Below are 60,000 nucleotides of genomic sequence, written 5' to 3'. Positions count from 1 at the left end.
CGACTCCCTGAAAAGATACAGATTCATGATTTTAATTGTGATTGATGCCAAATGATCTGAATGTTCTTTTTGTGTGAAACTACAATGAACCCCAATGAACCCCAATGAACTCCAATGAACTCCAATGAACCCCAATGAAGCCCAATGAACCCCAATGAACCCCAATGAACCTCAATGAACTCCAATGAACCCCAATGAACCCCAATGAACCCCAATGAACTCCAATGAACTCCAATGAACCCCAATGAACTCCAATGAACCCCAATGAACCCCAATGAACCCCAATGAACCCCAATGAACTCCAATAAACTACAATGAACTCCAATGAACCCCAATGAACCCCAATGAACCCCAATGAACTCCAATGAACCCCAATGAACCCCAATGAATCCCAATGAACCCCAATGAGGCCCAGCAGAGGATGTTCTTCCTGAGGCAGCTGAGGAAATTCAACCTGCCAGGGAGAATGATGGTACAATTCTACACGGCCATCGTTGAGTCCATCATCTGCTCCTCCATCACCGTCTGGCACCCTGCAGCCACAGCCAAAGACAAGCGCAGGCTGCAGAGCATCATCCGCCGCCGAGAGGGTTATCGTTGCAGTAATCTGCCTTTCCTCCAGGTCCTGTTCACTTCCAGGTCACTGAAGGGGCTGAAAAGATTGTCGCTGACCCCTCCCACCCTGACACTCCCTGTTCGAGTCCCTCCCTCGGGGAGGAGGCTGCGGTCCATCATGACAAAGACCTCCCCACACCAAAAGTTTTTCCCCGTCGGCAGTCGGGCTCATCAATGGAACCCGGACTGACTGACTGTCACGCCCAGGACTAACACCTCCTTTTCCTCCCTCTTCCCGCCTCCTTCCTCTTCCTCCTCCCACCCTCCTCCCTCCTCCTTCTTCCCTCCTCCACACGTCACTTTAACATGCACTTTAACTAAAACACACCACTTGAAGCACACACCCAAACACTTCACATTATTTGTTGTCTTTCTGTCGTGTTGATTGTTGTTTGTTTGTCATGTCCAAATGTTGCACCTTCCACCAAAAAAAATTCCTCGTTTGTTTGTGAAAACATTCCTGGCAATAAAACTGTTTCTGATTCTGATTCTGATGAACCCCAATGAACCCCAATGAACTCCAATGAACCCCAATGAACTCCAATGAACCCCAATGAACCCCAATGAACTCCAATGAACCCCAATGAACCCCAATGAACCCCAATAAACTACAATGAACTCCAATGAACTCCAATGAACCCCAATGAACCCCGATGAACCCCAATGAAGCCCAATGAACCCCAATGAACCCCAATGAACCTCAATGAACTCCAATGAACCCCAATGAACCCCAATGAACTCCAATGAACTCCAATGAACCCCAATGAACCCCAATGAACTCCAATGAACCCCAATGAACCCCAATGAACCCCAATGAACTCCAATGAACCCCAATGAACCCCAATGAACCCCAATGAACTCCAATAAACTACAATGAACTCCAATGAACTCCAATGAACCCCAATGAACCCCAATGAACCCCAATGAACCCCAATGAACTCCAATGAACCCCAATGAACCCCAATGAACCCCAATGAACCCCAATGAACCCCAATGAACTCCAATGAACCCCAATGAATCCCAATGAACCCCAATGAACCCCAATGAACTCCAATGAACCCCAATGAACCCCCAATGAACTCCAATGAACCCCAATGAACCCCAATGAACCCCAATGAACTCCAATGAACCCCAATGAACCCCAATGAACCCCAATGAACCCCAATGAACTCCAATGAACCCCAATGAACCACAATGAACCCCAATGAACTCCAATAAACTACAATGAACCCCACTACCTGCTGCTGCTGGTACAGCCTGTACATCTCCATCCACCTCAGGGCCTCATTAGCGTATGCTGCAACTTGCTGAGAAAATAGCAGACATCTCTAGACATGCGCTGAAGCCAAGACCATGCCGCTGCCATGACGACATGCTGCCACATGCCACGCACACAGACACACACACAGACACACAGACAGACACACACTATGTTAGACACAGACACACATACACATTACTACTGGCCAGACATACACTATTATAGACACACAGACAGACACACACACAGACACACACACACAGACACACACACAGATACACACACAGACATGCACACAGACACACACAGAGACACACACAGACACACACACAGACACACACAGACACGCACACAGACACAGACACACACACACACACAGACACACACACATACACGCACACAGACACACACACACACACACACACAGACACACACACACAGACACGCACAAAGTCTTACTTTGTCCTCATTGCTGTCGCTCTCCGCCACCTGCAGAGCAAGCAGGAGAACACGTGATGCTCTTTTCTCTAACCCTAACCCTGTTTCAAAGCTTCAGCTGGAAGGGTTTAAATCATTTAAATCACGGTCAGGAACGACTCACCGGAGCAGCCAGGGCAGTGGCCAGCAGGCACAGCGTAAACACCAGCAGCTTCATCGTGATTGGTCCTACCGAATCCAAAACACAGGATCTGAATAAGAGAACATGTTTGTGGAGATAATTGGCTTCAAGACCTATAATATGTGCAGGAATATGTTTCTAAAATTGTTGGCATGTGAAAAATCCATCTCACCTTTTGTCCTGGAGCAGAGAGAAGCCGAAGAAGACGTGTCTGCCAGTGATGGAGAGGAATCTCCTTCATCTCCAACGTGGAGGCCTCTTATACACTGGAAGGTCCCGTGACAACCAATCACATCCAGTCAACCTCCCGGAGCGATATGCTTTGAAGAAATATCCTTACGCTTAAAAAAAGAGGGCATATAGGGTTAAGGCCCCAGTTATAGTTAATTACATGCTCTGCAGTATGCTGAGCACACAGGACCTCCTCTTTATTGCTCCAGGACCAACGAGACGGCAACACGCCCACAGAAGCATGTCACGACTTTAAGAATAGTCTCGCTATTTATACAGATACGGACATACATAGAATAAGAAGAACATGTTTGATTTACTCAAGTAACCAAGTCTGTGTGTGTGTGTGAGTGTGTGTGTGTGTGTGTGTGTGTGTGAGTGTGTGTGTGAGTGTGTGTGAGTGTGTGTGTGTGTGAGTGTGTGTGTGTGTGTGTGAGTGTGTGTGTGTGTGTGAGTGTGTGTGTGTGTGTGGTGTCTGAGTCCACTGATCCCTGTGTTTGTTTTAGCCGGTGTGGCCGTAGATCAGTGTTTGGGTTTCTGATGCTTATTTTCTTGTGGTTTTAAATCAGATAATGAAGGCCTTACTCTGTCGTCTGCAAAACTATATTTTAGACTTTCTTGCATCCAAAGTGCTGAGCTGATGAGTTTCACTCCAGGAATCAAGAGTTCTGCTTCAGTGAGGCAACAAGGCTGTGACCTTCCCCAACGAGGCTGTGACCTTCCCCAACGAGGCTGTGACCTTCCCCAATGAGGCTGTGACCTTCCCCAATGAGGCTGTGACCTTCCCCAACGAGGCTGTGACCTTCCCCAATGAGGCTGTGACCTTCCCCAACGAGGCTGTGACCTTCCCCAATGAGGCTGTGACCTTCCCCAACGAGGCTGTGACCTTCCCAATGAGGCTGTGACCTTCACCAACAAGGCTGTGACCTTCCCCAACGAGGCTGTGACCTTCCCCAATGAGGCTGTGACCTTCCCCAACAAGGCTGTGACCTTCCCCAACGAGGCTGTGACCTTACCCAACAAGGCTGTGACCTTCCCCAACGAGGCTGTGACCTTCCCCAACGAGGCTGTGACCTTCCCCAACGAGGCTGTGACCTTCCCCAACGAGGCTGTGACCTTCACCAACGAGGCTGTGACCTTCACCAATGAGGCTGTGACCTTCCCCAACGAGGCTGTGACCTTCCCCAACGAGGCTGTGACCTTCCCAACGAGGCTGTGACCTTCACCAACGAGGCTGTGACCTTCCCCAATGAGGCTGTGACCTTCCCCAACGAGGCTGTGACCTTACCCAACAAGGATGTGACCTTCCCCAATGAGGCTGTGACCTTCCCCAACGAGGCTGTGACCTTCACCAATGAGGCTGTGACCTTCCCCAACGAGGCTGTGACCTTCACCAATGAGGCTGTGACCTTCACCAACGAGGCTGTGACCTTCCCAACGAGGCTGTGACCTTCACCAACGAGGCTGTGACCTTCACCAATGAGGCTGTGACCTTCCCCAACGAGGCTGTGACCTTCACCAACGAGGGTGTGACCTTACCCAATGAGGCTGTGACCTTCCCTAACGAGGCTGTGACCTTCCCCAACGAGGGTGTGACCTTCCCCAACGAGGCTGTGACCTTCCCCAACGAGGCTGTGACCTTCACCAACGAGGCTGTGACCTTCCTCAACGAGGCTGTGACCTTTATCTAATTAATTTTGTTTCATGTCTATCTCATTCATATAAGTTGAAAGAAGAAACAAGGTTTTAAAGTATTCTCTTCCTTGAGTGCTACACAATTAAATAAATCAACAAAAAATCAGTTCACCACGTTTTCAATTCTGAAACAGCTGATTGTATTTTTCTGTTGAGTTGTGATTTGAAACCTTGCAAAGCAACATAAATGTACTATTCAGATAAAATATCCACATCCAAAGGTTATAAAGGTCGACGCCCCGACATGTTCAGGACTCCAGGGCCGTGGAGTCCTGAACATGTCGGTGAAACCAGTCCACCTGAGAGGCTCCTTTGTTGTTGACCAGTTCATCTCCTGGTTGCAGGCTGACAGTGACCAGTATCGAGGTGTTTGTGTTCCTGCTGCTGACCCTCACCCTCACCCTGACACTGACCCTGACCCTCACCCTCACCCTGACCCTGACCCTCACCCTCACCCTGACACTGACCCTCACCCTGACCCTGACCCTCACCCTGACCCTCACCCTGACACTGACCCTGACCCTCACCCTCACCCTCACCCTGACCCTCACCCTGACCCTCACCCTCACCCTGACCCTGACCCTCACCCTCACCCTGACCCTGACCCTCACCCTGACCCTGACCCTCACCCTCACCCTGACCCTCACCCTGACCTCACCCTCACCCTGACCCTCACCCTCACCCTCACCTCCTCACCCTGACCCTGGACCCTGACCCTCACCTGACCGACCTCACCCTCACCCTGACCTCACCCTGACCCTGACTCTCACCCTGACCTCACTCCTGACCCTCACCTCACCCTGACCTCACCCTGACCCTCACCCTGACCTCACACTCCCTCACCCTGACCCCCACCCTGACCCTGACCCCTGGCACTTGACCTCCTCACCCTGACCCTCACCCTGACCCTCACCCTGACCCTCACCCTCACCCTGACCCTCACCCTGACCTCACGGCTGCAGAGATGCCCTGTGGTACCAACAGAACCATCATCTGCTGGCACATCCCTTGTTCCAGTCGATGAACCGACTGACTGGGTTTTCATTCATCCATCATGTTCACAGAGGATGCCTCTGACCTTCATCACCACCACAAGGTTATTTGTTGTGGTTTTGAGTATAATTTCTAACTATTGAAGTTTGGACTTTCATTCCCAAACGTCTCGTCTGATCAACGTTGGTCCGATACTTTGTTCTTTGACCAAACACCAAACTGATGACAGCTTAAGCTGTTTTTTTACTTTGTGCTAATTAGCTAATCTTAACAAGCTAACACAATGAATGAAGATGGTGATCATGATAAACATGAAACCTTCTAAACATCCCATAATACATGTTAGCATGTTGACCTCCAAGCACACGCCAGAGATGGAAGCCCACCCTCTCTACTCACTCCAGGCAGAGTGTGTTTCATGGAGATGATGGCCAACCCAACCAGCTGCAACACGTCCTTCAGCAGTCCTGCTGGAATGTCTTTCCAGTGAAATGATCTGAGTCTCTTCTCACGTAGAAGTGTCATTGGACAGCTTTGTGTTCATTACATCTTCACAAGTGTTTGAACATGTGAGATAACACATTCCTGTTCTTTTGTCCCGCTGTGTTACTGTTGTTTTCCTTCCATCCCGTCAGATTATTTCAGCTCATCGTCTGATTCTGTGAACCCAGAGCAGCAGACCTGCTGTCCACATGCTCTGCTGTGCGTGACAGAAGTTATAAATGTCTGTGGCTAAAGTTCCAGGAACTCGTGGGCAGGAGACGGAGCGTGAGTGGCGGGGCCGGGGTGGAAGGGAGCGTGGGTGACATCGCCTCAGGAGAACTCCTTCTGCACGTGGAGGGAAATGTGTTCAATCAATGGGATTCATTTTGCGGTTTTTATTTTTAAAGTATTCAAATTGTCAACATTTGTGTTTTGTAGAGATGGAATATACACATATATATATTTTAAATAGGATATCTGCGCAAAAAATATGCTTTTCCTGCACTTCCTGTCCGTTCTCTGGCCTGTCTGTCTCAGCTGAGCCTCATCGCCCACAAGAGGCGGGGTTAAGATACCTAGTCAGTTATGCTCAATCGCAGTGCTGATACTCCCAAGATTCAACCTATGAGTCAGCATACAACTACCCCAACTGACCCTGACCTCAACCTAACCTGCTCTGACCCTGCACTTCACCCGCTCCTACTACCCCTAGCTGACTCCCGCTAGCTGCTGGTCCCTGGACAACGAACCATGACCCTGCAGCTGCCAATTCACACTGTTACAGGAGTGCTAACTATGTACTAGTGAGATGAGTCAGCATGTTCTACTGAATCACGGGGACCACACACGTGAGCTGTCAACTTTGAAGTACTCTGAAGCACTGTTGAATTACTTTCTAACCAACTGTAATCATAGTCAGTGTCCTTCTCCCCCAGAGTGTGTTAAGACTCATTTGCACCACGTGCAAAGTTTCATGTCCTCTGTTGTTCAAACTGTCCTGCATGGCTGTTGGCTTTGGTTTCCTCACTGTGGGTCTGGGAACCGTTTTATTCTGTCCCAAAACCGCGGTTCTTCACTAGATTGATTCAGAGATTCCAAGAACGCTTCACTGCTCTGGGTTCAGGAATTCTGGAACCGTAAATGTCAGAATATTTCAAGATCTGCAAATGCTACAGTGAAATTCATGTTGGGAATTCTTTCATCTGCGGCATTTTCGATTGTCATTGACAGAGAAATTGTTCGTTGAAGAATATCACACTTAATCTAATTAGAATAGTCGAACTGTTGATGTAGGAGACCTATTAAGAATGTGTTAACATTTCATTGGATAAGATTAAATTGTCAACATTTGAGATAATCTCATAAAATTAACCGCAGTTGATCTTGATCTACCCTACTGAGCATGCAAAGCAGATTCTCCACAGTTAGAAGCGTTGTGAACTCCTCAGTTGCGTGCCCAGTCCTGTAGTCTGTGGGCAACATTACACAGATCATCACCGCTCACAGTGAGTATGCTATCTGGTCGGATTCTTCTGGTGTATGGCTCAGAGTTCCTGAGTGGAGCCACTGCCAAGGTTTTAGAAAATACATAGCATGAAATTTGTCAGAAAGGAATGCTGGAAAGCTTTTCTTAAATCATGTTGGGAAAAAAAGATATGGACTGAGACTGTGTTGACTGGAAAGCAGTAGAAAGTATGAGTGAACAAATGGAACTAAGGGTAAGAGTAGGAACTAAGAAAGAATTCAAATGAGCATTGGAATTTTCATGAACATTGAATCACAATTGAGAAATTATCTATTTGACTTACCTGGCACATTAGTGCAAGTCTAAGTAGGAAGTGACCTGTCCTTCAGTAAATGTGTTTGAGATCATAGATCAGAAAGCACTACAGTGAAATATTCATTAAATAATTTCATTTGATTGATCTTTCTGACAACTGCCGAGGACATGTGGTCTGAGCTGGCAGTAAGGGGCAGCTGGGTCGGGACCTTTGATGAGAACTGGAAAAAGATAAATCAAGCAAAAACCTGGCTTGTCAATCTGGGAACTTTCCACTACAATCGGCAGGAACATTATAACAATGGAAAGCACTTATCAAATAATGTTTAAAGTAAAATCTGAAAACTACGAAATTCATTGAAAAAACTTTAAGCATCTGGCTGTCAGGAGGATGGTCATGCTGGAGGACTGCTGTATCTGACCTAAACGGATGATGAAATCTGATAATCAAAGAAATAGTACCTTTCGGACAAGAATCAAAAAAGAGATCACATCACCCAAGGAAGCTTATTTACAACATGCATGCTGGAAATTAGTGGTTCAGCAAATGGAAGCAACTCAAAAGGAAACATAATTCAACTTGCGCTGGTGTCTGATGAACTATAAACCAACTGAGGAAAGATCATGAAAATAAGAAGTGAGCTTCACTCCTTCAGGATCGGGCGGCTGACCTGTCCATGGACAGTGTCACCACCAGGACAGAAGTACACTGTGGGAAAATATCGTCTTGACCTTCTAATAGAATCAAGCAAGCTCAAATTGGTAATACTGATGTGATAAACACCCGCTGACGTCAGGGATCCTGTGGCACCGGCAAAGGGGTCACTGAGGAAGACCTGGAACAAATGTTTGTGTCAAATGATCTACAAGAATAGGAATGTTTATTCGAGCAAAGGTGCAGTACCTAGAGGGGACCTGTTACTTCACATGGTGAGGCGGTTGAGGATGAGCAGAGAAACCAAGAGTAGGAAAAAGGAGAGACCTAGGATTAGAAATGACAGTCATGTTAACAAGGAGCTGCGGGAGTGACCGGAACTAGAGCAGCTCGGAACATGCAGTCCAGGCAAAAGCACCCCGGCAATCTGATGGTGGGCATGACCCTGACCAACCCTAGGACAGAAAGCATCGTCAAGAGACAAGCGTAGTCACTGATGGTGGGCATCTGACCCTGACCCTAACCCTACGGACAGAAAGCATCATCACAGGAACAAGCATCAGTCACACTGATGGTGGGCATCTGACCCTGACCCTGACCCTGACCCTAACCCTACGGACAGAAAGCATCATTACAGGAACAAGCATCAGTCACACTGATGGTGGGCATCTGACTGGACTGTTGCAAGCCCCTAACCCTCACGGATGACGTGTCACAGGGCAAGCATCAGTCACACTGATGGTGGGCATCTGACCCTGACCCTGACCCTACGGACAGAATGCATCATCACAGGAACATGGGCATCTGACCCTGACCCTGACCCTACGGACAGAAAGCATCATGCAGGGGCACTGATGAGTCACACACACTGATGGTGGGCATCTGACCCTGACCCTACGGACAGAAAGCATCATCACAGGAACAAGCATCAGTCACACTGATGGTGGGCATCTGACCCTGACCCTGACCCTACGGACAGAAAGCATCATCACAGGAACAAGCATCAGTCACACTGATGGTGGGCATCTGACCCTGACCCTACGGACAGAAAGCATCATCACAGGAACAAGCATCAGTCACACTGATGGTGGGCATCTGACCCTGACCCTACGGACAGAAAGCATCATCACAGGAACAAGCATCAGTCACACTGATGGTGGGCATCTGACCCTGACCCTGACCCTACGGACAGAATGCATCACCACAGGAACAAGCATCGATCCGCGATGGTGGGCATCTGACCCTGACCTAAACAAGGCATGAATAAAACAGGGAGCTCAAGTGGAAGCTTGTCACAACTCACCTTCTGCAGTCAGAGAACTGGGGAGGAAGGTGGGTGATGATGGGGAAGATGCTGCCAGTTGATTGTGTCTTCTCTTCCAAGTTAGTTACTTTGTCCTTGCCATAGACTGCCAAAACTCACTACTGAGAGCCCAATCACAGCGATTAGTGGAAGCGTGTTGCCCAATGAGTAGGTGCAGCGCAGGTGTCTCGCCTCCAGCTTTACTAAATGACCAGTGGTCAACGCCTCAGCAGACGGTTGATTACCTGTCTGGAGCAGCCTCCACTCTCCTGCTGCCTCATCCTGCCGCTCTGGCATAAACATCACAAACTGCAATATTACCCTTGTTTCTAGCATGTGACTAAATAAGGCTACAATGTACCATGTTCTGCTGACCATGAGACACATCCTATTCTATTCTACTTATGTGAATGTAATAATGAATCTCTTGTGTTTGTTTTCCAGCTGCAGCATTTCATATTCAGGCAGATGGTGAATATACTGCATTATGAATTATTGTCAATAATGGAATGAGGAACTATGAGTCTTTAGCTCCAGTGACCTTCGTCACCTTCGTCACTTTCGTCACTTTGGTCAACTTCGTCACCTTCGTCACTTTCGTCACCTTCGTCACTTTCATCACCTTCGTCACTTTGGTCACCTTCGTCACCTTCGTCACCTTCGTCACTTTCGTCACCTTCGTCACCTTCGTCACCTTCGTCCACCTTCTCATCACATACGTCACTTTTACGTCACCTTACGTCCGCCTTAGTCACCTTCGTCTTATGCGTCACTTCGTCACCAACCGTCACCTTCGTCACTTTGGTTACCTTAAATCACTTTGGTCACCTGTCGTCACCTTAAATCACGCCCAGGTCACCTTAAGTCGCAGCATCGTCATGAAATCACATACGTCACCCTTACCGTCTTCGTCCACTTTGGTCACCTTAAGTCACCGCCGTCCTTCGTCACATACGTCACCCTTAAGTCACCTTAAATCGCTTCGTCACTTTGATCACCTTCGTCACCTTCGTCACTTTGGTCACCTTCATCACCTTCGTCACTTTGGTCACCTTCGTCACCTTCGTCACTTTCGTCACCTTCGTCACTTTCGTCACCTTTGTCATATAAAATCGCTTCGTCATAAATCCTTTGGTCACCTTCTCTTTGTCATGTCGTCCGCTGATCACTTTGGTCACCTTAAATCCCCACTGTAACCGTCACTTTGGTCACCTTCGTCACTTTGGTCACCTTCATCACTTTGGTCACCTTCTTCACCTTTGTCACCTTACGTCAACTTTCGTCTACCTTAGTCCTTTGGTCACCTTAAATCGTCACCTTCGTCTACTTTCGGTCCTTTGGTCACCACCACGTCTCTTTAGTCACCTTTAAGTCACTTTGGTGGTCACCTTAGTCACTTCGTCACTTTGGTCACCTGCGTCCATGCGTCCTTCGTCTGTACGTCTTTCTGTCACCTTCGTCACTTTGGTCACCTTCGTCACATTCGTCACCTTCATCACCTTCGTCACTTCCAGGCCACCCTTCGTCACTTTAATTCTTCCGTCACTTTGGTCTGCCGTCCTTTGGTCTGCCGTCCCACCTTCCTCGCTTTTGGTCACCTTCCGTCACTTTGGTCACCTTCAACCAAGTCACCTTCACCGCTGGTCTGTCATCGCAACCTTTGGTCACCTTCGTCACTTTGGTCACCTTCGTCACTTTGGTCACCTTCCGATCATACGTCACTACATGTGCTTAAATCACATGCGTCACCTTAGTACTTCAAATACCTTCGTCACTTTCTTCCACTAGTCACCTTCATCACCCTCCAGTCCTTTCTTCTTCCGTCACTACGTCCCTTTCGTCTTCGTCACTTTCTTCACTTTCGTCACCTTCATCACCTTGATCACCTGTCACTTTCATCACTTCCGTCTTTAGTCACTTTCCGTCCTTATACGTCACCATACGTCACTTTACGTCTTCGTCCACTTTAAGTCACCTTCGTCACCTTCGTCACCTTCGTCACTTTCGTCACCTTCGTCACTTTCTTCACTTTCGTCACCTTCATCACCTTCGTCACTTTCTTCACTTTCTTCACTTTCGTCACTTTCGTCACTTTCGTCACTTTCGTCCTGTCGTCCACCTTCGTCACTTTCGTCACTTTCGTCACCTTTGTCACTTTCGTCACCTTCGTCACTTTCGTCACCTTCGTCACCTTCGTCACTTTCGTCACCTTCGTCACTTTCTTCACTTTCGTCACCTTCGTCACCTTCGTCACTTTGGTTACCTTCGTCACTTTGGTCACCTTCGTCCTTCACGTCTTTGTCTGGTCTGTCGTGTCACCTTACGTCGTCCTTTCGTCACATTTAAGTCACCTTAGTCCTGTAATGCTGATCACTTTGATCTGTCAGTCACCTTCATCACTTCGTCACCTTCGTCACCTTCGTCTTATACGTCTATACGTCACTTTCGTCAGCACAGTCTGCAGTATCGCCGTCACTTTCGTCACTTTGATCACCTTCGTCACCTTCGTCCGCTGGTCTGTCACGCCTTACGTCACTTTGGTCTGCCTTCGTCACCTTAGTCGCTGATCACTTTGGTCTGCCGTCACTTCGTCACCTTCGTCCTCGTCCCTTTGGTCCTGTCCGTCACCTTAAGTCACTTTGATCACCTTAGGTCACTGCTTAGTCACTTTCGTCACGCTTGATCACTTTAAAATCACTGGTCTTTTGTCACTTTGGTCACCTTCGTCACTTTGGTCACCTTCTTCACCTTTGTCACTTTCGTCACTTTGGTCACCTTCGTCACCTTCGTCACTTTGGTCACTTTGGTCACCTTCGTCACCGCCGCGATCACTTCGTCCTTTGGTCACCGTCGTCCCACTTTCGTGCTGGTCACCTTCGTCACCTTGGTCACATAGTCACTTCGTCTGTGATCCTTTCATCACCTTCGTCCTTTGGTCACCTTCGTCACGTTAAGTCACCTTAACGTCATGTAGTCACTTTGGTCACCTTCGTCACTTTGGTCACCTTCGTCACTTTGGTCACCTTCGTCACCTTCGTCACTTTGGTCCCGCTGGTCCTGTAGTCCTGTCCGTCACTGCTTCCTCGCTCCTTGGTCACCTTCGTCACTTTCGTCACTTTGGTCCTGTATACGTCACTTTGGTCTGTCAGATCACTTTGGTCACCTTCGTCACTTTGGTCACCTTAGGTCACCCGTCCTTGATCACTTCGTCACCTTCGTCTCGTCCACTTCGTCCTGTCCGTCACTTTCTTCACTTTCGTCACCTTCATCACCGTCACTTTCTTGCATCCCACTTTCGTCCTTTGTCCACCTTAAGTCACTTTCTTCACTTTACGTCACCTTCATCTGTAGTCCTTTGGTCACCCCTTCTTCCTTTGTCACTTTCGTCACTTTGGTCTGTAAGTCACCTTAAGTCACTTTGGTCCACTTTAGTCGCCTTGATCACCTTAAGTCACTTTTCGTCACTTTGGTCTTGTCGTCTCCTTTCGTCCTTTGGTCCTGTCCGTCCTTCGTCCTGTCGTCCCTTTAAGTCACCTTGATCCTTTCATCACCTTCGTCACTTTGGTCACCTTCGTCACATTCGTCACCTTCGTCACCTTCGTCACTTTGGTCACCTTCGTCACTTTGGTCACCTTCGTCACTTTAGTCTATGCGTCACCTTCCTCGCTTTGGTCACCTTCGTCACTTTGGTCACCTTCGTCACCTTCCTCACTTTGGTCACCTTCGTCACTGGTGCATCGTCCTTTGGTCACCCGTCCCACTTTGGTCACCTTACGTCACCTTCGTCACTTCGCGCCTTCATCACATACGTCGCATACCGTCACTTTCGTCTGTCGTCACTTTCCACTTTCGTCACCTTCATCCTGTAGTCACTTTCTTTTCGTCACTTTCGTCACCTTCGTCACTTTCTTCACTTTCGTCACCTTCATCACCTTCGTCACTTTCTTCACTTTCATCACTTTCGTCACTTTCGTCACCTTCGTCACCTGTATCCGTCACCTTTGCGTCACTTGTCCGTGCTGTCCACTTCATCACCTTCATGTCACACTTACCGTCACCCTTTGTCACTTTCGTCACCTTCGTCACTTTCTTCGCTGTTGCCATCACCTTGGTAACACTTTCTTCACTTCGTCTTCGTCCCACTTTCGTCCTACGTCCCTTTCGTCTGCCGTCACCCTCGTACTTCGTCGCGTCACCTTTGTCACTTCGTCACCCTTCGTCCTTTAAAATTACCTTCGTCACCGTCCTTTCATCGCGTACTTTCTTCCATATGTCACCTTCGTCACCTTCGTCACTTTCGTCACCTTCGTCACCTTCGTCACCTTCGTCACTTTCGTCACCTTCGTCACTTTCTTCACTTTCGTCACCTTCGTCACCGTCCACTTCGTCCACCTTTGTCACTTTGGTCACCTTCGTCACTTTGATCACTTCGTCACCCTTCGTCGCCTTCGTCCTTCATCACTTTGATCACCTTCACGTCACCTTCATCACTTTCGTCTGCTCGTCACTGATCACCTTCGTCGCCAAGTCACTTTGGTCCCTTCATCACATACGTCACTTTGGTCACCTATACGTCACCTTCGTCACTTCCGTCCACTTTGGTCACATATACGTCCACTTTAAGTCTGTAAATCCCTTAAGTACTTTGGTCACCTTTGTCACTTTGGTCTGCCGTCACTTTCGTCACCTTCGTCACTTTCGTCACCTTTGTCACTTTGGTCACCTTCGTCACTTTGGTCACGCCTGCTGCCTTTGTCACTTTATCACACACAATTACCTTAAGTCATATCGTCACTTTGGTCACTTTGGTCACCTTCGTCACCTTCGTCACTTTCGTCACTTTGGTCACCTTCGTCACTTTCGTCACTTTGGTCACCTTCGTCACCTTCGTCACCTTCGTCACTTTCGTCACCTTCGTCACTTTCATCACCGTACTTTGGTCTGTAGTCACATTCGTATATCGTCTGTCGTCACTTTGGTCTATACGTCACTTTGGTCTGTAAGTCACTTGGGTCACCCTTCGTCTGTAGTCACTTTGGTCACCTTCGTCACCTTCCTCGCTTTTAGTCTCATCCCCACCCTTCCATCATACATTTTAGCCGTACCTTCCTAAACTGGTCACCTTCGTCACTTTGGTCACCTTCGTCACCTTCGTCACTTTGGTCACCTTCGTCACTTTGGTCACCTTCGTCACTTTGGTCACCTTCGTCACCTTCGTCACCTTCGTCACCTTCGGCCAACCTTCGTCACCTCGTGCACATCGTCACATCGTCGTCCTTCCGTCCTGTCTTCACTTTCGTCACCTTCATCACATCGCCGATCACTTACTTCACTTTCTTCCCACTTTTCGTCTGCTTCGTCACTTCAAATCACCTTAGTCCGCCTCTTCCTTTCTTCCTTTCGTCCTGTCATCACCAGTCACTTTCTTCACATGCATCACCTTCGTTCACTTTCATCACTTTCTTCCTTTACGTCCCTTCGTCCACTTCGTCCTGCCGTCACTTTCCGTCACTTTCGTCCCTTCGTCACCTTTGTCACCTTAAATCACAACTTCGTCACTTTACTATACGTCACCCCTTCGTCACTTTCTTCACTTTTATTCGTCACCTTCATCTGCCTTAATCACTTCCTGTAATCCTTCGTTCTTCACTTCGTCCGCTACCCTCGTCACTTCGTCTTTCATCCTGCCTTTGTCCTTCGTCATCATACGTCCTTCGTCTTTCGTCGTCGCTTCGTCACCTTCGTCACTTTCTTCACTTCGTCACTATGTCCCTTCCTTTGTCGCTACGTCACTTTCCGTCATACTTCCGCTGCGTCACTTTTCGTACCTTTATCACCTTCGTCACTTTAGTCACTTCGTCCGTCAAAGTCACTTTAGTACTTTTCGTTCACTTTACGTCACTTACGTCACCTTCGTCACTTTCTTCCTTTCACTTCCTTCGTCATTACGTCACATTCGTCACTTTACGTCCCTGCGTGCTTCCACCTTCGTCACCTTCGTCACTTTCGTCACCTTCGTCACTTTCGTCACTTTACTTTCGTCACTTTCGTCACCTTCGTCACTTTCGTCACCTTCGTCACTTTCGTCGTCACCTTCGTCACTTTCGTCACTTTCGTCACCTTCGTCACTTTCGTCACCTTCGTCACCTTCGTCACTTTCGTCACCTTCGTCACCTTCGTCACTTTCGTCACTTTCGTAACCTTCATCACCTTCTGAAGGATTAAAAAATCGGAATATCAAAGGAATGCAGATCAATAATTCAGACACACTTTTTGAAGTTATTCCATAACCGCGCTGCACACGGTGTGTCGGTGTGTGTGTGTTGGTGTGTTGTGTTGGTGTGTTGTGTGTTGGTGTGTGTGTTGGTGTGTTGGTGTGTGTGTTGGTGTGTGTGTTGGTGTGTGTGTTGGTGTGTGTGGTGTGTGTGTTGGTGTGTTGTGTGTTGGTGTGTGTGTTGATGTGTGTGTTGGTGTGTGTTGGTGTGTTGTGTGTTGGTGTGTGTGTTGGTGTGTGTGTTGGTGTGTGTGTTGGTGTGTTGTGTGTTGGTGTGTGTGTTTTCTTTCAGGAGCACAAACAGCCACCCAGACGATGCAGCTTGGAGGATGGATTTCATTTTGAATGAAGCTTTTTTGTTGTTGAGTCAAATAATGATTGATAAGAGAACTTAGCTGAGCGTGACCTGTCCCCGCTGTGAGACGCAATGTGTACGTTACCGTTTCTCTCTGGCGCTGTGATCCCCGCACAGACATCCACTGCTATTTATTGGCTGAGCAAACCGAAGACGAGCAAACCGATGGCAGCGATTGGTAGAAAGCCAAGGATTGTCATTTTGAGGAGGACGGGATCGGCAGCCGTATCTCTGTGTTAAATCCCTTAACACTTGAAGCTTTTGAATCTTTTACCCCTTACTGGCGGTCGTCCGGGGGACTGTTCCACCGTGGCCCTTCAGTGTGAGAAGTGAGCCGTGTGCAGAGTGTGTAGCGGGGAGCTCTGGAAACAAGACGTCGTGTAGCTCAGGGGTTTACGCTCAGACGTCGGACCATAGAGCAGACCTGCTGGACGAGGTGAGGTACTGAAGGGGATGTCTTTATCAATACTACGATTACCATGCACCATTTCTCAAATGCTCACATGTTTGAGGGCTATTTTGAGTTAAATCATTTCCCGTTGGATAAATACGGACTGATCAAGGGGCTTCACTCAGGAGCCTGTGGGGAAACTTTAATGCCGCTCTTTGGCCCAATCCAGTCATTTGAAGGAAAAGGCCTCAGCATGGGGATGAGACGGCCTCTTTCATGATGGGGTTACTACGCAGAACCCTCGACGCACCATTCAAGGCATTCGAGTTGAGTTCCACTGTAAACCTTACAGATTCACAAACGTTCCTTCCAGACAAACCTGTCTTGTGATTACAGCTGAACCTGCTGCAGGCAGTTTGTGATGTGCATTAGCGCAGGAGCAATGCTGAGAAAATCACTTCTAACAAAGTCCCGGTGTCAGTTTAATGAGCCTGACACTGAATGTGGCAGAGCTGCTCTGATTCATACGTGTGAGGGAGTGAGCACCGTGCACTGTGCTTCACGGCTCAGTTCCACGGCTGTTGTAAAGCACTGAAACCCACCGCCCTACAGACACCGTTAGCAACAGGCTAGGGACCAAAGTATTTAGCGATCAAAGACACCGATACGGAAAGTGAATATTGTCCTTTTATTGATCAGGGAAAAGTGCTCCGGATGAAATCGTTACTCCTTCTGCGGCACATGTTTAACGGCTTTTTGTTTAAGATGATACATTTGAACTGAGATTTGAACAAAAGCACTGAAGCCATTCAGGATTAATCTTTATTATGGTTATTAAAAAGGCTCCAAAAAGACTTCTCAGAGTGTTGTCTGTTCTCTCTGGCGGTTGCTGCAGTCACAGACCAGCGGTTCTTGAATGGGGGCTTTCACAGTCGCCTCCACACCCGAAGGGAACCTGTTGGTGCTCAGCTGTGGTCCAGAGCTGACTGGCCCCTGTGTCGGTTGGACGCCAGCCAAGGAGGCCCCCAACGTCGGCCCAGCGCTTTGCTGCTCTGGGTTTACGAGCCCAGCAGCCTGGCTCACAGGCTGAACTGTTCCTGCAGGCGAGTTTGTGAGCATAGTGGTCAGGTAGACACCCAGCTGGCCCAATCTAGCTGCCATCTGAAACAGAGAGGACAGGAAAGGTATCGCGTAAGAGGCCGTGTGGGGGCACATAGATGGTGGCTGTTACCTGAAGCTCCTCTGAGCTAAGACTGCCAAGCGGAGCGGCCTGGAGACATAAGCAGACATAATGTTACACAAGCAGCCTGAGCATTCATCATGATCATATGGACGAGTGTCTGTACCTTGGGATGCTGGAGCATGAACACAATGTGGGGATTCTGTGGAAGACAATCAGTCTTATAAGATTACTCTTACACATATTACAGTCGAATATGTTGTTTTTTATTCATCAGAACACTGTCCGACTCGATTTACAACAAAGGTAGAGACACCTGTTGTTGCTGCACTTGCTGAGGAGCAGCTCCAGAAGGAGGATCTGCAGAAGGAGGATCTGCAGGTGCCCCCGGACTGTTCGGTGGTGGATTTGCTGGCGTTTGTGGAAGAGGTGAATCAAGGATCAGTGGGAATCCATTTGGGGAGAACTGCAAGACGTAAAATAAACATGTTGATATCTGTAAACAGTTTCTGGGCTGAGACGATGTACAACTTACATTTTAACCCTCCACAATTCACAACTCCCCAAAATCGGACAATTTGACAGAATTACAATATACCACACAGAAAACATGTTGAAATGAGAAAGGGCATAGTTTTCATCTCAGTCATTAATCAAGTGACAGACGTCTTTTCAGTTGCAGGTTTTCGATACTGTACATGTTGACAGCACAAAGCTGTAGGAACATGTCAGAGACCCCCAGGTGAAGTCTTTCAAGGTGGAGATTTGAAGCTTGCATCTGCAGTTCAAGAGTTCAGTACAGAGCAGGACATGCCGTACTGTTTGCAGTTCCTGGGAAGATCAGTCCAAGAAAACAAACTTTGAATTCCTATGTCACACATTTAGTATCTTACCAGTTGATTCCCATAGGGAGATGAGAAAAGTGGGATGTATCTATAAGGAGAGAGAATCTGGAAGAAAAGAACAACCTTTAAAATGAGTTTGCATCTCTCTTTCTCTCTCATTCATATATATATATATATATATATATATACATCTTACCAGAGGCTGCTGTGGAAGTATTGGCTGGTTAGCAGGCTGGGATCCGTCAAAGCTTGGCTGCAGACGAAGGTTTATTGGACTGCCCCCTAGTGGAGGCCATGTATAATGTTGCGTGGGAGGCAGCAGCTGGCCCCCTCCCATGGAACCCTGCTGCTGAGGGCCCCCGGGCTGTGGCTGCTGAGGGACCCCGGGCTGTGGCTGCTGAGGGACCCCGGGCTGTGGCTGCTGAGGGCCCCCGGGCTGTGGCTGCTGAGGGCCCCTGGGCTGTGGCTGCTGAGGGACCCCGGGCTGTGGCTGCTGAGGGCCCCCAGGGCCCGACGTCTGAGCGTCAGGCAGCTGGTTTGTGGCTTCAACAACTCTTTGAGCTTGAGTGACCCCTCCTTGAGAAAGCAAGGGAGGAAGGACACGCGAAGGGACCTAAAAATAATAACACAAAAGCTCTAAATGATCGTTGTCACAGCACATTTGGCGTAACGGCCAAGGAAAACTCAGAAAACCTTTCAAATAATGTTTAAATGCCGTTAATAAATGACACTACTTACTGGTACTGCACACACCACGATGGTAAAACATGCCAGGATTAAGATAATCATTTCCATAAAGTCAATTATTCCCACAAGATCAATAAAGTCTTTAGGGAATGTCCACGAACAACTGGGGCTCCTCCAGCACAGGGAGAGCAAGCATTGACTTATGCTCTGCTCACAAAGTGAAACAACCAATCACGTGACAGGAAAACACCTCATCTGCTGATGTGAATGAAGCAATGAAGTGGAAGCTCAAGAAAATCCACGAAGGCCCCAGACTGCCTGTCTGCCTCTCCAGAGGATGCAGTAATGTCTCAAGAGATGAAGAGACACAGGAACCCAGGACTCGTGGTCTCCTGTTCCTCGGAGCACCCGTGGGTGCGGCTGATGCGTCAGCTGATATAATTATGGTCCAACCAAATGTGACATGTACAAAAAACAGAGTAAAAGTCAGAGTATGAAACATTTTCATTTTTGAGACGTCATAGATCCTCCATCTGCCTGATGGATGGTGGAGGTCTGGATGGTGGAATATGCCGACTACCAACTCTTCATCCACTCTGTCATCTTCATTGTGGTGTTCCTGTGTTTTAATTAGTGTGTAATGATTCCTTCTTTTGCACCTGTCCATCCTGGAGAGGGATCCTCCTCTGTTCTGTCCTGAAAGGTTCTTCACTTTTTTCCCCGTGAAGAGTTGTTTGGGAGTTGTTCCTGATCCGATGTGAGGTCAAAGGTCAGGGATGTCTATGTGTACAGATTGTAAAGCACTCTGAGGGGAGTTTCTTATTTGTGAAAATGGGCTATACAAATAAAACTGACATTTTTATCCTAGAAGCAACAAGTGGAAACATTCAACCAAAATAGGAAAGTAATTGGATGTATGAAGTATCAGGTTTCATATCGTGAGTTTGATGCCTGACTAAATGTTGTTTCTCTGATCAACTCAAACACTCACTGTGGAGGAATTCAAATGTCTTCACGTAAGAATCAATGCAGGAATACGCAGTCGCAGCCATCAGCAGACCAGCACGCGGCTAGCCAGCAAGCGCAGCAAGTCAAGGCTGGGAGCAAAGCAGAGTATAACTGTGATTGAGCAGATGAAAACTCCTAGGAGAAGAGAGATAGGTACTGCAGTGCATCCTAAACGCAGCTCGCAGCATGCATAGCAGCATATCAAGGGCTGACCAGGGCAACGCAGCGCCTAACTATAAGCTCTGCAGGAAGCAAGTCTACAACGAGGTGACTGTGTCTGCCTGGATGAAATGGAGCGGTTACGCAAAAGGAGCGATAGCATGAGGTTAGCAGGAGGTTTAAGTAGGGTAGGTACAAGTAGGCATTATGAGGTTAGCAGGAGGCATATGGCAAGCAGCTGGAGGTTAGCATGAGGAGCATCACCAATCAAGGCTTTGAGGTTAGCAGGAGGATTTTAAAGTGATTCTTGAGGTTTACTGAGGTAGCCAGTGCAGCAGCTGAGGTGCAGGAGTGATGTGAGTTAGCAGGAGTTAGTGAGCACGAGCTGCAGCATTCTGGATCAACTGGAGGTTAGGATAAGGAGGTTAGCAGAGGTTAGCAGGAGGTTGCAGAGGTTAGTCATGAGGTTAGCAGAGGTTAGCAGGATTTGCATGAGGTTAGCAGGAGGTTGCCTGATTTTGAGGTTAATAGTTAGCAGATGAAAGAATGCAGTCACTGAGATTTGCTACGTGGGAGTTAAAGGACAGGAGGTAAGATAACGAAGATTCCTTCTGGTCACATGACATCTGTTGTTCTGTCCATCCTGGAGGATCCTCCTCTGTTCTCTCTGAAAGGTTCTTATTCCCGTGAAGAGTTGATTGGGAGTGTCTAATGTGAGGTACAAAGGTCAAAGTGTCAGTTATGACAGATTGTAAAGCACTCTGAGACAAGTTTCTTATGCTGGAAAATGGGTATACTGGTATAGATGATTTTTATCCTAGAAGCAACAAGTGGTTAACAGGATAGGTATAATTGGATGTATGAAGTATCAGGTTTCATATCGTGAGTTTGATGCCTGAGTAAATGTTGTTTCTCTGATCAACTCAAACACTCATTGTGGAGGAATTCAAAGTCTTAGTGGAACAATGCAGCAATCATAGTGGAAAGTAAGCAAGTATAGCAATGGTATAGTGGTATCAGCTATGCAGCGCAGCAACAGACGCAATGTTGCAACGCTGGTGTCTGAACAGTGAGAAGTTAGCAGGAGGTTAGCAGGAGGTTAGCAGGAGGGATAGCATGGTAATATTCACTTAGTGAGTTAGCAGGTTAGGAGTGCATAGCTGAGGGTTAGTGATGTGTTAGCAGGAGGTTAGCAGGAGGGTCTATCTGGTAGATGGAGTGGTCATGAGGGTTACAGGTATTAGCATTAGCAGGATAGCTGATTAGTTAAGATTCAAGTGTTTTATTTGTAAGACATAACACACTGTCAGTGAAATGAAAGTAGAATAAGCAGGAATGTGCATACTTACTTGTCTACATTTGCTTTTACAATAATATCAATACAATATTACAATATGTAAGTAGATCATTTCAAGCTTTTTATGTCCATTATCTTAATTAATCGGTTCGTGAATTCTTATGTAATATACATATATATCAGACTAAAATAGAATAAGAATAGAATAAACTTTATGATCCAGAAGATAAAGAGTATTTTCAATTATATATAAAACAAGTTCAATAGAATATCATCAGGCATATTATATTAACAGGATGTAATAAAGACACCTAGATTATATATTGTGTTTACATCAATTAGTGATTACCTCATATATAATTTACATTAACTAAAATATACCCATGATATCACAGATCATGCTGGTTAGTGTTAAAATCCAGATTTGGGTTTCATGCAAGACATGACAAACTGAAGAAGCTGTGTGTGTGATATGTGCCTAGAGGGGTTAAATTGGAACAGTTGATGATAGCATTAACTCCGTCTACAGTCTCTCTGTTCTTGACAGCATGATCCAGGGCTGCTGACAGCCTGTGTCAGCACACAGATCTGTCTATGAATTGTAAAGTCAGATCTTAGTTGTTAAATGCATCTAGGTTGTATGCGGTGATCCATTAATGCTTTATGATAAGTATAGAACTTAGTGACAAGTCCTATCAGCATAGCAGATATAAGAGATGATAGGTGTGAACATACTGTCAATACAAGTCAAAGTGCTTTTGTGAATTCCATGGAACCTAACTCAGAGTTAAAATTTGTTTACATGGGTCTACAATGCAGGAGGTTGTTCTAATGACATTAGCTGTTCATGGAGGAACCAATGGGAAAAGAAGAACAGACAGAGTACTCCAGATTGAAGATGACAAAATGTTACAGAAGGAGATATTAATTAAAACTTTCAATCAATACAAATTAAGGCTGTAGCATAATCCTGATCGGGTCCCAAATAACTTGAGAGGAAGCAAAGCCTCAGGTTGCGGGGATCCTTCCCGGGGACATTTAAGGGGGTTTAAAGGACATTAGAACAAAACTTCTGAAAAGAGTTAGTACAGTGTGCATTAGATGAGTTCATAGCATGATGGAAAACCCCAAGAAAGGAGCTACTCAGAGTTTAAAAGCACAGATGTCGATATCTTTAGTTGGAGCCAGAGAATGTAGGTAATAAGGCTTCGGAAGAGAAGCAAGTCAGAACGATGAATGTGGGACTGAAATTATCCTTTAAAGAGAGTATAAACAAAGAGGTCCAGTTTCATTAAGAGTCGGCTAAGTATAGAATCAGTGGGAAGGCTTATACGCCCTAGTTGATAAACTCAAAAAGGCTTACATAGTGGATATCTCCTCAAAACTGAATTGATTTCAGGAGCCTGAAACAAGGCTGTCTACTTTACTTATGTTATAATCAGCACTACAACACTGATTTTTAGGTGTTGCTTTGGGTTGCGTAACAAATTAGTGTATTGAACAATCAATGAAAGATTTGTGCCTGATTTATAGAGTAAGCAGAAAAATATTTTGAGATTTGCGGAAACGGGGGTTGCGCAATTAAATACAACGACCAAAATTTTTACATGTTTGTGCAGTTTCCCTAAGAATCAATCATTTTCATCTCTTGCAGAGGCCATTTAAATTACTTTTGTCTGGTTTTTACTGAAAGGCATCCCTGAAAACTTTTTAAGGGGGCCCGGAAAAATTTTCCTTCGGGGAAAAAAGGGGATTTAAAAAAGAAAGAGGAGGTTTTAAAGGGGTGGAAAGTAAAAAATTGGGAAGCAAAGGAAGTTTTGGGGGTTTTAAAATACAAAGAAATAAAGGATAAAAAAGGTTTAAAAATTGGCCCTTTTTAAAGATGACCTCCAGTCCTTTAAAAGGAATGGCTGGGGATGGGGGGTCTAACAAGACCAGGACAGAGAGGAGTCCTTTATCTGCTGCCATTAAGAGGTCATTTGTAATTTTCACCAGTGCCGTCTCGGTGCTGTGGTGTTTTCTAAATCCTGATTGAAATTTCTCAAATAAACTATTATGATGTGAAAGTCGCACAACTGATTTGCGACCACTTTCTCAAGGATCTTGGAGAGGAAGGAGGTTAGAGATCGGTCTGTAGTTAGCCAATACCTCTGGATCCAGAGTGGGCTTCTTCAGGAGAGGTTTAATAACAGCCACCTTGAAGGGTGTGGTACGTGGCCTGTTAGCAGAGACACATTGATAATATCTAATAGAGAGCCGCCAATTAAAGGCAAAACGTCTTTAAGCAGCCTCGTCGGGATGGGGTCCAAGAGACAGGTAGGCGTGTTGAGTAGAAACCGTTGAAAATAATTGGTCACGGTTGATGGAGAAAATCCTCAAATATACACCAGGGCATACAGCGGTTTCAAGGCCATTCCACTTGAGGACAGATTGGCACTGGTTATGGGCAAGAGATTAATCTTGTCCCTAATAGTTAAAATCTTTTCATTAAAGTTCATAAAGTCATTACCACTAAGGTTTATAGGAATGCTCGGCTCCACAGAGCTGTGACTCTCTGTCAGCCTGGCTACAGTGCTGAAGAGAAACCTGGGGTTGTTTTATTTTTTTCATTATTGATGAGTAACAGGCTGCTCTGGCATTACGGGGGGCCTTCTTATATGTTTTAAGACTATCTCGCCAAACTAAGCGGGGATTCTTGAGATTAGTTGAGCATATCGTTCAAGCTTTACGTGACGTTTGCTTCAGTTTGCGGGTCTGAGGTTATACCAGGAGCAAACCTCCTCTTCCTCACTGTCTTCTTCTTCAGAGGGCTACTCGAGTCCAGTGTCATTCTCAGAGAGCCTATGGCACTGTCAACAAGATGATCAATCTGGGACGGACTAAAGTTAGACCAGGAGTCCTCTGTTATATTGAGGCGTGGTATCGAATCAAATACAGAAGGAAGCTTCTTTAAATTTAGCTACAGCACTATCAGTTAGACATCTAGTGTAAAACTTTTGACTAACGGTACACTCCGGTAGTATAAATTCAAAAGTTATGAGGTTGTGGTCTGACAGAAGAGGATTCTGTGGGAAGACGTTCAAATGCTCAATGTCAACGCCATAAGTAAGAACAAGATCAAGCGTGTGGCCAAAGCTGTGAGTGGGTTTCTGTACTCTCTGACAGAAGCCAATCGAGTCCAACAAGGAGATGAATGCAGCACTAAGGCAATCATTATCAACATCCACATGGATATTAAAATCTCCAACAATAATAACTTTATCGGTTTTAAGAACCAAACTTGATATAAATTCTGAGAATTCAGATATAAACTCTGAATATGGACCTGGTGGCCGGTACAGAATCACAAATCGAATTGGCTGTAGTGTTTTCCAGGTTGGATGTGAAAGACTAAGAACAAGGCTTTCAAATGAGGTGTAGTGTAATTTTGGTTGAGGATTAATTAATAGGCTCGATTCAAAGATGGCTGCTACTCCAACACGATGAAACACAACACACACACAATATGAGCAGAACATACATCTGCTGTTGGCCCAGGAAGCCAGGCTGCTCATGCTGCTCTCAGAGCGCCACGTTGTTGTCTCCTCGGGAGCTCTCGGTGGTAGCAGCAGCCGTTGGAGTCGGAGGGGGATCTTGGGTGGTGGTTGGTTTTAGTGTTGTGGATGGTGCTGGGGTTGGGGGTGGTGGCTGCGGCCACAGACCCGGAAATGGCCAGAAAGGTAAAGAAGGCCAGTGAGGAAACGGATGGCCATTTCCATTCTGCAGCAAGAAGATATATTCACAGTAAATCATTAAACTGAAAAGGTTGTTTTGATATGATTTCTCTATAACTGACACGTTAGGATTCACAGGATTCTTACCTCATCACTGTCAGACTCACTGCTGCTGCTGTGATGAGGATTCATTCTGACCTCATTACTGTCTGACTCACTGCTGCTGTGATCACAATTCTGCCAAAAACATTACATTCAAAACGGTTTTGTTTCCTGTATTGGCTGAAAACCATGAGGACTGTGGCAAGGAAAGAATATGTTGGTACTTACAGCCAGAGGGCAATGGATCAAGGAGAAAATCATCAGCAGAAAAAACTTCATCTCGCGAACCGTAATTCAAATCCCTTGGTCGTTGGAGCTGCCAGTGCGCCAAAGTAAAGCTAAATAATGAATACAATATTAACCCTTTGGTTGCTGCCTTCAAGCTGGCTCCTTCAGGAAACCCCATTAGCTTTTAAACAGCCTCGGCGTGCTCACAATGCGCTCGCACTTTAAGGTGCGTTACTTCATGTCGGATGTGGTCAGTGTGTTGCAGCCTTCCGACACTAAACCGAAATAGGCGTGAACACAATTTCATTAGCTGAGTAGACTGTGTTTGTGTAACAAGTCCACATCCTGTTGATAATCCTCATGGACTTAAAGTACGTTCTGACACATGCTGGGCCAAGTTAATCACTAAGCTCAATGTGTACAGCTGGTTTTGTTTAAAGGAAACAGTTGAATTATATTTGGAAAATAATTTCATAGGTTTTGCTTTTAAAGTCGAATAAGATTGATATGTTGTTGAAACAGTGATTTATTTCTGTTGCTTACAGCTATATTTCCCTCTGCAAAACAATACTTGCTCAATCCTTTTCCAAATACTGTCATCATCTAGTTTACTCACTGTGGAACTCTTCATTAACTTATGACATTTTAAGGCCTACTGCAAGTGTCATCCAGAGAGTATATCTCTGACTATCTAGACATTTAAAAAAGTTTTATTTAACAACAAGGTGCACAAATAAAAAGACCAACACTGCTATTAAAATACCACTGAAATTAACAGAAGTTGAATAAACTCTTCGAGCTTTTCTTATTAAGCTACATGTGGAACATTTTTAAAAAAAGACCTATAAAATACAAGCTGAATAAGGGAGCACAGAAACTAAAAAGTAACATTGTAAATCACAAACATATCTATATCTATATACATGTTATTTTGGAATATAAATATTTATTTTTTCTTTTGTGAAATTCACTCATAAAATGTGACTTTGACATCTTCAGAATATAACATACAGAATATATTGTTACAGAGACATTTGCTCTCAGGGACAAAAGCAAAATGAATAAGGTTCAACTTTTTTTATGATGTGTGGATTCCTGACATATAGATATTTATCAATGCAGGAGTCACACAATGTTAGCATACATCTGGGATTTTATGATCTTTAAGGTCATTATGCGCAGCCATGCCTTGCACAAACTAACTGAACTAGAATAAAAATATTGTTTGAGGAGATACCAAAGACACCGTGAATGTTCCAGTTGGTGTGACTCAATCAATACTAATATAAATCTGTTAGAAGCATTTTAATAACTTACTGTTTTCTCACATTGAAAACAATGCACATTGCCTGTCTCTCTCTCTCTTTTACAACTAAAATGTAACTTTCTCTAACTTTCCTTTTTATTTCAGCAGAGATATTTAGAGCACATTATATCTCAAGGTTTAAATCTCACAATGTCCGACACAAACCGTAGTCGTTAATTTGACAACGCACAACATGTGAAATAAATTTATATATATGTGGCTTCCTGCAGTGGGGTGAATGTGCCTCGCTGCCTGAAGCCGACTGGGTGCAACCAGCGGTCCCGGCTGCTGGGTGGCGCTGTTGTTACAGCTCCATGGGAACAGAGTGTCGTCCACAGAATACCAAACACATCCAGGGGTTGTAAATTAAGATATTATTGTGATATTATTCACACTAAAACTATACCACAGGGTATTTAATGTGTTTATTTACAACTAGTTTTTCAGAATATCTCAGAAAATAAAGACCCAGAAGAAATTGGTTGTGTATTGTAAACCTCTTAATGGCTTTTATTTGTATTAAAGCAGTAGATCGTTGAGTCTAGTGCTTGAGTAACTTCAGGTTCTTGACCACTTCATGTTACAGGTCTCATTTTGAAAGAGCTGGCAGACAGTCAGTGTGTGTGTGTGTGTGTGTAGTAAACTGAAAACATAATGTGTCATGCAGACGTGTGTCCTCTCGAGCTATGATTTACCAACCACTTTCAAATGCTAACATGTTTCACAATATTCAAAAAGTGTTTTTCTTGTCACACTGTATGAACGTATCAGATGGTAAAATGCAGTTTGTAATTGCCCTTGTAGAAAACACACATGTTTGATAGCAGTGGTATTGTTCTTGACTATGAGACGCCACCCTTACAGCCTCCAGCGAGGCTCAGGAGACATACAAGTAAAAAGGATTCATGCAATTCAAGTCAGTTTATTTGTACGCCCATTTCACAAATTACAAATGTGTCTCGTGCTTTACAATCTGTACATAGACATCCCTGACCTTTGACCTTTGACCTCACATGGGATCAGGAACAACTCCCAATCAACTCTTCAGGGTAAAGGTGAGAAACCTCGAGGAGAGAACAGAGGAGGATCAGAGAACAATAGATGTCATGTGACCAGAAGGAATCATTACACACTAATTAAAACACAGGAACAACACAATGAAGATGAGTGGATGAAGAGTTGGTAATCGGCATATTCCACCATCCAGACCTCCACCATCCAGACCTCCAGGATCCAGACCTCCGCCATCCATCAGATGGAGGTAAAGAGGAGGAGTGGGCGGAGTCTCACCAGGCCATGGCGTAGTTAAGAGGCATATTCCACGAGGGATTAGGGAGTTATATTAGGGTAACCCTTTGTTCTCTTTAGCAATAACCACCTGAGTAATGTGTGTGTTACCTCTTCATCCATAGGTGTATGTAAGAAGTGGATGTTGTCGTTGTGACATCGCCCATTGCTTTTTTGCAATGCGGTTTTGAGGCCTTGGGTTTGGCATTTGGCCTTCACCATTTTGTTTTTTACCTGGGAAAAGAAGTGACCATGACTGCATTCAGGATTCCGAATGTTACCTCCTCAACATCCATTCCTGACCACTTTTCTTTGACCTCGATGAAAAGCATCTTTGGATCGAGGAAAAATATGAATTCATGACACACAGTCACACACGGTATGTGTGTGTGTGACGACTGGACTCTGGACTGTAAAGCGACTTTGGGTGTCTTGAGAAGCGCTATAAAAAAAAAAAGATTATTATTATTATTATTAAGTTAGGAAAAGACAACTACTCGGAGAATCTGACACATTTTTAATTAGCTACATTATTATAGCGTCACTGGCGTGGTTTAGCCATCGAGGAGAAAGGACGACAACTAAATGTATTAGAATTTGTTGGTTGACAGTTTGTTGTTTAACTTTTTGTTACACGTTCAAAGTAAATACATATGTATGACATGTGACAACAGGGTTTTTAATGTCTATTCATCAACATGAATCCCATTAGTTTATGTATGAAAGTAATTGTTAACGAGATAAGCATCATTTGTGAAATGGATGGCCGAATGGTGTGTCACATTAAATGTTGTCGCCGTGAGGAATTGTCGGCGTTATCTTACTTGCTTTGGGAAAGGAAGGTCCAATGTGTCCTATGCTAAAGGAGCTAAGAGACGAAGCATTGAAGCACCTTTCCCTCGCACTTAAAGAACTAGAACCGCTCTTATCATGGCGGCCATTTGGATACTCTGGGTTCATTTCACTCAGATAGGAACCTTCCAAAAGCAAAATAATACTTTTCGACCACAGCACATATGTGGAGGAGTGAAGCCATCATCAAGACTCTGGGTAATTGACAGGTAGCAAGCAGTCAATTAGACTTCATTTATCTAATCAGAAAAGTATTCTCCCTAATGGCCATTTGCAAGAATGCAATGTTATGGCACTTCTGCATTGGTCCCGGCTTTCAGACCCAGAGGTTGTCGCCTGGGTTGCACGGCATCGCCAGATTTCTACAACAGCCAACGACGAACAAACTGATTTAGTGCGTCAGCATCTGTAGTTCTCCTTCACGCTTGGTACACGGGAGAAGTTTCTGTTGGTCTCAGGAAGATAGATGATAATAATGCTAATTATAATAATGACGATTATTCATATTTTTCCTTTTAAGGCCCCACACAATTGTTCAGGTTTCTGCTCGAAACGACATACCCAAACTAAAAAGGGTGAAGCTCTACATCCACAACAGCTATTTGAATAATGTTGGTATTATAATAAAGGCAACAGATGTGAGCTTTTGTTCAGATGTGTAAATATTAGTACATATGTTACTGGTTAAGAGTAAATAAAGATGAAAATTCTATGAAAATAGAAGTTTCAGGTTCGATTAGAAAAAAAATCACTTTCAGGACGAATATCTCCTGGATGGATGCAGAGCAAAGGCCTAAAATCACCCAGATAAGAAAGACAAGATTGACAACACTGTGAGCCAATAGGAGACAGAAAGGCCGCCATTTTTAAATGTGAAATCGATTCACTGAAATTAAACTTCCTGACAGCTGACTATGACGCTTCCCAAAAGTCCGCCTGGTTTTAAAAGGGACACACACACACACACTGAAGCCATGCCAGCTGGAATGCAGGGGAGAGAAACGTTGGTTCCTCTTCTCAAGAACAAAAGTAACTTGAATTTGCTGGCTGTAAAGCTATGAAGCGAATATTATTTCTGTGTCCTTTGGCTCATATCTTGATCCAGAATGCTGCAGCTCGTGTTCTCACTAAAACTAAGAACAGAGATCACATCACTCCTGCACTAGCTGCTCTGCACTGGCTCCCAGTAAAATCAAGAATCACTTTTAAAATTCTTCTCTTAACATACAAAGCCTTGATTGGTGATGCTCCAGCCTTGAACTTGGTGATGCTCATCATATCTAGAGGAGCTTGTAGTACCATATTACCCCACTAGAGGCTTGTAGTACCATATTACCCCACTAGAGGCTTGTAGTACCATATTACCCCACTAGAGGCTTGTGGTACCATATTGCCCACTAGAGGGCTTGTAGTACCATGTTGCCCCACTAGAGGCTTGTGGTACCATGTTACCCCACTAGGGCTTGTAGTACCATGTTACCCCACTAGAGGCTTGTAGTACCATGTTGCCCCACTAGAGGGCTTGTAGTACCATGTTGCCCCACTAGAGGCTTGTGGTACCATGTTGCCCCACTAGAGGGCTTGTAGTACCATGTTGCCCACTAGAGGCTTGTAGTACCATGTTACCCCACTAGAGAGCTTGTAGTGCCATATTGCCCCACTAGAGGCTTGTAGTACCATGTTACCCCACTAGAGAGCTTGTAGTACCATATTACACCACTAGAGGCTTGTAGTACCATGTCAGAATCAGAATCAGAATCAGAATCAGAAACAGGTTTATTGCCAAAGAATGTTTTCACAAACGAGGAACTTTTTTGGCGGAAGGTGCAAGAATCGCACCAAGACACCGGCGCCGTCCATGGCGCCATCTAGGAAAGGGTGGATGAAAGATGACAGCATAACATGAGGGAAGAGGCGAGAAAAAAAAAGCCACCCCGACTATGCCCCTAGAGGTACAGTGTGGGAGCAGGAGAAACAAAAACACCATTGCACATAAGCACATACATCTTAGACATGACTTGCAGGTAGGAAGGGGAGGAGGTAATCCAAAGACTGGGCGATAGCCCGTCATTGAGGGCAGAAGGTAACCAGTACCGACAAGCAGCCAGCCGGTCCTTCGCCCACGGCGCCGGATGCAGACCCGTCCTGTCACCCTGGGGGCAAAGCAGGCGGCGTGGGATGGGGGAGGGTAGTGAGTGCATTTCAGTGTGATGGTTGTGTGTGTAAGTGGCCTGATGTATCGTCCTCCCCAGTCACAACAGACAAAGTTCTCAGTCCACAAGATGGTCGTTGCCATGGAGATGGCCTTGAAGGGTCCTGGGAGAAAACAACCACAGGTGTCTGTGGATAGGGGAAGGAATGAGAGAGTCTCGCTTCCAGTGATCTTGAGAGTTGTTGTTCCAGTCACGGCCTTGGCCAAGGCCCGTCCTGTAGAGGAGCCAAAGCAGATAAGATTGGGATTGTTTGGTCTTCCAGTAGCTGCATGTCAATTTTGCACCCACTATTCCTCCATTTTCCTCCCGTTTGCCAATAGGATTTCAAATCGATCCAATTACATTTGCAGAGCCATCAGCTTCCACGATGTTGTCATTCTGACAGTTTAATGCCAAAGTCTGAGTGCCAACAACTCTGCCCAACGTCAATCATGTCGGGCAGCCACTGAAGGCTTGTATTACCATGTTACCCCACTAGAGAGCTTGTAGTACCATGTTACCCCACTAGAGGCTTGTGGTACCATGTTACCCCACTAGAGGCTTGTGGTACCATATTGCCCCACTAGAGGCTTGTAGTACCATGTTACCCCACTAGAGCTTGTAGTACCATGTTACACCACTAGAGGCTTGTAGTACCATGTTACCCCACTAGAGGCTTGGTACCATGTTGCCCACTAGAGGCTTGTAGTGCCATGTTGCCCCACTAGAGGCTTGTAGTACCATGTTACCCCACTAGAGGCTTGTGGTACCATATTGCCCCACTAGAGGCCTGTAGTGCCATATTACCCCACTAGAGGCTTGTAGTACCATATTACCCCACTAGAGCCCTGTAGTACCATATTACCCCACTAGAGGCTTGTAGTGCCATATTGCCCCACTAGAGGCTTGTAGTGCCATGTTGCCCACTAGAGGCTTGTGGTACCATGTTGCCCCACTAGAGCTTGTGGTACCATATTACACCACTAGAGGCTGGTAGTACCATATTACCCCACTAGAGGCTTGTGGTACCATGTTACCCCACTAGAGAGCTTGTATTACCATATTACCCCACTAGAGAGCTTGTAGTACCATATTGCCCCACTAGAGAGCTGCGCTCACTAAATGCGGGACTACTTGTAGAGTCTTAAAAAGTAGAATGGGAGCCAGAGCCTTCAGTTATCAAGCTCCTCCTCTTTTATGGAACCAGCTTCACCTTCAGTCCTGGAGGCAGACTCCGCCCCCTCATGTAGACTGAAGACTTTCCTCTTTGACAGAGCTTATAGTTAGGGCTGAATCAGGTTCACCTGGTCCAGCCCCTTGAGATGCTGCTATAGGCTTATAGCTGCCGGGGGACGTTTTAGGATGCACTGAGTACCTATCTCCTCTTTTTTCTCTCCTTAAGGATGAATTTTCATCTCTCAATCACACGTTACTAACTCTGCTTTCTCCCCGGAGTCCTTGTGACTTCACGTCTCATGGGGTCACCGGACCCTATGAGACGGCATAGATCCTATCTGCTGATGGATCATCGAGGTCTGGGTCGTGGAATTCCTGCTCCTGACTACGCCACTGTCCTGTTGAGACTCCGCCCGCTGTTGAGACTCCGCCCACTCCTCCTCCCCACCGCCATCTGCCTGATGGATCGTGGAGGTCTCCATCGTGGAATATGCCTACTATGAACTATTCATACACTCTGTCACATTCATTGAATGTATTTAAACTCTAAATCTGTCCTTCTGGTCACATGACATCTATTGTTCTGTCCATCCTGGAGAGGGATCCTCCTCTGTTCTCTCCTCAAGGTTTCTTCCCTTTTCTCCCCCTTTGAGTTGTGTTGAAACGGCTCACTGATAGTTGTAGCCCAAGTTGTCATTTCTAATTTGATGTACAACATCAATATATTCGCTCATGTTTATTATAATGTTCTAGACAGTTTATAACACAATATCATAAACGGACCCAATTGGGTGCATTGGGGCTAAAGTGGGAACAGCTTTCTCCACAGTGTCATGTCGATTATAAGAAGAACAAACATATTTGGTCCAGGTTTTCCATTTATGAAGTTTATTTGGTAGACACCACATGGAATTAAGTCATTTTGATCCACATGTCGAAATGACCTCAACAGATTTAGACCGGAGTAGCTGTAGATGGTTATGTTGGTCTCAGGAGGGCAAGAAGGGCCTGGAACCATTGTGGGATGGCGATGGGCTGCATTGACGCTGTAGACAGGGTAGTCGCCATAGACTGGGTGGTCACGGTGGGCGTCATGGTGGTTGAAACCTTCAAGAAAATCAAAATGATTCATTGTCAAAAAACAGGAGAGGACTTTCTAAGAATTGTACAGTAATTTACATTCACTAGTGTTGAATGTTTAATATTTGAGGATAGAGAAAGCACTCGCCTCATTGGAATCCGAGCCAGAGTTAGACCCAGAGCTAGACCGAGCAATTCGTCTGAGCTCCATGTCCACCTGTATGAAACACAGATGTTTGATATTCCCTTCACAGTAATCACTGCCACAATACTATGCATCGTGTCATCCTATAAGAGCAGTGGTATTGATATTGAAAATGAGATGTCTCACTTACAGGCTGAGCCAGAGCGAGGCTCAGGAGGCATCCAAGCACAAATACTTCTTTCAGCATGGTTACAGTGATCTCTCCTGTTAGAAGGGAAATAATAGAACATTACTCAGATCAACAGCTTTTACAAAATAGCAGCACACTCACAGAGAAACATAAGATTTGTAATATTACTTTCAATTCTTCACAACTTCAGCAGACTGTCTTGCAGATGGTGGAGGAGGTTTGTGTTGGTCTGGATGTTGGCCCGTTCTTATATACAGTCTCAGGACCGGATGACATCTCATTAGCAAACAGCATTGTTGGGAAATTAAAAATATTGGGAAATCTTCCACATCCACCTTTCAAGGTGTGGCTAATAATCCGAGATGGAAACAACAGCTGGACCTTATGACATTCATTCATTCCACCAATCATTTTAGAAGGACAACCATTATAGTTGTTTGTCTTTTAAAAACTATTCACACAGTTCTCTTTACCAACATGCAGCTCAACACAACAGTTCACCAAAAGTTCATCATAATCAAAAGTAGGCTAATGTGTCTCCCAAAGTAAAGTACATCCAAGTGCACAAACTGGATTTTAATAGCAAGTCCAATAATGCAATACAGCACACTCCATATTCTCTTTAAGTGTAGATTATAGCTTCTGTTTTATGCAGGTGGCAACAAGCGCTCAGTTACATCACTACTGTATGTCCTCTCTTGCAATACACCAGGGAACTAATCTTTTTAGCATGCCTGATCCATCCTTGGCAACCTTCTGCAGAGATGTCCAAACATTCAGCCTTCAATGTTCAAGAGAGACATCTGAGCATTTGCCTGGTGGTCAGAACCCTTCCACCTTCAGGAGGAACAGCATTTCTCTCTGGGCTTTAGGATTGGATTGTAAGGTGGGGGAAACGTTGCACCAGTGTGGGATGCGCTGTAAACCAGTCTGTGGCTGGGAAAGAATAGTGAGTCACCACATCGTCCCAGCCAATTACAAAATGCCTATTACTCACCTGGAGCAAGTGTTTCAGCGACCATATATCCCCAAACTAATATGTAATTTGCATTAGGTTTGTTTTTGACGTTATACAAATATGTTTCTAATCAACGTATAGTTATCGATTGTTTTCGCTTTCCTAGAATGCTTTTATTAATCTGAAAAAGTGTCTTCAAGTCGTATTCATTATTATTTCATATGTCGTATTGCCTGCGTGTTGTAACAGCAATAGACATGCTTACTTTTTTTTTTTTTTTAAACAGGTATCCTGTAATAAGGAGAAATAGAGAAAATAATTTGGGAATCGTTAATAAAACATGATTTAAATCATGATTCCAAAAACAATTCTGAATTTGTTTTTCGGTCCAGGGTTAGGAGGTTAGGGTTAGGATATCAAACGTACTCATGAATCTCCCCGCGTTCGCCCGACGGCTTGGCAGTTGAATGGAAATCCAAGGAGGTGCACTGGCCGACGATTGTCACTTAGTCTGCCTCGTCGGTAGATCTTCAACGGGATGGGGGATTCTTTCCTCTTACTGGAAATGGGTTTGCAAATTGGTTGAGGTCAGGGTTGGGGTCAGGGTGAGAGTTAAAGTTACTGTACTTGGCAGGCATGAAAACGGGTCAGGGGTGAAAAAGGTGAGAAGGATAGGCGGGGGGGGGGGTGGGGGGGGGTGCTGGTGACTCTTCCACGAACATCGATGTTGGATGATAATCTATAGGTCCTGGCGTGAACAAGTCTTCAAGTCTGTTCCTTGAGTCTGTTTCTCGAGTCTGTTTCTCGAGTCTGTTTCTCGAGTCTGTTTCTCGAGTCTGTTCCTCGAGTATGTTCTGCCTCTACCTGGTTGTCACGATCTTCTATACCATACCTGCCATAAATATCATGATACTGATACAATACCATAAAAACAGTATACCATAAATACGATACTGGTATATTTATCTATAATAGTAATAAATAAAACCCTAAGGGTTAGGGTTAGGTACATGAATATACTCATGAATCTCCAGCGTTAGCCCCGGCTCGGCAGTTGAATGGAGATCCAAGGGGGGGAAGGGCCAGACAGGCTTTTTTATCAACCAATTGGAAGGAGTTGAATGAGTAGATGGCGCAATGTCACCGCAGTGACATTGTATTTCCAGACAGCACTCATTCGACTGACATAAGGGTGACTTTTGATCCAACATGTCAGGCTTAGCTCTCTTTTGGGGTGATAGCCCTGGTCCCCGGTCCCGAATATGTGGTTCTGGTCCCGGTACCCCAGGATGACCCGCAACAGGCAATTTGAAATAAAGTTACCAGATTCTGGGTCTCTTTTGGGGTGAAAGCCCTTGACCACCCGGTCCGAATATGTGGTTGTTTTCCAGGTAGCCCCAGGATCACCCGAAAAGGGCGTTTGAATGCGGCTCTCTGTCGCCCTCGTGTGACAGACCTTTATAAGGCTATAACTCCCGGAGGAAACGTCCGATTGACCCCAAATTTGGTATGCATGGTCCGGGTGGCTAGACGCTCATGACCCATGGGTGACTGATTTTTTAAAATGGGGTAATTTCGAAATAAAGGTCCCAGAGATTCGGTCTCTTTTTGGGGTGAAAGCACAGGTCCCACCGGTCCCAAATATGTAGTTCACTTCAGGTAGCCCCAGGATCACCCGAAAACGGCGTTTGAAAGCGGCTCTCTGTCGCCACTAAGGGGTGGAAGACGGTACTTGTGCTGTAACTCCTCCGGGGAAGGTCCGATGGGGCTGAAATTTGCTGTACATGGTCCCGGTGGGTCGGTCCTCATGACCCATGGGTCAAATATTTTTTAAACAGGGGCCCGTTCGAGATACAGGGCAAATTCTGAATAAAGGTCCCCGAGTCTGGGTCTCTTTTTGGGGTGCTGGCCCAGAGGCGCCCCATCCCGAATATGTGGTCCATTTCCAGGTACCCCCCAGGGATCACCCCGAAACAGGCGAATTCGAAATAAAGGTCCCAGAGTCTGGGTCTCTTTTTGGGGTGATAGCCCAGTTCCGCCCAGTCCTGAATATGTGGTTCTTTCCCAGGTACCCCCCAGGGATCATCCCGAAAAGGGCGTTTGAACGCTGCTATTTGGCACCCCCAAGGTATAAAAATACGGTACTTGTGCTGTAACTCCTCCGGGGAAGGTCCGATGGGGCTGAAATTTGCTGTGCATGGTCCCGGTGGGTAGGTCCTCATGACCCATGGGTCAAATATTTTTTAAACAGGGGCCCGTTCGAGATACAGGGCAAATTCTGAATAAAGGTCCCCGAGTCTGGGTCTCTTTTTGGGGTGCTGGCCCAGAGGCGCCCCATCCCGAATATGTGGTTCTTTCCCAGGTACCCCCCAGGGATCACCCGAAAAGGGCGTTTGAACGCTGCTATTTGGCACCCCCAAGGTATAATAATACGGTACTTGTGCTGTAACTCCTCCGGGGAAGGTCCGATGGGGCTGCAATTTGCTGTGCATGGTCCCGGTGGGTCGGTCCTCATGACCCATGGGTCAAATATTTTTTAAACAGGGGCCCGTTCGAGATACAGGGCAAATTCTGAATAAAGGTCCCCGAGTCTGGGGCGATAGCCCGGTCCATGAGTCCCGAATATGTCCTTGTGGTCTCCGTAGCCCCCAGGAATGACCCCGCAATAGGTGGGCTCTCTAGCGCCACATAGGTATGAAAAGGCGGTACTTGTGCTGTAACTCCTTCGGGGAAAGTCCAATCGGTCTGAAATTTGGTATACATGTTCTAGGGGAATAGGCGCTCATGACCCATGGGTCAAATCTTTTTTAAATAGGGGCCCGTTCGAGATAAAGGGCAAATTCTGAATAAAGGTCCCAGAGTCTGGGTCTCTTTTTGGGGTGCTGGCCCAGAGGCACCCCATCCCGAATATGTGGTTCTTTTCCAGGTACCCCCTTAAGAAGATGTACCAAGTGGTAAATTCTAAATAAAGGTCCCAGAGTCAGGATCTCTTTTTGGGGTGATAGCCCAGGTCGACCCGGTCCCGAATATGGCTCTTTGGTCTTGGTACCCCCCAGGGATCACCCCGGAATAGGCGTTTGAACGCGGCTCTCTAGCGCCACCAAGGTCCCAGAGTTTCGCTCTCTTCATGGGGTGATAGCCAGTGGCCGTCCGGTCTCAAACATGTATGACACGATGCTGTAGCCCCTAGAACCTCTGCATCAGATGGGCTCAAAAAAACGGAAAAAGTCATATTTGGACCCCCATTTCACCCCCAAATAAAGCTCCAAACTGCCCGAAACTCATACGTCGAGTTGCCCCGGAGGCCCCGGACAGGATCCACGAAGCACAAGTCTGTAGGCCCCCGGGAAAGCTAACTTCCGGTAGCAAGGTCCAAACGGGTTAAGACCCCCATATTCATGCTCAGGGGGTCCAGGCGCCCCCCCCAGCCGAGTTCCAAAAAAATCCCATTTCCCCCATGTTCTGACATGCTACTCAGGGTTTTCCAGAACCCCCCAAGACCCTCCTGGACTTTGTGGTGATTTGAGAAAAAAGTCCCAAAAAAAGACCGATAATGTCCAAATTTGTCCCCCCATGTCCCCCCCCCCCTTTCTGGGTAAAACTGAGCGCCCCAGACCCTGGAAGAACCAGAGTGAAAAAACGACAGTCAGAAAGTGTTGAAAATCAGACGAGAAGAAAGTACTCATGAATCTCCCCCCGTCCACCCGAAGGTTTTCGAAGTCAATAGAGACCCAAGGAAAGGCACGGGCCAGCGAATATTATTTAGACATGCCTCGTCCGGTAGATCTTTCACCCACTACCCCGATCGTGAATGTGTGCTTTAACGGAATCCGGTCCAGGTATGGGTCGAGGTCCGGTACCAACAGTTGAGACCGGCCCTCAATCTCAACCCTAACATCCCATCACGCAAATCCTGGAATTCAAACCATAAAATCCTATCATTTAACTATCCTGGATGGGTCGTATCTACTGAGATACCCCCTAATTCCTTTTTTAATTTGTTTATGTTGATTCAAAGAACCAAGTGTTATTCCCATCCTTATATACGTCAAGCCCCACTAAGTGAACTAAAACCCAACCCGGATCCTGCCTGTCTCCAGTCCTAGATGGGGCAGAATTTAAACCCAAAAGAAAAAGCCCCGCTCTCTCTTTAGCCCCTATTCAAGAATGAATTTTTGGTCAAAAAAATTCCCCAGGTTTGTCTAACCAAACCCAACGCCCCCATACCGGATAGTGGCTGTATTCCACAAAGACCAGCTGAAGCCCAGGCTAAGACGCGGCCTGGGCCACAGGTCAAAGCTTGATTTTTTAAGGTTTCCTTCTCAGGGTTTACAAAAAGTTGAGACCGGCCCTCAATTTCAACCCTAACATCCCATCACGCAAATCATGAAATCCAAACCATAAAATTCAAAAACCTCGGGATTCAAACCCATTTTACTGCGTCCCTACCTTGGTTTTTATCCATGTATATCTATATATATATATATATATATCTATACATATCCATCTCTTGAGCCTCTGTTTTATTAATTTTTTGAAAAATAATTTTGTAAGTTTGATCACATCTAACCTAAACTAATTTAAAAGCCACTCGTTTCTTTTCAGACTTTCCAAAGGGAACAAGTCATCAGTAGTGGATCTCAAGTTCCTCGAGTGTTTCGGCCTTCACTAGACACTCTCCCTTGAGTTGGCCCTCCCAGGGTGTACAAGTCCTGGGATTATGTTTATCCAATGAAAAGTCTGAACCCAAATCAGCGGCTGCTATTTTGATTCTAGTATCCCCTGGCCTACAAAATGTCCGCCTTTAGAAACCCTAACGATGGGCCTTAGATACGCGGTTAAGTTTGGGACACCAGTACCAGTTTAGGGTTACGTTTTAGGTCTTAGAATTTCAAGGTCAACCCCAGGATTTTAAGGTTAGGCCCGGGTCAGGTTTTAAGTTTTTCCAGGATTTGGGCCGATCAGGTCCTAATCCTATGGTTGGTTTACCCTCCCCTCCACTAAACAGAGGGACAGAAACAACCCGCGAGATGAGAAAGAACTACTCATGAGTCTCCCCCCGTCCACCCGAAGGCTTTCGAGGTCAATAGAGACCCAAGGAATTGCAGACCAGCGAATATTATTTAGACATGCCTCGTCCGGTAGATCTTTCACCCACTACCCCGATCGTGAATGCGTGCTTTAACGGAATCCGGTCCAGGTCGAGGTCCGGTACATACAAACATTGAGACCGGCCCTCCGAGATGAGAAAGAACTACTCATGAGTCTCCCCCCGCCCACCCGAAGGCTTTCGAGGTCAATAGAGACCCAAGGAATTGCACGGGCCAGCGAATATTATTTAGACATGCCTCGTCCGGTAGATCTTTCACCCACTACCCCGATCGTGAATGTGTGCTTTAACGGAATCCGGTCCAGGTATAGGTCGAGGTCCGGTACATACAAACATTGAGACCGGCCCTCAATTTCAACCCTAACATCCTACCACGCAAATCATGAAATCCTACACCATAACCTTCAAAAACCTCGGGGTTCAAACCCCACCTGTGACCCGCGCGCCGCCGTCACCTGTTTTCCTAACCACAACCCAACAGCCTTGAATTCCAACCCCTCCAGCAGGTAAGCCTCCAATTATTTTACTGCGTCACTGTATTGGTTTTTATCCATGCATATCTATATATGTATATATATATATCTATACATATCCATCTCTTGAGCCTCTATTTTAGTAATTTTTTGAAAGTCCTTTTTAAATTTTGATCATGTCCAACCTAAACTAATTTAAAAGCCACCCGTTTCTTTTCAGACTTCCCAGAGGGAACAAGTCCTCAGTAGTGGATCTCAAGTTCCTCGAGTGTTTCGGCCTTCACTAGACACTCTCCCTTGAGTTGGCCCTCCCAGGGTGTACAAGTCCTGGAATTATGTTTATCCAATGAAAAGTCTGAACGGGTCACTGAATAAAATGTTTTTTTGACGTCATACCCTAGTTTGTACAGATCATCCTATCTAAGGTATTCTGCTTGAAATTGCTCAAATTTCAACCAATACACATTTAAGCCCATCAATCCCTTATGTTCACTCCCCCATTCCTATTAAAAAACCAAAAACCTCCTAAACCCGTCTCAAACCATCTACACCCATCCACTAAAAAGATAAACTGACCTATAAACATTCTCCCCTTTAACCTCTTTTATTAAACCAGTACTTGTGTCCCATACAACGCACAACCCCAAGACTGGTTTACCTATATAACTTGTAAAAGAAACCCTCTAACTTCAGGGTCCCCCATCAAAAATACCAATACCATAAAAATCCGTACCATAACATCACAAAAACCTATACCTAACCATCTAACAACCGACCCTCACCATACTCAATGTACTTACCCAAGAAGAATTTCAACGAAGGAGCAGACTCATCTGTCCAAATTCTCCCCCACCCCATCCCCCGCACCCCTCTGTTTACTCATGGTTTTCTAAAAAACAATTTTTTATTTTCCTTCCATCCACCATGGGAAAGGGGCCTTTAACCTCCCCCCCCGGGAGATGTACTTTACACTCTATCCAACCCAAAGCAACCCTTTAAGGGAATCCAATATATTACTTCTCATACTGGGTGTGGTTTATTCAAATCAGCGGCCGCCATTTTGATTCTGGTATCTCCTGGCCCACAAAATGTCCGCCCTCCTGGCAATCAATCCAATTATCCTACTTCCTCATCACAGTCCCCATCATAATCCTCATCCCACCCCATGATCATCTTTAGGTTATAGTTTAGGGTTAGAATCAGTTTTTAGGGTGAGTGGTTACGTTTAGAATACCCAGTACCCGTATAGGGTTAGGTTTCGGAGTTTAAGGTAAATCCCCGGATTTAAGGTTAGGCCCGGGTCCAGCTTCCTAGGTTTTTCTAAAATTTGGGCCTGATCCAGTCTTAGGGTTAGGAATACGAATATACTCATGAATCTCCCCGCGTTCGCCCGACGGCTCGGCAGTTGAATGGAGATCCAAGGAATGCACGGGCCGACGCATGTATCTTAGTATGCCTCGTCCGGTAGATCTTAAAACCCGGGGAAAGGTTTTCAAATTGGTTGAGTTCCGGACTTAAAGTTAAGGCCTCTATCCGGGATAGTGACTGTACCTAAAGAGAAATAGTTGAAGTCCGGGTTGAGGTCAGGCTTAGGCCCAAGGCAAGCTGTGTTCAAGGGGCTAGTGTAACAGGACAGGAGGCCGAACTAAAGGTTAGGATAAAGGTACATTTAAGGGTATAGGTTACCCTAAGTTGAAAGGGGGAGTGATTTAGGTTTAAGTGTACATTACTATATGTTGTAACAGGGAGTAGTACAGGTTAGGGTGAGTGGAAAAGGTTAGGATAAAAGTACAGGGTTAGGTGTATATAACTGTCTGTTCAAAGGGAGAATGGTTTAAGGTTAAGTTTAGGTGTACCCTATTTTATGTTGTAACAGGGAGTAGTACAGATTTAGGGTGAATGTTTAAGGTTAGGGTAAAAGTACAGGTTAAGTGTATATAACTATATGTTAACAGGGAGAGTGGTTTTAAGGTCAAGTTTAGATGTACCTTACTTTATAATATTACGGGGAATAATTAAAATCAGGTTTTAGGGTGAGTGGTTAAGGTTAGGGTAAAAGTACAGGTTAGGTATATATTACTTTATGTTGAAAAGGGTTAGGTTCGGGGGGAGGGTGGGGTCCCCACTGTGCTTCCACAGTGGGTACCCCCATGTACGGTCCTCCTCCGGTCTCCAGTCACTCAATCCTATTTCTCATTCAGGCCCCCAGGATCCTTAGCATCCAGCCTCTTAATCCACTGTCTCTCCGAGAACTTCCTCCGGCCAGTGGACCAATGGGGGTTACACTCAATCACCGACACCCGCAGCGCATCCCACCCATGTACCATGAAGTGCTGCACTAGTCTGGTGTCGGTGTTCTTCCCCTTAAGGATGTTGTGTTTATGCTGGGAGAATCGGGTGGCAATGGTGTTATCCGTTTCCCCGACATACAGTAGAGGACACACACTGCAATAAATGAGATAGACGCAATTCTTTGTCCTAATATCCCCTTTAGCTAGTGTTTGAAATATCTCCTGTGTTTTATTGTTTCGAAACCAGTGTTTATGTTTAAAATACTGGCCCATTCTAAATGTTTTATGTGTAAGTGGTGTGATTTTAGCCTTTATTAAAATGTCTCTGAGATTTTTGTTCCTCCTGTATGCTGGAATAATGGTGTGGTTTTGTAATATATTTGTCCCCTCAGTGTATGTTTTAAAATTGCATCTCACCTCATTAACCAGGTGCCTCGCAGACGGTGAAAACGTGGTTATCAGAGGCAGACTGGAAGTGACCAGAATCGGCTTCACACTAAGAAATGACTTTCTGCATTTTCTCAAAAAGGTCCTACTGTACCCCCTGGTGGACAGTGCTGTAAACAACAGTCTAACAGCCATGAGAAAATCGTCCTGTCTTGTGCATATTCTATGAAACCTCAACAGTTGTGACTTGATAAGTCCAGCATACGTGTGTTTTGGGTGGAAGCTTGTTTTGAACAGCAGAGCATGTGTATCAGTAGGTTTAAAGAACACCTTGATGTCCAACTTATGTGTCTGTGGGAAAGAATCTCCCTTAAACGTAGTGGTATCCAGAAAGTCAACTGCAGTTAGGCTGTCCACTGACTTTATTTTGATGGATAAAGTGTGGTTATGGAGGGTGGCCAGGAAGATGATGAAGTCCTCCCTGGAATGCGTCCAGACCCCCCATATGTCATCCAGAAACCTATAATAGTGTAGGGGCCTCTTGGTGCATGCTTTAAGAGCAGAAGTCTCCCATTCTGCCATAAAGATGTTAGCATATGCAGGAGCAAACTTTTTACCCATGGCTGTTCCTTTGGTCTGGAGGAACCACTCCTCGTTGAATTGAAAGTCATTTCTAGTGAGGTTGACCTCCAACAGTTGTAACAGCTCTTTCTGCGGCCTCCGTTTGTCTGGGTTCCTCTGAAATATATTTTTCACCGCCTGCATCCCCTCCTCCAGATCGATATTAGTGTATAGACTGTCAATATCGATCGTTAAGAGGATGGACTCTACCGGGATGCTAAGCCCTTTAATCAGGTCCACAAAATGATACGTGTCCTTTATGTAGCTGGCGTGGATCGTGGATAACGGATTGAGGAACAAATCTATGTATTCGGCTGTGTGATACGTCTCACTGCTGCAATCAGAGACTATGGGCCTTCCTGGAGGGATTTCATATGGTTTACTCCATTTTGCTGGTTCCTTGTGGATTTTGGGTAACATGTAAAAGAGTCTAGCTCTGGGGACCAAATTGCCCCTTAAATATGCCTTCTGCTTAGCGTTAATAAATTTTTTGACGTATAGTGATTCTATAATCTTGTCTACTAGTAAGTAAGTAAGTAAGTAAATCTTTATTTGTATAGCACCCTTCACAACACGAATGTACAAAGTGCTTCACATCCTTAAAATAGGTAAGATAAAAATAATAAAATAATGAAATAAAATAATAAAAATAACATCAAACAGATCATTTACGATTTAAAATCAGAACATAGAACACGCACAGGGAGCAACAATTAAAAGGACCAGACGCTGAAAATGTCTATAAATGTCCAAACGCCTGCCTGAACAAAAGAGTCTTTAAATTACTTTTAAACATGCTCTCGGAGGGCAATGATTTCAGGGCCAGGGGGAGAGCATTCCAGAGCCTTGGGGCTACCGCCCCAAAGCTCGGTCACCTTTGGATTTAAGTCTGGTCCTGGGTATCTGCAGAAGTTCCTGGGTGGATGACCTCAGAGACCGACTAGAGGAGTGTGGTTGAATGAGATCACAGATATAAGCAGGGCTTGACCGTGGATGGCTCTGTGGGTGACTACTAAAACTTTAAAATTAATCCTGAGATGCACTGGAAGCCAGTGCAGTGCGCAAGGATGGGGTGATTTGGCAAGACCTCCTAGACCTGGTGAGCAGCCTGGCAGACATTTTGGACCAGTTGTAATTTATTGACGAATGATTTATTGAGGCAAGTGAACAATGAGTTACAGTAGTCTAGTCTGGATGAAATAAAGGCATGTACAGACATTTCTAGTTCCGCATGGGATATAATGGACCTGAGTTTTGCTATATTTCTTAGGTGGAAGAAACATGAGCGGGTGAGGGATATGACATGTTTTTCTAAAAGCATCGACTGATCAAATATTACACCAAGGTTTCTCAGATGGGTACGTACATTTCCCTTAAGGGACCCCATGTGGTGTGCCACTTTGGACGCGATGTGGTCAGCAGCTATAATTAGCACCTCAGTTTTAGCTGCATTTAATTGGAGGAATTATTTGCCATCCAACTCTCTATGGCAGATAGACACTCATGGAGTATGCAGAGTTTCTCCAAATTATCCGGTTTGAAAGAAATCTGGAGCTGGATATCATCAGCATAACAGTGGTAAGAAATGTCCTTAAATTTGCTGATCAGGACACCCAGGGGGAGCATGTATAGAGCGAAAAGTTGGAGCCAGCACGGAACTGTGGCACACCACATGGGAGGAAAAGGTCAGACCTAATGCAGCGGCCCACTGAGAAACTTCTCTTTAAGGTATGAGGCGAACCAGTTTAGGGCGCTCCCAGATATGCCCACCCCCTGGGCCTGTCTAGCAGGATACGGTGGTCTACCGTGTCAAATGCTGCGCTAAGGTCCAACAGGACCAAAACAGAGCATTGCGGTCAGAGGACATCATAATGTCATTTGAGACTCTGAGGAGGACGGTTTCGGTGGAGTGTTTTTTGCGGAAACCTGACTGAAATTTGTCTAAGATGTTATGGTTAGTCAAAAACGTGGTGAGCTGGTTTGCCACAACTTTCTCCAATACCTTCAAGATAAAAGGCAGCTTAGAGATGGGTCGGTAATTTTTTAGTTGGGAGGGGTCCAGATTTGGCTTTTTAAGGAGGGGCTGAACGACCGCCTGCCTAAAAAAAGCTGGGACTATGCCAGAAACTAAAGACCTATTTATAATGATGCCTAAACTGGGGCCAACAACACTGAAGGCACTGTGTCCAAATAGATGGGTTTACTTAACTTAGTGTAATATTTTTTATCATTTAACTGTCTATAGCCCTCCCACAGATACTGTTCTCTATCCATCACCACGATCGAACTGCCTTTATCCGCTGGCTTAATAATAATTTCCTTATTGTTTTTAAGTTGCTGTAATGCTACTTTTTCACCCTTGGTGATATTTGAAGGCACAATATGTGTCTTAAACTGGGTTTTGAAGGTGTACATATCAGCCTTAATTAAGTTTTGGATTTCTCCGGGCATGTGTGCCAGTGGAGGAGCCCATGCAGACTTATAAACGAAGGGTAAGTGTTCTTTTTCAGGGGCATGTTCATAATGTGTCGCTATTTTTAGTCTACGGTGATATTGTTGCAGGTCAAATTGTGCCTGCTCTAGAATTTCCGTGTTGGTGGAAACTGTAGGAATAAAGTTCAACCCTTTAATAAGTATTGTGGTCTGGTCCGCTGTCAATATGTACTTTTTAGTGAGGTTAATTATCATTTTAGACCCCGCCTGTAGTGAGTTCGCGGGGACCTCTAATTTAAATGACGGATCCAGTGGTCCATCAATTTCGCTGCTGTCTCCCTAGACCAGTGCAGATCATCTGAATCTGTCTTGAACTCAGACTCATCAAGCATGGGTAAGCACTCACCCAGTGACTTAATAAACATGTTAATTTGGGCTAACCTCAGCTTCTCCTTCGTGGGGAGAGCCCGTGAAAAGTTCACCTGTGGGATGAAGATCTGCGCCTTCGGGAATGCTTCTTTAGCTCTCACCAGCATGTTGAGTAGCTGTTCCGTTGTTGCCTCCATGGACCTGAGGGCCTTATCGTTGAGCCCAAATGACAAAATGACCTTTTTTACTGTGTCCGTGGTCCGGGTCCCCCTCAGGATGGTCTCCGCCATCTGGAATGTGGCTCCTGGAAACGCGTCCAGCTGCAGATTCAGCATCCTGTGAGCCGGGAGCCTGCCGATGTTGGAGTCTCCCATGATCAGCCACTCCTTGCTCCCAATCAGGTGCAGGTCCCTGGGCTGCCCGGCGTTGTTGTGATGTCTCTTCGGAGGGAAAGGACCTGTGTTCGCAGGGGAGACCTGCGGCAACAACACATTACGGTGTAGCGTGCTTTGGACCATTACTCTATGAAGGCCCCCTTTCCTAGGGGCTAAGTTGAACTCATTGAGTGTTTTTAGAGGGTCTCTCTCGGGCGCCTTCAGTCTCTGATTCCCCCCCAACGTGGTCAGTTCTCCCTGAGAGGCCCCCACAATGCTGCCGGAGTAGAGCTGTGCATATCTGTTGCTGCGTGTAACTCTCTGGGGCAGTGGTGTAGGCCTGATCTCCCTGGGGGTCGGACCCCGGGGTGGAGTAGTAGGGGGGGTGGTGGAAGGGGGGGTGGGGGTGGGTGTGGTGGCCAGCGGCAGTGTTTCCGCTTCAGGTTCCCCCAGGCAGATTAGTGGAATGTTGCCTCTTACCGGTGTTGGCCCTAGAGGGGGAATGCTGGAGGATGTCTCCAGATTCTGAGGACTCTCCTCTACCAGGTCCTCATCACTGGACGTCTCCTGCTCCAGGTCCTGCAGGTCAGGGGCCTGTTCCCGTCCCTGCTGTTCATGCACCAAGGCTGCTGTGGTCTCCGTGTGCCTCTGGGCCCTCAGTTGGGACTCTGGGGGAGGGATGAAGCTGGGTCGACTCCCCTGTGGAGTCCTCTGCTGGGCCGCTGCCGAAACCCGTGGTCTCTGTGGGAGAGGAGGAGGAGGAGGGGGAGGAGAAGGAGGAGGGAGAGGAGGAAAAGCAGAAGGAGGAGGAGGACCGGAAGCACCCGCTGGGATGGGGTCTGCTCCGGTCTCCGCTCTGTGAATCTGCTTGGATGGTTCTCCATCTCGATACGGGCCTCGATGACGTTCACCACTCCAGGAATCGTCCCTGTTAGCAGTCTCTTGATGTTCTTTCTGGCCCAGTTGGCCGCCACCTCCAGAGGAGCCCTCCATTCTTCATCTGGGAATCCTAATAGTCTGGTGATCTCATGTTCAATCACGTCCTCGTAATGTTCTTGAAGAATATTGATGGTCTTTTTGACCCACTCTTGTGCATTTCTCCCTATAAGTCCCTGTGTGTGGTCATTTGGGACAGCTGGTTTTATTAATGTCTCTAAATGGAGCCCCATTTTATGAATTGTAATGGGAGGTCTGCTTGCCGTGACGTTGGTGTAGTGGTGGCTGGCCTTTATAATCCTGTAGCCCACCTGACACTTCTGTCTGAAGTCCGGGTCATCTGACATGTCCTCCTCTGCTCGTCTGCGTTCCTCTACTCGGGTGTCACGTTCATGGACCCTCGGTATTTCCGCTCTTCCTCCGTCTCTCCTGTTATTATCAACGTCAGTGTTGTGTTCAAAGTACCTCGGAAATTCCGGATGTCTACGATCTCCGTTCCTCTCTGGTGAACGTCGTGGCCGGGGTCCGTCGTCTTCTCTGCCGTAGCGTCTCGCGTCTTCATCGTATCTCCGCCGCTCACCTCTGCTTTCCGACCGAGGCGATGTGTTCCGGTTGTGTCCACGGGGTGCTTGACCTTGCGGGGCCGCGCGTGCCCGCTGTCTGTCCCGGGAACGGCTCTGGTCATAGTGCTGTCGGGAGGGTTAGGGTTAGGGGTTAGATGAGAAAGAAGGTTAGGGTTAGCTGAGAAGGGTTAGCTGAGAAGAAGATGAGAAAGGGTTAGGGTTAGGGTTAGCTGAGAAGAAAATACTCATGAGTCTCCCCCCGTCCACCCGAAGGCTTTCGAAGTCAATAGAGACCCAAGGAATTGCACGGGCCAGCGAATATTATTTAGACATGCCTCGTCCGGTAGATCTTTCACCCACTACCCCGATCGTGAATGTGTGCTTTAACGGAATCCGGTCCAGGTATAGGTCGAGGTCCGGTACCGCTCCTATCCTTTAACTATCCTGGATGGGTCGTATCTACTGAGATACCCCCTAATTCCTTTTTTAATTTGTTTATGTTGATTCAAAGAACCAAGTGTTATTCCCATCCTTATATACGTCAAGCCCCACTAAGTGAACTAAAACCCAACCCGGATCCTGCCTGTCTCCATCAGAACCTGCTGAAGCCCAGGCTAAGACCCGGCCTGGGCCCCAGGTCAAAGCTTGATTTTTTAAGGTTTCCTTCTCAGGGTTTACAAAAAGTTGAGACCGGCCCTCAATTTCAACCCTAACATCCCATCACACAAACCATGAAATTAAACCCGTTCACCAGGTAAGCCTCCGCTTATTTTACTGCGTCACTACCTTGGTTTTTATCCATGTATATCTATATATGTATATATATATATCTATATATCGATCTATATATATCTATACATATCCATCTCTTGAGCCTCTGTTTTATTAATTTTTTGAAAAATAATTTTGTAAGTTTGATCACATCTAACCTAAACTCATTTAAAAGCCACCCGTTTCTTTTCAGACTTCCCAAAGGGAACACGTCATCAGTAGTGGATCTCAAGTTCCTCGAGTGTTTCGGCCTTCACTAGACACTCTCCCTTGAGTTGGCCCTCCCAGGGTGTGCAAATCCCGGAATTATGTTTTATCCAATGAAAAGTCTGAATGGGTCACTGAATAAAGTGTTTTTTGACGTCATGTCCTAGTTCATTTAGATCCTCCTATCTAAGGTATTCTGCTTGAAATTGCTCAAATTTCAACCAATATACATTTAAACCCACCAATACCTTATGTTCATTCCCCCATCCCTATTAAAACCCTAACACCATCCAAAACCCTCTACCCCCTATCAACCCTAACCAAACAAATCGACCAAAATAAACTCAAAAAATCCTCCACTTTAACCTTTTATAGTAAACCAGTCCTTGTGTCCCATACAACGCACGACCCCAAGACTGGTTTTCCTATCTAATTTTTAAAAAACACTATAAATTCAGAGTCCCCCACCCTCAATATCATGAAAAATGAGTAGCATAACAATCACCAAACCCCATACCTCACCATATAACAACAACATTTACCATAGTCAATGTACTCACCAAAGAAGAATGCAACGAAGGAGCAGACCAATCTGTCCAAATTCTCCCCCACCCCATCCCCCACAACCCCCTGTTTACTCATGGTTCTCTAAAAAATAATTTTTATTTTTTCTTTTCTATCTCTTGTGGGCAAGGGGCCTTCAACCTCCCCCCCTAAGAGATGTATCTCACTCTCTATCCAATCTAAAACAACACTTTAAGGGAATCCTATATATTGATTCTCATACTGGGTGTAGTTGATTCAAATTAGCGGCAGCCATTTTGATTCCGGTATCTCCGAACCCACAAAATGTCCGCCCTCCTGGAAATCAATCCAATTCTCCTATTTTTTCCAAAACCTCCTAAAAAATAACCACCACCATGATCACGCCCAAATTCCGGGTTAGGGTTAGGTTCAGGTTTTTTAGGGTGAGTGGTTAAGTTTAGGATACCAATAACAGTTTAGGGTTTAGATTTAGGATTTTTAAGGTCCAAACCCAGGACTTAAGGTTAGGCCCAGGTCAAATTTTTAGGTTTTTTTCCCCAGGTTTTGGGCTTGATCAGATCTCAATCCTACGGTTAAATTTTACCCTACCTTCCACGAAAAAGAGGGGACCGAAACAACCCGCCAAGAGCAGAACTGAAAGGGGCGGTGTACGATTGCACCAAGAACCCTTCCTCACCTTGTCTGAGGCGAGTCTGCATACCTACCTGCACTCCCCCACTAGGGGAGAGCCAGGAGGTAGGAGGGGTCTAATCTAACACCAAACCTTTCTAAAGAAGTTTTTTGGCTAGTGTCCAATCCAGAATCTCTTTACCTTTTGCCTCTGATCCATGGCTCAATGGTAGTCCTTTTAGGATTTCCTGAATGAAGTCAACCAGACCCAAACATACCCAACAAGACCCGAACACAGCCAACAAGACCCGACTGAAGCCAACAAGACCCGAACGAAGCCAACAAGACCCGAATGATGTCCACAAGACCCAAACACCGCCCACCGGACCCGAATGAAGCCAACAAGACCCGAACCCAGCCAACCCGACCCGCCCGCCCCGCCACCCAGACCTGAACGAGGCCCACCCGACCCGAACACCGCCCCCGACCCAAACACCGCCAACCAGACCCGAATGAAGCCAACAAGACCCGAATGACTCCCGCCCGACCCGAACACAGCCCCCCGGACCCAAATGAAGCCGACCAGACCCGAACACAGACCGCCCGACCCGAACACCGCCACCAAGACCCGAATGAAACCAACCAGCCCCGAACACAGCCCACAAGACCCGAAAACAGTCACTAAGACATGTACCCGGGTCCTGCCGACCACACCCAGGCCCGGCCGACCCCACCCAGGCCCAACCGACGATGCCCAGGTCCGACGGACCACACCCAGGCCCGGCCGACCCCACCCCGGCCCGGCCGACCACCCCCAGGCCGCGCGGACCCCACCCAGGCCCCGCCGCCCACACCCGGGCCCCGCCGACGGCCCCCAGGCCAGGCCGACCCCACCCAGGCCCGGCCGACGATACAAGCAGGCTGAGCCGACCACAGCCCGGCCCCGCCGACCCCACCCCGGTCCGACCGACCACCTCCGGGCCCCACCGACCACCCCCAGGTCCCGCGGACCCCACCCAGGCACGGCCGACCCCACCCAGGTCCCACCCACCATGACCAGGTCCCGCCGACCACCCCCAGGCCCGGCCGACCCCAAAAGATCAGATTTGGTTGTAAGCGGGGAAACAGTCACTGGAAGATAACTCTGTACTGTTCTCCAAGCCCCTAGGCCACTACTTGATTATAAGGCCCTCCTAATTTGACTAAGGTAGTGGTGGGCTTTGAGTAAACTGAAAACCAGACGCGTCGCTTCCCTACTATTAGACATAACCCCAACCCCCTAATACTAATCCGGTGCTGACCCTACTCAGGTCAGCCCCAGTCCTAACACCCCATCCCCCGACCCAACATGAAGGGTTAGGGTTAGGATATTTAAATGTACTCGTGAATCTCCCCGCTTTCGCCCGACGGCTAGGCAGTTGAATGGAGATCCAAGGAAATGCACTGGCCGACGAATATCACTTAGTCTGCCTCGTCCGGTAGATCTTCCCCCCGGGATGGGGGATTCTTAACTCTTACAGGAAAACGGGTTTGCAAATTGGTTGAGGTCAGGGCTGGGGTCAGGGTAAGAGTTAAAGTTACTGTACTTAGAGAGAGACACATGGCTGAGGTCAGGATTGGAGTCAGGCCTAGACCCAAGGTAGGCCGTGTTAGGGTTAGGGTTAGGAATACGAATATACTCATGAATCTCCCCGCGTTCGCCCGACGGCTCGGCAGTTGAATGGAGATCCAAGGAATGCACGGGCCGACGCATGTATCTTAGTATGCCTCGTCCGGTAGATCCTCAAACCCGGGAAAAGATTTTCAAATTGGCTGAGTTCCGGACCTACAGTTAAGGACTTTATCCGGGATAGTGACTGTAGCTAAAGAGAAATAGTTGAAGTCCGGGTTGAGGTCAGGCTTAGGCCCAAGGCAAGCTGTGTTCAAGGGGCTAGTGTAACAGGACCGGAGGCAGAACTCATAAAGGGGGGGAGTCGTAAAGGTTTAAGGTACATTTAAGGGTATAGGTTACCCTATGTTGAAAAGGGGAGTGGTTTAGGTTTAAGTTTTAAGTGTACAATACTATATGTTGTAACAGGGAGTAGTACAGGTTAGGATGAGTGGAACAGGTTAGGATAAAAGTACAGGTTTAGGTGTATAAAACTGTCTGTTCAAAGGGAGAGTGGTTTAAGGTTAAGCTTAGGTGTACCCTATTTAATGTTGTAACAGGGAGTAGTCCCGGTATAGGGTGAATGGTTCAGGTTAGGGTAAAAGTACAGGTTAGGTGTATATAACTGTATGTTAAAAGGGAGAGTGGTTTAAGGTTAAGTTTAGGTGTCCCCTATTTTATGTTGTAACAGGGAGTATTACAGATTTAGGGTGAATGTTTAAGGTTAGGGTAAAAGTACAGGTTAAGTGTATATAACTATATGTTAACAGGGAGAGTGGTTTTAAGGTCAAGTTTAGATGTACCTTACTTTATAATATTACGGGGAATAATTAAAATCAGTTTTTAGGGTGAGTGGTTAAGGTTAGGGAAAGTCACCCTTATGACACAGAAAATACATGCAATGTATTCGGCCATCCAGGAAAGTAACCACGATGACATTGTATTTCCAGACAACATACATCCGACGGGGAGGAATGGGTGACTTTGTGTCAATTGGCATAACACATTGAAAAATCACTAGATGGCGCTCTTGATTCATTTATTGAATTGCTGAGACTGTTAGTGACCATTAGACTGTTGATTTCAATGGGCCAATGGGAATTTATTATTGTATTATTTATTTATTTATTTTTTGGTCATTTTTGAAAAAACTTGATATAGTATACAACAGGAGACACTCATCAAGGATTAGTTGGTTTTAGCTAGCTAGCATGCTGCTAACGGAAGTTAGCTTTCTGAAGGGTCTACAGACTTGTGCTTAGAGTATGTTGTTCAGGGCATCCATGACCATCTGGGGTTCTAATTTCAAGCATTTTTGAGCTTGTTGAAAAATCGCTAATTAGCCACATGCTACTATCATGACGGGGTCAATAGGCATACTTGGCCGGCCCATGAACGTGTATTTGAAATGACCCATTTTTAAAAGGGTCATTGGACATAGACTTTTATGGGCCGACCGAGTATGTGAAATGACACTAAAATGGATCATTTGACATACACTTGTATGGGCCGGCCGAGTATGTGAAATGACACTGGTTATTTTAAGGGGATTTCTCCTGTTTTGTACCCAGGAAAGGTGCTTCAAGTCCTGGGTACTTTGAGTGACATTTCACCTGTTCTGTACCCAGGAAAGGTGCTTCAAGTCCTGGGTACTTTTAGTGACATTTCACCTCTTCTGTACCCAGGAAAGGTGCTTCAAGTCCTGGGTACTTTTAGTGACATTTCACCTGTGTTGTACCCAGGAAAGGTGCTTCAAGTCCTGGGTACTTTGAGTGACATTTTACCTGTTCTGTACCCAGGAAATGTGCTTCAAGTCCTGGGTACTTTGAGTGACATTTTACCTGTTCTGTACCCAGGAAAGGTGCTTCAAGTCCTGGGTACTTTTAGTGACATTTCACCTGTGTTGTACCCAGGAAAGGTGCTTCAAGTCCTGGGTACTTTGAGTGACATTTTACCTGTTCTGTACCCAGGAAAGGTGCTTCAAGTCCTGGGTACTTTGAGTGACATTTTACCTGTTCTGTACCCAGGAAAGGTGCTTCAAGTCCTGGGTACTTTTAGTGACATTTCACCTGTGTTGTACCCAGGAAAGGTGCTTCAAGTCCTGGGTACTTTTAGTGACATTTCACCTGGAGCAAATGGTCCAAAAATGTAGGGTATTCATATTCAGATGGTCCTCTTAATTTAGAAAAAGAATCCACGACTCTAAGTTGATTTAAAGCAATTCTTTTTTAATTAAAAGAGTGGTTAGGGACATTTGACATACTCGGCCGGCCCATACACACGGTTTACAAATGTCCCAGTTTATACACAACTTCCCTTGCATTTCCAAATTATAAGGGGATTTCACCTCTTTTGTACCCAGAAAAGGTGCCCAAATCCTGGGTACATGCATGCTAAAGTGAACATGGTCCTCCCACACAGAGATCAGTTGGAGTTATTAGTTCAGGGCATCAAGTGACACTGGTTATTGTAAGGGGATTTCTCCTGTTTTGTACCCAGAAAAGGTGCCCAAATCCTGGGTACATGCATGCTAAAGTGAACATGGTCCTCCCACACAGAGATCAGTTGGAGTTATTAGTTCAGGGCATCAAGTGACACTGGTTATTGTAAGGGGATTTCTCTTGTTTTGTACCCAGAAAAGGTGCCCAAATCCTGGGTACATGCATGCTAAATTGACCATGGTCCTCCCACACAGAGATCAGGTGGAGTTATTAGTTCAGGGCATCAAGTGACACTGGTTATTGTAAGGGGATTTCTCCTGTTTTGTACCCAGAAAAGGTGCCCAAATCCTGGGTACATGCATGCTAAATTGACCATGGTCCTCCCACACAGAGATCAGGTGGAGTTATTAGTTCAGGGCATCAAGTGACACTGGTTATTGTAAGGGGATTTCTCCTGTTTTGTACCCAGAAATGGTGCCCAAAACCTGGGTACGTGCATGCTAAATTGACCATGGTCCTCCCACACAGAGATCAGTTGGAGTTAGTAGTTCAGGGCATCAAGTGACACTGGTTATTTTAAGGGGATTTCTCCTGTTTTGTACCCAGAAATGGTGCCCAAAACCTGGGTACTTGCATGCTAAATTGACCATGGTCCTCCCACACAGAGATCAGTTGGAGTTAGTAGTTCAGGGCATCAAGTGACACTGGTTATTTTAAGGGGATTTCTCCTGTTTTGTACCCAGAAAAGGTGCCCACAACCTGGGTACTTGCATGCTAAAGTGACCATCTTCCACCCATACAAAGGACTCTATACTTGGGTAAATGTTAGTCAAATCCCCCTCTCAAAGAAACATGGAGGATTGGGGGACATTGACTGTCACCAGGCATACATTCCCTCCAAGGCCGAACCAATAGTGACTTTACTTGGGTAAATGTGAGTCAAATATCCAGGGAGGATTGGGGGACATTGACTGTCACCAGGGATAGTGCCAGACGGGCTTTTTATCGCCCGATTGGAACGAGTTGAATGAGTAGATGGCACAATGTCACCTCAGTGACATGTTGTTTCCAGACAGCACTCATTCAACTGACATTTGGGTGACTTTTGAGCCAACATGTCAGAGCTTAGCTCTCTTTTTGCGGTGATAGCCCTGGTCCCCCCGGTCCCGAATATGTGGTTCTGGTCCCGGTACCCCCCAGGGATGACCCCGAAACAGGCGAATTCGAAATAAAGGTCCCAGATTCTGGGTCTCTTTTGGGGTGAAAGCCCTTGACCACCCGGTCCCGAATATGTGGTTGTTTTCCAGGTAGCCCCCACGGATCACTCCGAAATACGCGTTTGAAAGGTAAAAACCTGCTCGATGTTACCCTCCTGTGGTGAAATTTTATAACACCCATAACTCTGCCAAAAAACGTCCCACAGACCCCATACTTGGCACAGGCACTCTCTGCGGGGACTAGTACCTTGCCATTGGGTTGGATACTTTTAAAGGGGTAAATTTGAAATAAATGTCCCAGAGTTCGGTCTCTTTTGGGGTGAAAGCCCTTGACCACCCGGTCCCGAATATGTGGTTCTTTTCAGGTACCACGGGATCAGCCCGAAAAGGGCGTCTGAAGGCCGGTCTGTCGCCCTCGTGTGACATACCTTCATAAGGCTATAACTCCCGGAGGAAACGTCCGATTGACCCCATTTGGTATGCATGGTCCGGGTGGCTAGACGCTCATGGCCCATGGGTCACTGATTTTCTAAAATGGGGTAATTTCGAAATAAAGGTCCCAGAGATTCGGTCTCTTTTGGGTGGCCCAGGTCCCCAGTCCCGAATATGTGGTTCTTTTCCAGGTACCCACGGAGATCACTCCGACAAGGGCGTTTGAAGGCGGCTCTCTGTCGCCCTCGTGTGACATACCTTCATAAGGCTATAACTCCCGGAGGAAACGTCCGATTGACCCCAAATTTGGTATGCATGGTCCGAGTGGCTGGACGCTCATGACCCATGGGTCACTGATTTTCTAAAATGGGGTAATTTCGAAATAAAGGTCCCAGAGATTCGGTCTCTTTTGGGGTGGCCCAGGTCCCCAGTCCCAAATATGTGGTTCTCTTCCAGGTACCCCACAGGATCACCCCGAAAGGGCGTTTGAAGGCGGCTCTCTGTCGCCTCTAAGGTGTAAAAGACGGTACTTGTGCTGTAACTCCTCCGGGGAAGGTCCGATGGGGCTGAAATTTGCTGTGCACGGTCCCGGTGGGTCGGTCCTCATGACCCATGGGTCAAATATTTTTTAAAATGGGGTAATTTCGAAATAAAGGTCCCAGAGATTCGGTCTCTTTTGGGGTGGCCCAGGTCCCCAGTCCCAAATATGTGGTTCTTCCAGGTACCCCACAGGGATCATCCCGAAAAGGGCGTTTGAAGGCGGCTCTCTGTCGCCTCTAAGGTGTGGAAGACGGTACTTGTGCTGTAACTCCTCCGGGGAAGGTCCGATGGGGCTGAAATTTGCTGTGCATGGTCCCGGTGGGTCGGTCCTCATGACCCATGGGTCAAATATTTTTTAAACAGGGGCCCGTTCGAGATACAGGGCAAATTCTGAATAAAGGTCCCCGAGTCTGGGTCTCTTTTTGGGGTGCTGGCCCAGAGGCGCCCCATCCCGAATATGTGGTCCATTTCCAGGTAGGGATAGGGCCAGAAGGGCTTTTTAACGCCCGATTGGAACGAGTTGAATGAGTAGATGGCACAATGTCACCTCAGTGACATGTTGTTTCCAGACAGCACTCATTCAACTGACAATTGGGTGACTTTTGAGCCAACATGTCAGAGCTTAGCTCTCTTTGCAGTGATAGCCCTGGTCCCCGGTCCGAATATGTGGTTCTGGTCGGTACCCCCAGGATGACCCAGAAACAGGCGAATTCGAAATAAAGGTCCCAGATTCTGGGTCTCTTTTGGGGTGAAAGCCCTTGACCACCCGGTCCCGAATATGTGGTTGTTTTCCAGGTAGCCCCCACGGATCTCTCCTAAATAGGCGTTTGAAATGTAAAACCTGCTCTATGTTACCCTCCTGTGGTGAAATTTTATAACACCCATAACTCTGTAGGCCCCCGGAAAGCTAACTTCCGGTAGCAAGGTCCAAACGGGTTAAGACCCCCATATTCATGCTCAGGGGGTCCAGGCGCCCCCCCCCAGCCGAGTTCCAAGAAACCCCGTTTCCCATGTTCTGACATGCTACCGGGGTTTTCAGGACCCCAAGACCCCCCTGGACTTTGTGGTGATTTGAGAAAAAGCCCCCAAAAAAGACCCATCATGTCAAAATATGTACCCCCATGTCCCCCTTTCTGGGTAAAACTGAGCGCCCCAGACCCTGGAAGAACCAGAGTGAAAAAACGACAGAGTCAGAAAATGTTGAAAATCAGACTGAGTCAGAAATTTCCGAAAATCAGACAGAGTCAGAAACTTTGGAAAAATAGTTAGAGTTATTGTGGTGTATCAAGGAAAAAAAGAAGAAAGTCTCCATATGTGCGAATGTGTAGAGGACTCCAGTGCGCACATTTGATAAGGGGTGACCAAACCACCTCTCGCACGAAATCAGAAACCCGGTTTTCAAAAATTTGAGAAGCGGGGGGGTTTCAAAATAAAGGCGGCCGAATTAAAGTGCACTATCACGGGGTGCCGAGTTCGGTGGAGCCGACCCGATTGACCCATTTTGGGGCGTTTTGGAGGCGTTTGAAGCGAAAGTTTGAATCCGACTTTCGAGTGCTTTCCCTGGGGAGAGCGGATCCACGGACCCCGCCGAATTGAGCTCCAGACCGAGACCTTTAATTCGGCATATGGGGCGTGGGTGTGGTGTCCGGATTTCGATCACTTTTGGCGGATTGAAAATCTCGAAAAATACCTCCGCGGCGGAGGGGCACTTTGGCGGTTTCGAGTCCGATCGCCGGACACTTTCTTCGGCCACGGCGGTCACGGACCCGCTGTGGAAAAAAAACTTCCAGCCGAATTAAAGGCCATCCCTGGCTCTATAATTCGGCTCTATTTTCCAAAGTCTGGCGTCCGATTTTCGACCACTTTGGGCGGATTGAAGTCCGCGAAGACCCTGGTTCTCGGACAACTTCCGAGAAAAAAAGTGGTTTAACGCCCCGCTTTCGAGTCCTTCCTCCAGCCGAATTAAAGGCCATCCCTGGCTCTATAATTCGGCTCTATTTTCCAAAGTCTGGCGTCCGATTTTCGACCACTTTGGGCGGATTGAAGTCCGCGAAGACCCTGGTTCTCGGACAACTTCCGAGAAAAAAAGTGGTTTAACGCCCCGCTTTCGAGTCCTTACTCCAGCCGAATTAAAGGCCATCCCTGGCTCTATAATTGAGGGCTGTTTGCCGAATTCTGGCGTCCGAATTTCGACCACTTTGGGCGGATTGAAAGCAGCAAAGTGTCCTGTCCTAAAAACGGCTGTGTGGAAAAAAAATGACAGAGTGCTGACTGGAAGTGGCCACCAGATGGAGCACTTCACACCTCTATCTTCCAGTCTGAAAAAGTGACAGAGTGCTGACTGGAGGTGGCCACCAGATGGAGCACTTCACCTCTATCTTCCAGTCTGAAAAAGTGACAGAGTGCTGACTGGAGGTGGCCACCAGATGGAGCACTTCACACCTCTATCTTCCAGTCTGAAAAAGTGACAGAGTGCTGACTGGAGGTGGCCACCAGATGGAGCACTTCACACCTCTATCTTCCAGTCTGAAAAAGTGACAGAGTGCTGACTGGAGGTGGCCACCAGATGGAGCACTTCACACCTCCTTCTTCCAGTCTGAAAAAGTGAAAATTGACAGAGTGCTGACTGGAGGTGGCCACCAGATGGAGGCATTGTCCTTTCAATGACTTGTCTCCCAGTGTGCCTGTTGAAAAAAGTTAAAGTTTTTAACTTTCCCATTCAATACCACCAGGGGCCTGAAACCGGAGTGAAAATCAGACAGAGTTATTGTGGTGTATCAAGGGAAAAAAGAAGAAAGTCTCCATATATGCGAATGTGTCGAGGACTCCAGTGCGCACATTTGATAAGGGGTGACCAAACCACCTCTCGCATACAGGTTGAAACCCAGTTTTCAGAAAAAGGCTTATCATGAATTTGAGAGGGACTTTCGGAAAATCAGTGTCCGAAAAGAGAGCTCTTCGGAATGGTCAAA

General features: G+C 46.3%; 2 protein-coding genes and 1 long non-coding RNA gene across 9 annotated transcripts; all 3 read right to left on the bottom strand.

Moving 5' to 3' along the window:
* Positions 1-17,463: 17,463 nt before the first annotated feature.
* Positions 17,464-19,517, bottom strand: LOC130191095 (uncharacterized). Of its 2 annotated transcripts, none has more exons than XM_056410764.1 (7): positions 19,419-19,517; positions 18,877-19,293; positions 18,729-18,803; positions 18,152-18,301; positions 18,002-18,037; positions 17,887-17,925; positions 17,464-17,816 (listed from the first exon to the last, which is right to left on the bottom strand). In XM_056410764.1, exons 1-7 carry the CDS (start codon positions 19,473-19,475, stop codon positions 17,514-17,516), a joined length of 1,077 nt encoding a protein of 358 aa, XP_056266739.1. In that variant the 5' UTR covers positions 19,476-19,517; the 3' UTR covers positions 17,464-17,513. The 2 variants fall into 2 exon arrangements, with proteins under 2 accessions (XP_056266739.1, XP_056266740.1); XM_056410765.1 differs by having other exon boundaries at positions 18,729-18,785.
* A 5,409-nt stretch (positions 19,518-24,926) lies between these two features.
* Positions 24,927-26,098, bottom strand: LOC130191102 (uncharacterized). The gene is made up of 3 exons (XR_008831115.1): positions 25,875-26,098; positions 25,692-25,781; positions 24,927-25,590 (listed from the first exon to the last, which is right to left on the bottom strand). It is a non-coding gene; the product is annotated as an uncharacterized LOC130191102 (long non-coding RNA).
* A 7,816-nt stretch (positions 26,099-33,914) lies between these two features.
* On the bottom strand, positions 33,915-49,374 carry LOC130191096 (protein enabled homolog). 6 transcript variants are annotated; one of them, XR_008831112.1, is made up of 5 exons: positions 48,520-49,374; positions 47,599-47,859; positions 46,984-47,220; positions 34,103-34,176; positions 33,915-33,984 (listed from the first exon to the last, which is right to left on the bottom strand). XR_008831112.1 is itself a non-coding variant. In XM_056410768.1 (3 exons), exons 1-3 carry the CDS (start codon positions 48,109-48,111, stop codon positions 35,617-35,619), a joined length of 879 nt encoding a protein of 292 aa, XP_056266743.1. In that variant the 5' UTR covers positions 48,112-49,374; the 3' UTR covers positions 35,595-35,616. The 6 variants fall into 6 exon arrangements, 3 of the variants coding, with proteins under 3 accessions (XP_056266743.1, XP_056266744.1, XP_056266741.1); XR_008831111.1 differs by having other exon boundaries at positions 47,599-49,374; XR_008831113.1 differs by lacking the exons at positions 46,984-47,220; positions 47,599-47,859; positions 48,520-49,374 and adding an exon at positions 34,271-34,396.
* Positions 49,375-60,000: the final 10,626 nt, after the last annotated feature.

Source organism: Pseudoliparis swirei, unplaced genomic scaffold (assembly GCF_029220125.1).
Source record: "Pseudoliparis swirei isolate HS2019 ecotype Mariana Trench unplaced genomic scaffold, NWPU_hadal_v1 hadal_26, whole genome shotgun sequence".
In the NCBI taxonomy this organism is placed as follows: Eukaryota; Metazoa; Chordata; class Actinopteri; order Perciformes; family Liparidae; genus Pseudoliparis; species Pseudoliparis swirei.
This window is presented reverse-complemented; position numbering and strand designations above follow the sequence as displayed.

Coding starts and splice junctions, on each gene's coding strand:
- LOC130191095 (XM_056410764.1), bottom strand. CDS start 19,475: ATGGAAATGATTATCTTAATCCTGGCATGTTTTACCATCGTGGTGTGT. Junction 18,804..18,876: donor TACTTCCACAGCAGCCTCTG/GTAAGATGTATA, acceptor CTCATTTTAAAG/GTTGTTCTTTTCTTCCAGAT. Junction 17,817..17,886: donor TTAGCTCAGAGGAGCTTCAG/GTAACAGCCACC, acceptor TCTCTGTTTCAG/ATGGCAGCTAGATTGGGCCA.
- LOC130191096 (XM_056410766.1), bottom strand. CDS start 48,111: ATGGAGGGCTCCTCTGGAGGTGGCGGCCAACTGGGCCAGAAAGAACAT. Junction 47,221..47,598: donor CCCCTCTAGGGCCAACACCG/GTAAGAGGCAAC, acceptor TTGTTGCCGCAG/GTCTCCCCTGCGAACACAGG.